Source organism: Puma concolor, chromosome C1 (genome assembly GCF_028749965.1).
Source record: "Puma concolor isolate L17-30 chromosome C1, mPumCon1.1.hap2, whole genome shotgun sequence".
NCBI classification, from domain to species: Eukaryota; Metazoa; Chordata; class Mammalia; order Carnivora; family Felidae; genus Puma; species Puma concolor.
Window position 1 is genome coordinate 131,337,092 of NC_141674.1, and position 72,089 is coordinate 131,409,180.

Consider the following 72,089-nt stretch of genomic DNA (forward strand, 5'->3'; position numbering starts at 1 on the left):
TAAGGACTCTACTACAGTCCCATTTTGCTTTGGTCTATCATCAGCACCATATGTTGAGTAGTAGGCATACAGACCTCCATCCTGATAGTAGATGCTGAAGTGGCCTATGAACTGGCTTTAGTCCCCCTTGGCCACAGTCCTGAAGCTCCTGGAGAAAACAGAATTAGACAATCACCATGGATGAGAGAGCCTTTGTGAAAATCCAGGAGTCTGGTGGAATTTCCAGAACACTGTCGGAGCATAAAAACTGGAGGAGGTGACTGCTATGTCAAACATGAAGACGGCAATGCAAGACTTCAAGGAACATGAAAAACCAATATATATACATACATATATACATATGTATATATGTATGTGTATATATGACACCACCAAAGGAATACAATAATTTTGCTATTACCAAGCCCCAAATCATGGAGACCTACAATTTACCTGATAAAGAATTCAAAGTAACCGTTTTAAGGTGGCTCAGTGAGCTACAAGAAAACACAGAAATATAATTCAGTGAAATCAGGAAAACAATATATGAACAATATGAGAAGTTTAACTAAGAGGTAGAAATCATCAGAAAACATCAAATAGATTCTGAACCTGAAGAATACAATGAAGGAAATGAAAAATATAGTAGACAGTATGGACAGCAGAATGGATTAGGAAAAGAAAGAAGCTGTGAAATACTGGGTGGGATCTTTGAAATTATCAGTTAGAGGAGAAAAAAGATAAAATACTTGTTCTAAAAAAAGCCTACACGAACAATGGGATATCAATGAGAAAAACAATCTGTGAGTTACTGGAGTCCAGGAAGAAGATGGGGAGAAATGGGCAGAAAGTTTAGTTAAAGAAATAATGTTTGGGGCGCCTGGGTGGCTCAGTCTGTTGGGTGTCTGACTTCGGCTCAGGTCATGATCTCGCGGTCCATGAGTTCGAGCCCTGCGTTGGGCTCTGTGCTGACAGCTCAGAGCTTGGAGCCTGTTTCAGATTCTGTGTCTCCCTCTCTCTCTGACCCTCCCCGTTCATTCTCTGTCTCTCCCTGTCTCAAAAATAAATAAACGTTAAAAAAAAAAAAAAAGGGGCGCCTGGGTGGCGCAGTCGGTTAAGCGTCCGACTTCAGCCAGGTCACGATCTCGCGGTCCGTGAGTTCGAGCCCCGCGTCAGGCTCTGGGCTGATGGCTCGGAGCCTGGAGCCTGTTTCTGATTCTGTGTCTCCCTCTCTCTCTGCCCCTCCCCCGTTCATGCTCTGTCTCTCTCTGTCCCAAAAATAAATAAACGTTGAAAAAAAATTTAAAAAAAAAAAAAAAAAAAAAAAAAAAGAAATAATGTTTGAGAAAGTCCCAAATCTGGGGAGAGATTTGCAAAGCCAAATTCACAAAGTTAATGGTTCCCTTAAAAATTTCAAGCAGTTTTTCTCCAAAACACATTATAATAAAACTGCTTAAAAACCAAGAGAAAGACAAATTTTTAACACAGTAAGAGAAAGAAGATTTCTGTCACAGAAGGGAACTACCCCAAGGCTATTTCAGTGGATTTCTTAGCAGAAACCATGCAGGTAAAGGGAGAATAGGATAATATATTCAAAGTGCTACAAGGAAAAAACTGCCAACCAAGAATACTTTACCTGGCAAAGGTACCCTTCAAAAGTGAGGGAGTTCATCACTACCAGACCTGCCTTACAAGAAACACTGAAAAGAATTTTTCAAGCTGAAAGAAAAGGATGCTAGTTAGGTAACATGAAAACATATGAAAATATACAGAACACTGGTAAAAGTATATAGTCAAATTCAGAATACTTTAATACTGTAATATGGTAGTATGTTAACCACATAACTCTAGTATAAAGGTTAAAAGACAAAAATGTTAAAAATAATTATAGTAATAAGAATTTTTAAATAAATACATAATATAAAAATAGGTAAATTATGATATTAAAAACATAAAAGTGGGGTTTAAAGTATAGTTTTAATTTGTGATCAAGTTAAGCTGTTATCAGTATAAAATAGACTAATATCTATTGGATGTGTTATGTAAGCCTTAGAGTAATCATAAAGCAAAAACAAATAGTATTTCACGAAACATAAAGAAAAGAGAATCGGGGCGCCTGGGTGGCGCAGTCGGTTAAGCGTCCGACTTCAGCCAGGTCACGATCTCGCGGTTCGTGAGTTCGAGCCCCGCGTCAGGCTCTGGGCTGATGGCTCGGAGCCTGGAGCCTGTTTCCGATTCTGTGTCTCCCCCTCTCTCTGCCCCTCCCCCGTTCATGCTCTGTCTCTCTCTGTCCCAAAAATAAATAAAAAATGTTGAAAAAAAAAAAAAAAAAAAAAAAAAAAGAAAAGAGAATCAAAGCCTATCACCACACACAAGAAATTGTCAGTTCATAAAGGAATAGCAATAAAGGAACAAAGGAACTATAAAACATTGAGAAAACAATTAATGGCATTGGTAAGTCCTTACCAGTCAATAATTACGTTACATGTAAATGCATTTAATTAAACAATCAAATGTATATACATAATGGAATATTATTCATCCATGAGAAATAAAGAAACCCTGCCATTTGCAATAATATAGATGGAACTTGAGAGCATATGCTAAGAAGGAAACCAGGCAGAGACAGACAAATATTGTATGTTATCACTTATTTGTGGAATCCAAAAAAGTTGAACTCCTAGAGACTGAGTACAATTATGGTTTCCAGGAGCTGGTGGTGGAGGAAATGAGATGTTGGTCAAAGGGTACATACTTCCAGTTATAAGAGGAATATATTCTGGGGACATAATGTCCACCATGGTGTCTATAGTTAACAATACTTAGTTAAGTATTGTATACTTAAGAATTGCTAACAATTATATATTAAATGTTCTCATTATAAAAAAAGAGGTAATTATGTGAAGTAATGGAGGTGTTAACTCATCCTATGTGGTAATCATTTCATAATATATACGTGTATCAAATCATCACATGTACATCGTAAACTTCACACACAGAAAATAATAAAGGGAGTCTCTTGTAGAAAGTAAGAAAACATTACATTGATATTATAGATTTATAATTTCCTTTCAAAATGGAAAATGGTGTTATTAATAATTATACCACATGGGCAAAACTATTGTAGTTACTTTGGTAAGAGTCTTTATGAAAAAATACATTAAAAAACGCAAGCTGAGCATTGATATTCAGTAGGGTTTCCATGAGTCAAAATGAAAATTGTTGTAGTGGTCAAGGCACTCTAAAGTTTAGTGAAATACTGGAGTCAGAAAATAGAGGAAAAAAGTTAAAGTCCTTCTGGTTAAGAATTATGCCACCTGGAGCACCTTGGGGGTTCAGTTGATTAAGCGTCCAACTTCAGCTCAGATCATGATCTCACAGTTCATGGGTTCGAGCCCCACATCAGGCTCTGTGCTGACAGCTCAGAGCCTGGAGCCTGCTTCGGATTCTGTGTCTCCCTCTCTCTCTGCCCCTCCTCTGCTTTCACTCTGTCTCTCTGTCTCTGTCTGTGTCTCTGTCTCTGTCTCTCTCAAAAATAAAAAATAAAAATAAAAAAATAAAAAAGGGAGCTATAAACTTTCCAGGGTTTACAAATACTATAAAATTCTTAAATCATACAGATTCTTCTCGCCTCTGTCAATTGGCTTTGGCAGTTGTAAAATTGATTTCTGGGGGGACTTGAATCTACTCTAGCATCCCAGCTAATTGGAAAACCATGCTTGTGATATAGCATGTCTTTAAAGTGGTCAAGATATCCGATGGTCTCTAAAGCAAATTAAAAGCTAAAAAGTCTAGTTTGGGCATGTTTGACAGCAGCACTTCAAATGCAAGGGGAAGGTGGACACAGTTCTGCCACCCTGACAATGGCAGCCTATTAAATAGATCTATTTCCATTTTGAAGGGAAACCTGAAGCATGCGCCTGTCAGCAAATAGTCTCTCATTAAAGCGGAGCCTCTTGCCTCTGGTACCTCTGTTAAGTCTCCTCTATATTCCCCATCTAGGGTTTATATATGTAATCTTTTGATTTGAAAGCACATTTATGATTTGTAGGGCACTCAGGGCATAATAACCATTCTTTGTCCTCCCCACAAAAACAAAAACTTCCTGACATCTCTTTGCCTATAGTTATCTCCCCAACACACCCTGGTGTCTAACAAACTAGGATGTTTGTCTAACCGTGGAGACGAAGCTTTCACACTGACTCCGTCTCACTGCTTGAGATGGATAAATTTAAGCAATCGGACATGGCAGCGGAGTCTGAGCTTTGTTACTTGTGTCAGAGACACCAAGGGCCATTATCTTTCATTTGCTTACTCAGCATCGGGACGAGACATGATAGGCAGTTGGCAGATTAGGATTCTCTTCCCCCTCAAGCAAGTGTCCTGGGGTTTTCACTGGGAAGGATGATTCTGGTAATTTAACCAAGAAATTTTGACAAGGTCACAGGAACCTCCCATGGCTGTTTTGTGGGAAAATATGAATAATACATTTTAGGTCATGTTTATTTGGCTATCAGACAATTTCCCTAAATTGACCCAAATAAGGGAGTTCATCCTATTTGCCTGCATTTGTCACTAGAGGTCTGGATAAATATTTCACAATATTCATTTTACTTTGGTGACATGGTAGTTATCAAAATTATCAACTTCTCTTCAGTTTTTTGTTAACTTCATATGAAACATGCTAGATATTTCTTTGTCCTGTGAAATGCATATATTTTGTTAGCAAGAACTAATATATTTATTCTTTATCTCACATCTTATGCTAGAGATGCAGGGGACACCTGGAAAGTATAAATTGTCCAACTGGTTATTTGACAAACCCATGACACTGTTGATTTTATTAAATGATCAAGAGTGTTGCATTGTTACCACACTTATCTACTCAGTTAAATATTTTGGAACGTGTCTGCACATTTATGGCTATCTGATGTTGATACGTTCTTTAGTATCAGTACCTTTCCACTCTACAACTAGCTGAAAAAAAATTGAATATTTTTCAACAGTATTATTCAAAGATCAATTGTCATTTAAGGAAAATCTAAATGATTAATAGTCTTAATTTCTAATTTACATGCATTTTATTATAATGCAGACACAACTTCTTTTGGGTAGCCTATCGGTTCAAGGAAACATTTCAGTTCATTAGAATTTTTCATTGTTTTACTCCAAGCTGATGTGAGAAATACCTGCCACTAGCCATGTAGATAGAAATTCTGATGTGACAAGAATCACTTAAGAAAAAAAAAAGACAACTGATTTCATCTGTTGTAGAATGCATGCACTCCTTTGCCGCTCAGCCACTTGATTTGGTATGGTGCGTCTGTGTGTTCCAATGAAGAAATAGACATGGGTTTTCTGCTTAGTACAAATTCTTGCTTTATTGCCCTTTATATTTCATGAGTCAGTGCCAATTACAGTATTTTTTTTTTATAGTTTGTAGCATGTGTTAACTTTGGAGGAACATGGTGTCTGTGCACTTTACAGATAAGGAAACTGATACTTCAATCTTTCATTTGTTTGGTCAAGGTCTTCTAGCTGGTGAAGCTGAGAAGTGGACTAAAGCCCTTTCCACTAGACTCTGATGATAGCATTCTCTGTTTACTTAGAAGCATTACTATCCCTTCTAGGCTCTACATTTTATAGTTGTTGGCTGTTGACGTTTAAAATGGTTTTGGAATTTTTTTGAGACATGAATGAAGCAGTCATCTGACCCTCACTGAGAGTGAAGACACGTGACTTTCCTGATCTAGGCAGTTCTTGTGCCCACACCCCACATCAGGCCCCTGTGCAGTTCCAGTTACTGTTGAGACGCAGAGATGGAATTGTTTGAATAATCTTTTATTCAACTACGAGCAGCTTATTTCAGAGATTGTCTCCCTGGAAAAATCTCCAGGCGTTGGTTGCTTTTACTCACCTGCTTTGCCTTTTGTATGAACAGTTTGGTAACTGGAAAATATATACAAGATGAAATTTCTGCAAAGAGGGAATGGAGAGTCTTGAGAGTCTTGAGGGGAAATATATTCCCCTCCCTCCCTCTCAGGTACTATTGATCTTTTTTAAACCAAAGCATTGAGACTTGAGTTGGGTCTCCAAACTGAAGGTGAGAGCTTTGTCTCTGAAAGGTCAGACTTCTGCCCCCAGGCTGGCCATCAATCTGGACTGTGCTGTCAGGCCTTTAACCTTTCCATCTTTGAAGCAGCAAAGCATGGAATAGAGCAAAGATGTAACTGTGTGGACATCATGTGAAAGGCCCTCTCATTTTCTGGAATGTTGTGGAATCTTAAGTTGTAGGGGAACATTGTAAGGTTTTTAAAGCCATTCTCCTGTATTAGGTGCTTAGACATTTATAATTGTTAGCTCTTCCTGATGGATACACCCTGTAATTATTATATAATGCCCTTCTTCATCTCTTGTTACAGCCTTTAATTTAAAGTCTAGTTTGTCTGATATAAGTATGGCTACTCCAGCCTTCTGTTGACTTCCAGTAGCATGATAGATAGTTCTCCATCCCCTCACTTTCAATCTGAAGGTGTCCTCAGGTCTAAAATGAGTCTCTTGTAGACAGAAAATAGATGGGTCTTATTTTTTTTTATCCATTCTGATACCCTATGTCTTTTGGTTGGAGCATTTAGTCCATTTACATTCAGTGTTATTATAGAAAGATATGGGTTTAGAGTCATTGTGATGTCTGTAGGTTTCATGCTTGTAGCGATGTCTCTGGTACTTTGTCTCACAGGATCCCCCTTAGGATCTCTTATAGGGCTGGCTTAGTGGTGATGAATTCCTTCAGTTTTTGTTTGTTTGGGAAGACCTTTATCTCTCCTTCTATTCTAAATGACAGACTTGCTGGATAAAGGATTCTTGGCTGCATATTTTTTCCGTTCATCACATTGAAGATTTCCTGCCATTCCTTTCTGGCCTGCCTAGTTTCAGTAGATAGATCCATCACTAGACTTATCGGTCCCCCTTTATATATTAGAGTGTGTTTATCCCTAGCTGCTTTCAGAATTTTCTCTTTATCCTTGTGTTTTGCCAGTTTTACTATGATATGTCATGCAGAAGATCGATTCAAGTTATGTCTGAAGGGAGTTCTCTGTGCCTCTTGGATTTCAATGCCTTTTTCCTTCCCCAGATCAGGGAAGTTCTCAGCTATGATTTGTTCAAGTACACCTTCAGCCCCTTTCTCTCTCTCTTCCTCCTCTGGAATCCCTATTATACGGATATTATTACGTTTCATCGCATCACTTAGTTCTCTAATTCTCCCCTCATACTCCTGGATTTTTTTTTATCTCTTTTTCTCAGCTTCCTCTTTTTCCATAATTTTATCTTCTAATTCACCTATTCTCTCCTCTGCCTCTTCAATGCAAGCTGTGGTCACCCCCATTTTATTTTTCACCTCATTTATAGCATTTTTTAGCTCCTCCTGACTGTTTCTTAGTCCCTTGATCTCTGTAGCAATAGATTTTCTGCTGTCCTCTATACTTTTTTCAAGCCCAGCGATTAATTTTATGACTATTATTTTAAATTGTGGTTTATATACAGAATGGAATACTACGTGGCAATGAGGAAGAATGAAATATGGCCGTGGATGGAACTGGAGAGTGTTATGCTAAGTGAAATAAGTCATACAGAGAAAGACAGATACCATATGTTTTCACTCTTATGTGGATCCTGAGAAACTTAACAGAAATGCATGGTGGAGGGGAAGAATAAAAAAAAAAAAAGAGGTTAGAGAGGGAGGGAGCCAAAGCTCCAGACTCTTAAAAACCGAGAACAAACTGAGGGTTGATGGGGGGTGGGAGTGAGGGGAGGGTGGGTGATGGGTATTGAGGAGGGCACCTTTTGGGATGAGCATTGGATATTGTATGGAAACCAATTTGACAATAAATTTCATATTAAAAAAATAGTTATTTAAACTTAAAAAAAAAGCCATTCTCCATCATAGTTTTAATACAGACCTTCCTAATGAACTGAGAATATATCTTATGTTCAGTTCAGCCCTGAGTGACTTCAGGTGGTGGGGGTGGGTAAGTCTGAGCTCTTCTTCAGAACTAGTTGATACTTGGATTTTCTGGGATGTACATTTTTATGAATTTGAATGGTAGTAAATGTCATTTATTAAGCATGTGCTGGGCTGATTATTTTATAAACACAATAAACACGTTTAAATTGTACAAATTTATGAGGTAGATGTGTTTACAGATAACAACGTTAAGGCACAGAAAAAGCTAACCATAGTATTTATTGCTTACCATGTTTAATAAGTTGTGAGCTGGGTTTCCAGCCCAGGTTTGTCTCATTGGAAAGACCATGCTCTTATTTGATCCATACCATGCTGTTTGAATAAACTTAGCTCCTAGAAAACTATTGTTTTTTTTTCTCCCATAATTCTCTTATCATATTCTTTTTGACTGAAGCAACATATAACTCTCTTTGCTGCTCAGAGTTTCAAAGACCATACTTTATATCTTTGTAGTCATTTTTGAAGTCTAAGTGGACATTTATATGCAATGCCTCATTTTTGCATTATGTTCTAGAGCTTATGTTAATTTAATACCTTCAATTTAAATGCAGAATCCCAGTGAAACCCAGAAACTGTGTACACTAATATTTTTAATTTTACATTCTAAATTAAATCCTTTATCTGTACTGAGATTTCTTGTACTAGAATGTGGGATGGTGTAGTCTTAGAGTCATCCTCATAACCACCCTACAATACCAGTGCTACTATCTGAAGAGAGAGGGAAATTTGCCTTGAATGTATCTTAAAATATTGTTTTTATTTTTTTTAATTAAAAATGCATTCAAGTATAATTAACATACAGTGTTATATTAGTTTCAGGTATATAATACAGGGATTCATCAATTCTATGCATTACTCAGTGCTCACTAACATAAGTATTGTCTTAATCCCCTTTATCTGTTCCACCCATCTGCCGACCATCTCCCCTCTGACAACCCCTAATTCTCTGGATTTAAGAGTATTTTTTTTTTGTTTATGTCTTTTTGTTTGTGTGTTTTCTTAAATTCTATGCATCCTTATGCTTATTGCAGAATTATTTACAATAACCAGGATAAGGAAGGCACCTAAGTGTCCATCGATAGATGAATGGACAAAGAAGATGTGATACCTATTACTCAGCCACAAAAGGAATGAAATCTTGCCATTTGTAACAACATATTGCTTCCTTTGAAATACAGCTTGGATGATTCTTAGGCAGCTAGAGCACAAAGCCAGTGCTATATGGATCTAGACCAGGGGTTGGCAAGAGAGGGCTTATGGGTCAAATCCTGCCCACCATCTATTTTTGTGCAACTCAGGAGTTAAGGATGATTTAAGATTTTTTAAATCACTGAAAAAAACATCAAAAGAAGAAGTATATGTCATAGTATGTGAAAATTATATAAAATTCAAACTTCAGTGTCTATAAATAAAGTTATATAGGCACATATCCCTGACCACTCATTTATATATTGTCTGTGGTTGGTGTTGTGCCACGGCGGCAGAGCTGAGTAGTTCCCACAGAGGTGTTATAGCTCACAACTCTAAAATATTTACTATCTGACCCTTTATAGAAAGTTTGCCTATCTGTCCTCTAAAAGACATGCTTCTGGTGCTTCTTCCATTGTCCATTTATCTTAAAAGAAATGTGCAATCAATCAATGCTTCCTTGCTTCACTGGATAGTCTGTGTTCAAGATCTCACTCAGTTATATGAGAAATCAATGTGATTCAGTTCTACAGTTTCTGATAAATCTAGCTTGTGTCATAAAAATAAACAAAGTTTAAACGTAACTTCCATTCTTGTTTGTCTTGTGCATTTCAATAAATAAGGATGAATGGAAAATATTTCTACAAGACTCAGTAGTATGTCACAGAGATAATAGGAATTTATTAACCCAAAGTATTTTCATTTCCAGTAACCCACTAATTATTCCTACTTGTCATCCAGTTCTGCACCCATTGAAATACATTTGTTTTTACGATTCCAGGAAAAGGATAAGATATAGACTGGAACAAGAAATTCAAGATTTGGCTTTGTGTTACAAAATAGTCTTCCCACATTTAAGCATCTATGAAGACTGAAACTTTAGGTTTGCAAAAATGAGGTTTTGCTGAGAGAAAAGATTTTATAAAACAATCTCGTATCTGAGACTTAATAAGGTAAAAATAGAGTCAATCCTCATTTTTTGGACTTTTTGCTATTAGCTATTAAAGGAGATAGATATATTATAATCATGAGTCTTGCTAGAAAAGGAAGGAGAACTAGGAACCTCTCTAAGGGGTAGATAGACAGGAAGAGTCATTAATGGCAGGAATGCACAGCATATGGCAACATCTTTGTTATATTCCCTATTTCATCTCCTAGGCTTTAACCAACGATTAGGTGACAGAAAAATACAGGTAAATTTAGGGGCCTGAAAGAGCAGGACACTTCCTCCTCAGTTTTCCAGCAAAAGGTAGAACACTTGGGGTCTCATGACACCATGTTCAACATCCAGAATCCACACATTCCAGCACACTCTGCACCCAGGGGCAGACAACCAGTGGCCAGGCCTGGGAAAACCTTTCTGCCCCATTATGCAGCACCAGCAGGGACCAATAAGTAGGTCAAGACCTTGAGACCCATATGATAAAGCTAAACAGAGTGACTATTTTAATAGGAGATAGAGTCTCATATCATAGTTGACACTATATCCAGGATACCATAAAAATCGCTTAGCATAATAAGAGTGAAGAAAACAAGAACTCAAATAAGAGAATCAACTGACAGCAGCACTGAGATGAATCAGATGTTAGAATTATCTGACAAGAATTATAAGGCAGCTATTATAAAATTGCTTCTTGGGGGCTCCTGGATGGCTCAGTTGGTTAAACATCTGACCCTTGATTTTGGCTCAGGTCACGATCTTACAGTCCTGAGCCCGAGTCCCCATGTTGGGCACTGTGCTGGGTGTGGAGCCTGCTTAAGATTCTCTGTCTCCCTCTCCTTCTGCCCCTCGCTTGCTAACACGTGCATGCACTCTCCCTCTCTCTCTTTCAAAAAATAAAATAAAACAAAATATTAAAATAACATAAAAATGATTCAACAATCAATTGCATCTTTGAATGATGAATAATTAACATCTTGGAAAAGTAATGAAAGTTATAAAAATATCACCAGATAAAAATGATAGAACTGAAAATTGGAATAATGAAACTAAAAAATTTACTGGATGAGCTCGGTAGAAGACATTTTTTTTCTTTTTTAAATCTAGGAACTTAATGGGAAAAAAATAGTAAAATTGACAAATGAAAACTTAAGTAAACATTTTGCAATGTAATGTTGCAAGATACATGCCTAGCACGATGACCAGGGGGTTGCCTGTGGCTGTAAAGAGGTGGTCCAAGCTCAGTTTTATTTATTTATTTATTTATTTATTTATGTATTCATTTATTTTTGAGAGCGAGTGAGCAAGCACTAGAAGGAGGGGCAGAAAGAGCAGAAGATGTAGGACCCAAAGTGGGCTCTGCACTGACAGCAGAATGCTAGATATGGGGCTCAAACGCATGAGCCCTGAGATCATGACCTGAGCTCAAGTCAGATGCTCAACCGACTGAGCCCCGCAGGTGCCCCTGAAGCTCCCTTCTGCTTGCCATGGTTGAGTGATCTTGTCATAGACACACTCTACCATGCCAGTTTCTGGGGCCCTTATCATGTGTATACTAGTGAGATGGCCATTTACTCTTTGATGGACTTCACCTGCTCAAGCAGGTCATAGCTCCTCAGAAAGTGATGTAAGTGGACATCGCTCTTATTGGTGGCCACCTGGTAAGGATACAGCAGAATGAGTGAATGTGAGGACAAAACAGTACAGGTGAGCTAATATGAACACCAGAGAGAATATGGGAGATTAATAAAAAACCACCAGGGTCATGTGGGTGGCTCAGTCAGTTAAGCATTCAACTCTTAATTTTGGCTCCAGTCATGCATGATCTCACAGTTGTGAGACCAAGCCCTGCATTAGGCTCCATGCTGAGCAAGGTGCCTGCTTGGGATTCTCTCACTCCCTCTGCCCCTCCCCAATTCACACAGGTGCACTCTGTCTCTCTCTCTCTCTCTCAAAATAAATAAACAACAACAACAACAACAACAACAACAACAAAGTTGAAGAGATACTCAAAGATTTGTGGGACAGAAACAAGATATCCAACAGTTATATCATCAGAGTCTCAGAAGGAGAGGAGAAAAAAAATGGGATTGAAAGAGCATTTAAATAAATATGGTTAAAAACTCCCCAAATATGGCAAAGCACACAAACTCACATGTCCAGGAAACTGAGTGAATCTTAAACAGGATAAGCCCAAAGAAAGTCACGTCAAGACACATCATCAATAAACTTTTGAAAATTAAAGATAAGGAAAAAATCTTGGAAGCAACCAGAATCAAATAGTACATTACTTGTAAACACTAATTCAAATGACAGTGTATTTTTCATTTGAAACAATGAAGGCCAGAAGGAAATGGTACAATATTTTTTCAAGTACTGAAAGAAACGTCAAAACAAATTCTACAACTTATGTAACTGTCCTTTAGAAATGAAAGAAAATAAAGATGTTTTCTAATTATGTAACATTAAAAGAAGTTGTCTCTAGCAGATTTACCCCAAAGACTGACTAATGGAAATTTTAAAAATAGAAATGAAATAATAAAAGAAGTAGTTTGGAATGCCCAAGAAGAAGAAACCTGTATGAAGATCAAAATTATGAAAATACAGAATAGAGGGGTGCCTAGGTGGCTCTACTGGTTAAGCATCCAAGTCTTGGTTTTGGTTCAGGTCCTGATCTCATGTTTTCATGACCTGGAGCTGCCCATATCAGGCTCTGTGCTGACAGAGTGGAACCTGCTTGGGATTCTCTATCTCCTCTCTCTCTGCCCCTCCCTCCCTCACGCTGTCTCTGTCTCTCTCAAAATAAATAATAAAAAAAATTGTAGAATAGACTACCTTTTTTCTGATGAGTTTAATAAATAGTACTTGATTATTGAAGTAAATATGACATCAGCCAACACCTAGAGCAACAATGTATAAAAATGGAGAAGGAAAAGGGAGCAAAGAGCAAGTATGATTTCCATACTTCACTCAAAGTGGTAAAATGTTGATACTGGCAGACAGTTTTAAGTCAGAAAAGTATATTGTAATACCCCGAACTGCCACTACAAAAACCATGCAGAACACTAAGAATAAATCAAGATGGGATGCTAAAAATAGTTCTAATAATCTTCTGGAAGGCAAGAAAAGAGAGACAGCAACATGAACCAGAGCAGGGGTTGGGGGAGGGACAGAAAACAAAAAAATAACATAAAATATGTTAAGTGTTAACATAGAAGTAAAGTATTTAAGTGGAAATAGTGTAAATATACAATCAAAAGACTAAGATTAGCAAAGTAGACCCAAATGACCAACTCTATGCCATCTACGTGAAACTCATTACAAATATAAAGATACAAGTAGATTGAAAGCCAAAGAATGGAAAAAAGGTATACCATGCACACATTAATTAAAAAAAAGCATGAGTGGTATATTAATATCTGATAAAGTAAACTTTAAAGCAATATATATATATGTATATATATATATACACACACACACACACACACACACACATTTGGAATAACACTACATAATTATCCACCAAGACATAATAATTCTAAATTTGTCGACACTATACAAAATATACACGCAACAATTTTTTTCCCCAAAATATGTGAAACAATACCTGATAGAGCTAAAGAGAGGAGGAAAATAGTTGAGGACTTCAGCACGAATAAAAATGAAAATACAGTATGTCAAAATGGAACACAACTAAAGCAGTACCAAGAAGGAAATTTATAGCACTGAATACTTAGAAACAAGGAAAAATTTCAATTTGATAACCTATGTTCCAACCTCAAGAAAAAGAACAGCAAAAGAAACCCAAGCAAAAAGAAGAAAGGAAATAATAAAGATAACAGCAGAAATCAAGGAAATTAAAATGGGAAAACAAAGAATAAAACAAAAGGTGGTCTTAACAGAATAAATTAGAGAGAATGAAAAAATATACAATGAGAGAAGACACAGATTACTAATATCGGAAAGGAAATAGGAGATATCATTATAGATCCTGCTGCCATTGAAAACGTAATAATGGCCTACTATGAACGACTTTATGCTCATATGTTTGACAATGGAAGAAACGGATCTATTCTTTTAAAATTAACCAAGGTGAAATATATAATCTGAATAGTTATGGCCATAAAATAAATTGAATTCATATTTGAAAGCTCCCCCCCAAAAATTTCCAGGTCAGACTATTTCACTGGAGATTTCTACCAAACATTTAAAGAAAAAAAATAACACCAATTTACTCACTGTTTTCTGGAAAATAGAAGGGGGAAGATCTCTCAACTCTGCATGAGGACAGTGTTACCTTGACATCACAACCAAACGAAAACAGCACAAAAATAAATAAATAGAACTATGGACAAATATCTCTCATGAAATGAAATGCAAAAACGTTCTCAGTAAAACATAATTAAACTGAATCACACATTATATAAAAATAATTATATCCCTTAGCCAAATGAGATTTATTATAGGTATGAGAGACTGAACAAAACTTAACAAAACATGTGCAGAATAGGTTTGCCAAAAATATAAGGTACTGATAAAAGAAATCAAAGAAGACCTAAAAAAATGGAAATAATGGATTGGACCACTGACCATAGCAAGGATATCAATACGTCAGTCTCACCAAAGTTCAATGCAGTTCCTATCAAAATCCCAGATTTTTTTTTTTTTTTTTTTTTTGGCATAGACAAACTTACTCTACAATGTACGTTGGAAAGGTACAGACCCTAGGAGAGTTAAAACAATAATCTTGACAAAGAATAAGGTGGGATCAATCACTGCACTGATATTAATACTTCGTCTATAGCTATAGTAATCAAAATAGTATAGCATTGACGGGAGGATAGACTCATAGATCACTGCAGCAGAACAGAGATCCTAGAACTTGATCACTAAAATATGTCTGATTTGATACACATGCAAAAACTAGTAAGTGTAGGTAGAAAGGATCAGCTTTCCAACAAGGATGCTGGAAATCTGCAGGCCAGAAACCCAAAACCTCACACGTGATACAAAATTAACTCAACATGGACTGTGGCCTTAAATGCAAAAATATAAGCCTGCAGAAATTTAGAAAAATTTTCTTAGTAAAAAATTAGAAATTACGAGAAAATCTTCAGACTCAAGACTTGGTAAAAAATTCTTAGACATATCACCAAAACAGCTATGATCCATAAAAGGAAAAATCAGTAAAGTTGACCTCAACAAAATTAAAAAAAACCCTGCTGTGTGGAAGCCCCTGTGAAGAAAATGAATGGCAAGCATGGGAGAACCACCTGTCTGACAAAGGGTTAGTATCTGGAATATATAAACTTTTGAAACTAAACAGTAAAGAACAAACAATCCAGCTATAAATGGACAAAACACATGGACAGAAATTTCACTGAAGAAGCTATATAGCTGGCAAATAAGCATTTGAAAAGATGTCTGTCATCCTTAGTCATTACGCAAATGTAAACTAAAACCACAGGGAGCTATGTCTACAGATCTAGCAAATGGCTAAAATATAAAAGAGTTCTAAGTCCAAATGCTGGCAGAGAACAGAAAAATGGGATTACTCACACATTGCTGGTGGAAATGTAAAAATAGTACAGTCACTTTGAAAACACAGTTTCTTAGAAAAAAAAAAACCACGGAAGTACTATAAGACCCAGAAATCATATCCTTGGCATTAATCCCAGGAAAATGAAAAGTTACGTTTACACAAAAACTTTATGTGAATGTTGTTTGCAATTTCATTTGCAATAATCGAAAGCTGCAATCAGCCCATCTATCTTTCAACTGGTGAATGGTTTAACAAACTATGTTACACACTTACAATGGAATACTACTTAGCAGTAAAAAGAAACAAACTACTGATACATGGAACAATTTGAATCACTCTCCAGGGAATATTGTTGACGTTAAGACCAAAACAACCCCAAACCCCCAACTATTACATAATATATGATTCCATTTTTATAACATTTCTGAAGTAATAAATTTTATTTTTAATTTTTTTTCAACGTTTTTATTTATTTTTGGGACAGAGGGAGACAGAGCATGAACGGGGGAGGGGCAGAGAGAGAGGGAGACACAGAATCGGAAACAGGCTCCAGGCTCCGAGCCATCAGCCCAGAGCCTGACGCGGGGCTCGAACTCCCGGACCGCGAGATCGTGACCTGGCTGAAGTCGGACGCTTAACCGACTGCGCCACCCAGGCGCCCCTGAAGTAATAAATTTTAGATATAGAGGACAAGTTAGTGGTTACCCAGGATTGGAGAAAGGGATGTGGGGACAGGAGGAAAATGGGTGCAGTAGAAAAGGACAACACAAGAGTCCTTATGATTCTGGAACCATTCAGCGCCTTGATGGGTGGCAGACGTATGAACCCACGCAGATGTGAAAATTGTGTAGCATATGACATACATACATATGAATACAAGTAAAACTGGGTAAATTTGGATAATGTTGGTGGATTGTATCCTTATCAGTATTCTGGTTATGAAATTAAACTATAGTTTTGCAAAATGTTACCCCCTGGAGAAAACTAGGACAAGTGTACAGATAATCTCTCTGAATTATTTTTTACAAGTGTATGTGACTAGTCAATCATTTCTCAAAAATGTCAATTAACAATATCCTGAGACATTAACAGTCATTCTTGATAAACTATCTCCACAAAGAAGTTAAAAAACAAAAGCCTGTACAATGTAGGGACCTCCCAAGACTATAGACTGTGTTAGTCCCCTCTCTCAGCAGTAGCAAGTGTCAGTACAATAACCCAAAGTGCAGCCCGGGGCAGTCTACCTCAGCAGCTACCAGTGTAGGGTGTTCAGTGAACAGGCTCAGACCAGTCGGGAAAGACACCTCAGTGACACCAGGAAGGACCAGATGTATGCTCCTTCCCTGGAGCTTGGGCAATGCTGCTCTCCCCACCATTTCCAAATCTCCGATCTTTGCCAGAATGAAGCACCAGCAGAGAGGGAAAGGGAGGAGCCTCTGCAAGACTGTTTTCTAGATGTGCCTAAACAGTCACATGGACACTCTCAACATAATTGGGTTAGACTGGGTAGACAGGAATGGAAGAAAGCACTTTTAGATGGGTATCAACGAGAGCAAAGTTGAATTCAGTTTTAAAAAGTAGAGATGTAGGAGCACCTTGGTGGCTCAGTCGGTTAAGCATCCGACTCTTGGTTTAGGCTCTGGTCATGATCTCACGGTTTGTGGGTTTGAGCCCCACATCAGGCTCGGGGCTGGCAGCATGGAGCCTCCTTGGAATTAATCTCTTTCCCTCTGTCGCTGACCCTCCCCCACTCCCCCTGTGTCCGCCTCTGCCAAAATAAATAAACTTAAAAAAATAAAAAGTAGAGATTATATATGTGTTACATACTTTATATTTGCCTATCTGACTCATAGTTTGTAAGTTTCAACCTTAGAAAAATAAATTCACTCTACTGAATATATTTGAATACGGAGCTGCAGGGGGGTGAGGAACAAGGTGAACCTCAAAGAAGTCAGTTTCCCCTATGCATCTGCTTCAGAGCATCCTTGCCAGTCTGCTCCATCCCTTTAGAAGGACCATGACCTTGAAGACAAGGAGGCAAGTGGTTACAGTCCAGGAGAATTCCTGCCCACAAATTACTTAAGCTCAACTGAGGTAATGCAGCCCGTTAGCCATAAATTAGACTGACAATCTGTGTATTGCAAGTAACTGGTGCGGAACTACCAGAAGCAGAACCAAGGCTGGATAAGCAAAGTTGGATTTTGAGCTGTCTTGGGATATCTAACCTAAATGCAAGGGGCATTTTCTGGATTTGTATAACATAATTCTTTGGCTGCTGTTTTTTTCTTCCCTGTCTCAAAGGATTTGGAAGCCTTTATTAACTTCTGTTAATTAATGTAACAAGAGCTTGACTCTTTGTCAGTACTTTTAATATAAGCTTGAATTTTTAGCTATTAAAAATACTGTCTAGTCCAATTGTTCTTAATCTCTCCCCTTTTGTCATTTTCCTCTTTGACCTCATATATTTAGCTGTTTAGTTCTGCATATGTAATCTTTGGAGCCATTTATTACCGAGTATGAGATTCAAGTAGCAAATAACAATCACCCAATTTCCATTAGGCTTTTAAAAGCCATTGGGCCTAGTTCTTGGAGCTCCATTGTCACTTGTTTGTTTGTTTGTTTGTTTGTTTGTTTTAATTCCTTGCATCCTGGAAATCACAGTTGAAGGGGAGAAGAATGTGTCATTCCAAAATGTGCCACCTTAGCATGTAGATTGTTTTGAGCTGAAGGCATTAAGACACAACAGACTCAGACAACTTTTAACTTTCCTTTAACTACATGAAAGAATTTAGATATGAAATCTGTATGAGGAAAAATCGCTATTACCAGAGAGAACTTTCTAGATCAAAAAGATTTACCTACATGGTAGGGCAAACATTTGTTTACCAAACATTTGCTCTTCTCATCTTCCAGGGAATTGTCTTGCTCTCCTTTGAAGTCCTAGACCCCTTACCCCTTTTCCTGGTAGCTAAGTCTCAATTGCCTAACTTTGAGTGTGATGTCCTTTAGGGGCTCCCATATAATATGTAATTACATTTGTCTTTCTCCTGTTAATTTGTCTTATGTCAGTTTTATTATCAGGCAAGTCCCATGAACCTAGAAAGGAAGAAGGGAAAATTCTTCCACCTCAATACAATCTTACAACCACTGTGGCACTGGGAGCACCCAGGTGGCTCAGTCAGTTAAGCATCAAACTCGTAATTTTAGGTCAGGTCCTGATCTCAAGGTTGGTGGGTTCAAGCCCCACGTTGGGCTCCATGCTAGCAGTGCAGAACCTGCTTGGTATTCTCTCTTCTCTCTTTCTGCCCTTTCCCTGCTCCCTCCCTCTCTCTCTCTCTCTCTCCTTTCAAAATATATAAACAAACTTTAAAAAAATTAGAGCAGAACGGGAGGGCTAAAAGGGGTGAATCAAACTTTAAATACTTCCTCTAGACACTGCTAGGTGTCTGAGAGGGACAGGCTATTGATACATGATTTCATGTATCTAGATCAAAAGTAAGGGGTAAAGTCAAATTGTCAGCAAGGATCAAGACATTTTGCATGTATGTTAAAACGTTTGTATCATTTAGTTTTTCACTTGGGCAACATAGACTTTGGTGTTAATAAATCAGGAGAAAATATATTTAGTTGATGATGAATCTGTCTGAACTATTCTTGAGATAACTCAAAGATTTAAATTCAGAATTACTAAATGAGAAAAGCTAACAAATGAAAGTTCTTCCTCTTGTCCACCAGGGAAGAAAACAACCTGTCATTTTTTTTCTTCAGTGATTGTGGGACCCTAGCCTGGGTAACTTTTCCATATGAGTCACAAATGTGACAGAACCATGCTCACAGGAAGCTGAATTTCAACCATATTGTTGAATTGAAACTCAGTGGCTATTTGCTTGGTAGCAAATTCAGAATCTATTATGGGACCCATAGCTCAAAATACCACTTGTTAGTTTCCCAATATCTGTCAGGTTTCACTGTACAATGTCTTGCTTTCATTACCTAATAACTATTCTGCTTTCACAATTGTTTTAACTTTGGTACTTGTTCTCTTTCTCTTCCCTCAATTGCTTCTTACTTTTCTTTTTTGCACCTATCAGTGGTTTTCAAGTCATTACAGGCTTTATGTGCTTCATCTTTTAAAATTGCATGAACGTAATGGTATTTCTGTTTAGACTTTGTACCGTTCTGTTTAGAATGGTATTTCTGTTTTATCCCTATTCTGTAAGAAGTTCCCCATCCCCCAAATTAACACTGTGTTTATAACCATAGATCTTAATCCATGTTAAATTTTGGCATGTGGATATTTTTAAATATGTTCTTACCTATACATAATTGTGACAAATTTAGAAACACTTTTAGATAATTTGCTCATTAAAAATACCATGTATACTCTCTCTCTGGCCCTCTCCTGCTCGCAAACACACTCTCTCTCCCTCTCTCAAAATAAATAAATGAACATTTGAAAAAAAAATGCATACCATTTATAAAGTCTCAGCTTCTTTGTTTTGTAATTTACTAGGAGGAGGAAACTCTAAATAATTCTGCTTGGTATTGTACTTTAAATATATTCAATGAGGATGTATTTTGTCTTTTATAAATAATATTTTAACCATTATAGAGACATACCTTAAAATTTAAGATTTCTTTTTCATTGACCCACTAATGTTCTCTAGGAAGTGAATAATTATTTGCTGTTACTATTTTTAAACTACCTCCCCAGTGCTTTGGTGGCTCAGTCAGTTGAGTGTCAGACTTGATTTTGGCTCAGGTCTTGATCCCAGAGTCCTGGGATGGAGTCCTGAGTCCAGCTCCACACTGAGCATGGAGGCTGCCTAAGATTCTTTCTCTCCCTCCCTCTGCTGCTCTCCCCTGCTCTCTTCCTCTAAAATAATAATAATAATAATAATAATAATAATAATAATAAATAAACACACTACCTCCCAACCTTCTTTCTCATCTACAACTTTCCATTATGAAACCTGCTAATTTTTATACTTCAATATTTCTTATCCTTTTCATGTATTATTTTACTCCTTTTCATATATATATATATATATATATATATATATATTTCCAAAACTACAGATAAATTCCCTAGATTTTTATGGCAGTAGGGAATAAAGTTATATTTCCTAAATATTGTTTTAATTATTTTTTTAATGTTTATGTATTTATTTTTGAGAGATAGAGAGAGTGTGAGGTAGGGTCAGATAGGGGGAGAGAGAGGACGCAGAGCCTGACCCAGGACTTGAACCCACACACCATAAGATCATGACCTGAGCTAAAACCAAGAGTTTGCCGCTTAATTGACTGAGCCACCCAGGTGCCCTATTTTCTTAAACATTTAATAAGAATAATAATGAATAATAAAGAATGCAGGTTCTTTCTAGATCATCTTTTTCTCATAGAATTATTCTTTACTATGTTCAACAATTTTACTTTTCCTTTTGATATACAGCAATGTAAATCACCTGTCGTTTGTGGAAAGTGTTCCCTATAGAACTGTTTTGATGTTGTAGTATGTTTATAATCATACACTATGGCTGTTTCTTCTCTAGTATTAGTTTGTGACAGCTCAGAGAAAGTCTTTGCCATAGATCTTGGATGATTTAAGTCTCCAACCATTTTTAATCCAAAATGCTTTTTAACAACTTGTAGGCAGTTTCAAAGCTTCAAATCTTTTTTTCTATCATGTCAACATCCACAACATGTACAATAATAGCTAGTTCCTCTCTGCCTTTGACTGGAAAATTAGCTACCTCTTCTTTGATCTTCTTAAACCTACAAATAAATACCTCTCCTTTTCTTATAAAAATATTTCTATGTAACTAAAATGTTGCAGTATTAATAGTCAGATATTTCTTTTAAGGAAGCATGTGATTCAATACATCAGATTATCTTGTTTCTTTTTCTCATGGGGTGAAAGGTAGGACAGACAACTTTCAATCATTCAGTGAATAACAAACCTGGACGAATCTTATTTTTTACTTTTGGATAACCATAATTAGAACATTGAATCACATCTCTATGGATATCATATTTTTAAAATTTGACATTTTCACTTAGTATTACACCCAATATTTAAATTAGAGAACAAAATTGCTGCCCAAATCCTGACAAATATGTAGATAAGTAATACAATAGTGTCCACATGAGCCTGGATACTTAATAATGTTATTCCTGTCTCCATGAAATAGAGAATAAAGGCATGTATGTAACAGAAAAAGCTAGTTGCTTACCTGTATCAATTTTCCTCTTCTTAGTTATCCTGATTTTATTCAGAACAGCAGTATGTTCACCTGAAAGACATTTTCCATCTCCTTGAAGCTATGCAAATCTGTGTTCCTAACTCAGTGAAATAAAACAAAAGTAAATCTAAAGGGTAAGACTTCGAGGAAAGCACCAGAAAAGAACTGACTAAGCTTCTTTGTGCTTCTTGGAATTCATACATGATGGCTGGAGTTTTAGCAGCTATTTTGAAGAATGAAGTGAACTTGGGGATCAATAGATCGGTAATAGCCATACAGTCACAATATCACTCTGTGCTGTCTGCTCCCAGACTTCTCTTATGTGAGAGATAAATATTTGAATAATGTTTAAGACTGATTCTAACTGATAGAAAATCAAAAGAAAGGGAAAGTGTGATTAAGCGCTTGGACTGTCTGCTTTCATTTGAGTTAATTTCTATAGCATGATTTTATAATTGGTTGCTTTTTATTTCAATTTGCAAAAACAAATTGTCATATTCACATATCAACACAAAAATATCAATGCTTCTAGAATTATCAACTCAATTTTCTTACCCCCAGAATATATATTTGATTCCTCTACAGTTTTTTCAAAGCTATGATAATAATAGCTAACATTTGTGTAGCACCCTACAAAGCAGACAAAGAGATGATAGCTAAGAGCTAATGATAATAGTTTAAAGCTAACCTTTCTAAATGCTACATTCTATCAGCTGTTATTTAGTAGGAGTGTTTTAGCTGTCGTCAAACAGATCTGGGTTCAATTCTTGTCTGTACTATTTACCATATGCATGACCTTGAACAAGTTACTTAACTTCCCTCAGCAACAATTTTAAAATGAGACCAATAACATTAAATTCTCTAGATTATTGTAATATTAAACAAAATCATGCTTGTAAAGCATTTAAAACAATACCAATGCAATATTCTTAATGAGAATATATACTAACATATACCTGAAACTAATGTAACATTGTGTGTCAATCATACTGAAGGAAAAACAAAACTAAAGATAAAAGTAATACTAGTTTCTCAATATGTTATTTGTCACACTAGCAATCAAGGCTGAGCAAATGCTGGCTGGCTCATACTTATGCTCTATACCATGGGAATTGGTAGCTCTTTCTTCAATGGTGTGTGTTTTTTAGTCTGCTTACCAAGTGAAATAGTTTGGTATGTTGTATTATAAATGTTGAATAAAATTGGAGGGAATATGGAAATAATTTCATTATTTATTGAAAGAATGCTATATACATACATATATGTATATATATATAATGATTACAATAAATAATGATGTTGTGCGCACTTTTCTACTTCTTTGATTATGTTTCCTTTTTCAATCTCTGCTTGAAATGTCTTAATTGTTCCAGTAGACAGTAATCTCAAATGTCACGTGGAATACAGTCTTTTCTTATATTGATTAATTTGATATTAATATTTAACTCATATTATTACTTAAGCATCCATTTATGTATGTTTTCTGTCTTCCATCTCTATTTTAAGCTCCTTGAGAACCACCACTGATTATCATGCTTCTTTATAGTTCTTTTAGTGATTGATCAATGCTATCCACAGGATGGATCCCCAAAATGTGTTTGTGCATAAATAAATGGACTAAGTGTACTTACTTGTGGCATAATTTTTTAGCTTAAATCCTGAATATTAGCTTTTTTTGGTCATTGCTTTAACAAACTATACCCTAAGACTGAAGTTAAAATTCTCACCTTTACCCTCAAGAATTTCTATCATAGTGTGTTTTCAACTGTTTCATTGGTGGTAACCTACAAACATGTCTGACTTTCTCATTTTGACTTTTGTCTCACAGTTCTCCAGTGGGTTATGGCATTAGAGGTCCTCTACTACAGTGCCACTGAAAATGTGCTCTGTAAATCAATGTTGATTCACAAATTCTATGTTACTTACTGCTCCATGATGAAATGATTACAGAAACTGAGCTAAAAGATAAAAGCTTTTATAACAATTTGGTATTTCCTGGATTTCCAAATATATGAAATTTATCCCTGTGTCATTGAGCTGGGTATAATTTAGTTTTGGTATTTTGTGATGAGTTACATTGGTACAAACTATGAAGAAGTCATGGACACTGGGACTGTAATGGTTTGGGAATGAAACACATACACACACACATATACACATACACACACACATGCACACGTGTGCACACACAAAAAATTCTTCACTACAAATAGTTTGGATTGCACTATATTAACAGACCCTGAAACCTACGGAAACTCACAAGGCGTTAAGTTCAGCACTTGCTGGAATGAAACCTGTGCAGGTGTCTATGGCTTCACACAGCTTTTCTTTGGCCAGACTCTTATAACATAGCCTAGTATTCTTTACCAACTCTTTTTCTGAATAAATTGCATTGAACTGTGGGTTACCAGTTATTTGCGTTTCAAAGTCTGGATTTTCAGGGCTTTTGGTTCACCATTATTGACTTTCATTGACATCATGGTATAGAGTAATGGGAATCCTTGTGTTATGGATTCTAAGTTGAAGAAAGACACAATGGCCACTATACCTTTAATCTTTCAGGACCCGCCTGGTGGTCCTTGCCACCCTCAGCCCTAATGTTCTTTTCTTCTCCTTCTGAATACCAAGGAGATCATGGAAGCTAATTTCAAATTAGCAGTAACCAGTTATGGTTCTGTGTCATTGGCTGCTTACCTTCCTTCCCCTTGTACTTCCAACTATATGGCCACTGGCATTTAGCAGACCTCATTGTGAATTAGAGTCCTTTCATTACTTAATATAAATATGCTTTTAGACCCCTTTCTTTTTCTGATACAACTAAGTCAATTCATATTAAATCCAAATAGAGATAATTGTTCAAGAATGTGAGCCAGAATATATTGAGAACTTGTCATGAGCCTACTATTGTGCCAGCCACCATTTAGGATATTAAAAAGGTTGTCTTTTGATAGGTTAATTTTAGATGTATGTTCTGGTTAAGGGCCTAAACAGGAATATGTACTGAGTATCTACGTACAAGATACCATGCTAAATGTTGTAAAAATATAGCAAAAGCATGTGGATCTTTGATGGAATATATTCTAAGGCACATGTAGGACATGGAATAAGACAAAATAGTATCTATACTGCCAAATCCATATCTGGATCCTAATGGTTTTAATTTTTTGCTTGTTAAAAGTTCATTTTAACTGATATAATTATTTTAATGCATAGTGATTGTCATATTATTATAATTAACATGGATTGAGTGCCTCCTGTCTGCCAGGCAATGTTCTAAATGCTTCTACCTGCATTTGCTTGTTTAATCCTCAGGGTCACGCTGTGAAATGGTGCTCTCATTATTTTCACTTTATAATATGCTTACTCTTATATTTAATATAAGTAAAGGTACTTCATATCTTATCAAATGGGAAATGAGACACAGGAAGCTCAAGTGATTTAACCAAGATTTTATAACTATAAAAAGTAGTGAAAATAGACATGTAAGGGATTTTTTTACATGATGTTGATTTAGCAGAGAATACACAATCCATTAGCAAATTGCAGTCTCCCAACCCAACGGGGTGCATTAGTGTTTGGAAATTTTTACTACCAACAGGACAATCAGGGAAGGCCTACACAACTTTCAAATTAATTAATTATCTTATTAATTGAATAATTGTTTGGGTGCCTACTATGTGGTAGGAATTGTTCAAAATATCAGCATTTACAGAGATAAAAGTGATGTACAAAGGTCTCATCTTTATGTCCTATGGGTTCTCGAAGACAGTCTAGGTAACATCCACCTGCACTAATATTTTCCTAAATGGAAGACATCACTACCACTGTAGAATATTCTAATAAAAACACTTTAAGGTCAAATAATTTTACTTTCACCTCATAAGAGATGGAAGGCTTTTCTCTCTTTTAAACATCTTTGGTCACGTGTTCTCTCTTTTAACCTCTTCAACACTCTTCCTCTTGTGTGATTGTTTAGTTATAAAACCCAGCCATTTAGTGTAAAACTCAATTATGTTACAATGTCATAAATTCCAGGGGACATTCGAAAGACAGAGCGAATTACAGATCCTGAATTTAGTCACACACTCATCTTATTTTACATGTCAATCTGTTTTTATCTCTTTCAATCTGTTTCCCACTCAGGCTGATTCCCCTGGAAAAAGCCAGAGGTTTTCCATGTTAGGAGGCAAGTGACACCTCAGCTGATGCTTGAACCTGAGGGTATGAGGCCACGGGTGTCATTCTGTAAGGTATCAAAAGACTGGGGTTCTGCTACTTTTAAACAAACAAGGGTGACTGGGGAAACACTTAATTTAACCAAATCTCAGTTTCTTTATCTATAAGATGAGGAGAAAAATAATAATTAGTGAGCCATCTTGAAGATGAAATGAGACTCATGGAATACTTGGACAAGTAAAAGCAGTATAGCAATATAAGGTAATGTAATAGGGTGAAAAAAAGGGGGTTTTGACGTCAGGCAGGTAGAGTTTAGTGGTTTAGACTAGAGGGTCCTGACTCAGACTGCCTGGGTTCAAATCCTGGTTAACCACTTGCCAGTGGTATAGTTTTGGGCTATTTGCGTGATTTCTCTGACTCTTCCTTTTCTTATCTCTAAAGTGCTAATTATAGTTGCACCTGCCTACAAGTGTTTTTTATTATTTTTATTTTTATTTTTTTAATGTTTATTTATTTTTGAGAGAGTGCAAGCAGGGGAAGGACAGAAGCAGAGGGCAGAGAGGCAGAGGATCCGAAGCAGGCTCTGTGCTGACAGCAGCGAGTCTGAGTCCGATGTGAGATTCTAACTCATGAACCCATGAGATCATGACCTGAGCCAAAGTTGGACGCTCAACTGACTGAGCCACCCATGCACCCCATTTTTAAAAATTTTTGAGTGATAAGAGTAAATGCCCATAGTAGAATATCCTAATGAGATTGTATTTTATTATGTATTTAGTATATAGCAGATAGTATTCTGTGTATTTGATAAGTACCATCTTATTTTGTCTTGAGTGTAGTTAATACAGTAGGTACCATTATTATGTGCATTTTATAGATGAGAAAACTTAAACACAGAGAGTTATGTAAGTTGCCCATATTTATTAATGATACTAAATATTGGAACAAAAATTTAGACCCTCACATTGTGAGTTCAGAGCTCATGCTCTTTTTTTTTTTTTAAAGATTTTTTTAAGCGTATTTACTTATTTTGAGAGAGAAAGAAAGCGCACGTAATTGGGAAGCGGCAGAAAGAGAGGGAGAGAGTATCTCAAGCAGGCTCCGCACTGAGGATGTGTGTGCTGGCAGGGGGCTCTATCTCACAACTGGTGAGATCATTAAAAGAGACACTTAACCAACTGAGCCGCCCAGGTGCCCCCAGAGCTCATGCTTTCTATTCTGCTTTACTGCCTATAATGATGAGGGAAAGCGAGAGTAAGAAGGAGGGAAATCCATTACCTTAAATCCCAGTTGACTACCTGCATGTCCTTAGGCAACTTTAAATACCCTTAAGTCTCACACAAGGATGAATAAATTTGTCGTGGGCATTGAATGTGAAAACAAATGGAAAAGAATAGCATATAGCTTGCAATACATATAAAGAACTATGAAATATAAATAAGCACCTCCCAGATTATGAGATGCAAAGTAAAAGCTTCTTGAACTTTAAATATAATTTTCAGAGTTTTATGTAGTTTTTCTTTTTTCTGAAAAAGAGAGGTAAACATAGACATACATATTATGTGGTATTCGGAAAGTATACCCTGAAAACAAAAATCACCAGTGTTCCACCCAGAAGTAGTCACTGGAATTGCCAGAATAATGTACAGTTAAAGAATTTAAAATGTCTTCCTTTTTATTCAATTAGTTAATTAATTAATTTTTGCTTTTATTATTATTTTTTAAGTAGGTTCCATGCCCAGCGTGGAGCCCAAAGTAGAGCTTGAACTCACTGCCCTGAGATCAAGACCTGAGCTGAGATCAAGAGTGGGATGCTCATCTGATTGAGCCACCCAGATGCCCTAGGTGTTTTTCTTTTTAAATAAATATTTTTTCTTTCAACCCTTAAGTGCAAAGGGGAAGACTTTATTGTGCAACACACCCCACTCATCTTCTTCACATACATCTATCAGCTCAGAGAGCTCCCTGCCTGCTCCTCTTTGGTTTGGCTTGCTCTGGTTTAATGGCTGTCCAGCTTCTTAAAGGCTCCCAAAGCCTCCTGCCTCCTTACTCACACCCCCGTCTAATGTTCTTCCCTGTGCAGTTGGACCCACTGACTCACTTCTGATTAATAAATGAAGGGATGCCAAAATGAAAGGATATACTTAAGATGTCTTGGTGTCATGACAGCAGAAACTTTTCCAAAATCGGGCCAGCGCAGAGAAAGCAGGACACACAGTAGGAGAAACAATAGCAAAAATATTGTTTGAAAATGATGGTGCTCCCTGAAGCCAGTCCTATTCTTTGGTTTAAGGCTTGTTCTTTGGGAAAGTTTTCTATCATCTGCAACCAAGAGTCCTAAGTGATATTATTAGTGCCCATTTTTAAACCCATAAGCCAAACATTTCACCCCAAAATGTCATCATTAATAAATGAGCAAATATTCATTAAGTGACTATAATGTGCACACCATATGTTTAACTCTCCAGTTGGATACACTATTTGCTTTAAGAAAATAGGACTCAACCAAATGAAACGCAACCAATTCAATGTTTATTTGCCACTCAAGATGAAGAAAGTTCCTTAAAACATTTTATATGGTACATTTTTTTCAGGATAGCCCCTCTCAAAGCAAGTTAAATAGTTGTAATTTAGCAATTTGTTTTATCTTATGGGCACTTAAAATATTATTGGGTTAGGATCTGAGCCCTTCTTTGGATGTTCAGAGAAAAATTATGAAAGGACATTGGCACCATTTTATCCATTTTGAAGTCATAGTCACCCTATCTGCATTCTGAAATATCATAAGAGATTTTGAAAAGGCTTTTACTGAGGAAATGAGGCATTTATCAAACAGATTTGAATTTGCTTTAGGTTGTGTTTAATACAACTAAAGTCCTTAGCTCCTGGCTATGTTAATATAATTTAAAGGTGACCATAAAATTTTGTTCTCTGGAGCTAACCCTTTGAAAGCAAGTTGCTTTTTAAAGTAATATGAATAATACATGAAATGTAGATGGAGATTTTTCTGGACTAACTCTATTGCATCATTATCAAGACATGGCAAATAACTGCTAAAGAAAGAGTTCAAAAATAAAACAGGGTAGTATCTATTATGCATTCATATTATTGCTGCACATCAGTTTTTCTACTAACTTTTGAAGTACATGACTACTGAAAAATCACTGAAATTATTGATTGTAAAATACATGCCATGCTTTAAAAAACTGAAAAAAAATCCTTAGCTGTTCAGTCTGATTTAACAATAGGATGCTCATCAGTTATATGTGGAATTCACATATAAAATTTATTATGTCTAAAAATTAAAATAATTAATATAAAATGTTTAACAAATAAACTATTTTGAACACAATTAAATCTTTCTCTGATATCTCAGTGGACATTTTGGATACCCTATTGTCTTCATTCTATCCACATTGATTGTAATTCACATAATTCAGATAAAATTTATTCTAGATTTTCAAATGTTTTGGTAGCAGTGACTTACTATGATTGACTTACTTTACATTGATAACACTGAAACAGACTCATGAGGTTTAAACACTTTGATCTTCAAAAATATGTGTAATCTTCAGAACAACAGTTTTATATAAGTAGACATCCTGAGGATTCTCAGAAATACTTGGTGAAAAGATTAGACTTTGCCTAGTTGGGCTGAATAATGACGCTGACAATGCTTGGTGATTGTAAACAGGTAATTCTCTGACATGTAAAGATACTAGGGACACTTGGGTTTCCTGGGTTACATTTCAGGCATAAAATGAACAGTTTAGTTAGGCATTATTGCAAACAAGAAAACTCTCCTAGTCCGTGAATCACAGAAGACACAGGCCTATCCACCTATGTATCCATTGGCTATATTAGATCTGTAGGGTTCTAAACCCTATGTAGGGTTAAACCGTATATGTACATAATAGATTTAATGCATAACACATGCCTACACATATCCTTTGATTAATGGGCTCATAAAACTCCAGGTCACAGTTTTTTACTTAAAATTATTTTTTAAATGTTGAAAGTCTTAAGTTGTTCTCAATGGTTACCCTATAATTTTACTTTCCAGAGATGACATTTCCAAGAGATAATAGCATTGGGTTCAAATGGGCCCAGAGGGTCTCACTGGGAAATTCTACTAAACTTTCAATTTCCAGATAATCCCAAATGATACTTCTCTTCTTCCAGAGAATAGGGGAAAAAAGAGAAAATCTTTCTAAAGCAACAATAACAGCAGCACCAATGAAGTCAGAATTTTACTTAATGGGGAAACACAAGAGGCATTCTCATGGAGTCAGGGACAAGATAAGAATGTTTAATATTTTCACTACTGTTTAATATTATATTAGACCAGAAATTCTCAACTTATGATATTGACATTTTGGTTGGATGATTCCTTGTTGTGAGGGCTTTCTTGGGCATTGTAGGATGTTTAATAGCAGTCCTGGCCTCTACCCGGGAGATGCCAGTAGCACCAGCACACTACAATCAAAACATCTCCAGACAGGGGCACCTGAGTGGCTCAGTCAGTTAAGTGTCAAACTTTGGCTCAGGTCATGATTTCATGGTTTGTGAGTTTGAGTCCCACATCAGGCTCACTGCTGTCAGTGTTGAGCCTGCTTCGTATTCTCTGCCCCTTCTGTCTCGGCCCCTCCCCCTCCTTGTGTTTTCTCTCTCTCTCTCTCTTTCTCCCTCTCAGATAAATAAACATTTAATAATAAAAAAAAGTCTCCAGACATTTGCAAATATTCCTTGGGAAATGAAATCACGCCCAGTTAATAAGCACTATATTATTAGAATTAACCAATGAAACTGGACAAGATAAAACTATGACAACGTAAGAATTGAAAAAGAAGAAGATAGTTTAGAAAACTACTTTTTATAGATGGCATGGTTATGTATATGGAAATTGTATGATAAAAACACAATAAAAAATCAATAATTTAGTAGGATGTTAATATGCAAACCTTTTGGTCATATACAAATAATAATCATTTAGAAAATATAACAGGAAAACCATTTATAATAGCAACAAAACATATAAAATATACTGGAATAAATATGCAAAATATGTATGAGAAAAATCTTAAAATGCTTCCAAAAAGCACACAAATGGTTTTCAACAAATGTAAAGATATACTTGTTTTTCTTGAACAGTTCCACTCAATATCAGAAAGATGCCAATTCTCCCAAGTTAATATATAAATAAATCAGTAAAATGTCAGTCACTTTTAATGGAAATGGGTAAATTGATTCTAAAATTCATATGGGGTTTAAACATCATATGGGGATTAAACATCATATGGGGATTAAAACTGGGCCTGGGTGGCTTGTTGGTTAAGCACCCAATTCTTGATTTGGGCTCAGGTCATGATCCCACGTGGCATTGAGCCCCGCATTAGGCTGTGCGCTAACAGCATGAAGCCTGCTTGGAATTCTCTTTCTCCCCCTCTCACTGCCCCTCTCCCACTTGCGCACTCTCTTTTTCTCTTTTAAATAAGTAAACATTAAACAAAAATCAAGAAGAGCTAGGAAAGTCTTAAGAAAGAAGAGTAATGATGGGGTTGGAGACAAATACCTCCACCAGAGAGAGTAAAGCCCTCTATCAAGTGATTGTAAGTAAAGTAGTGTGTTTGGGGCACATGAACCAATGGTATAGAATAAAAAGCCTAGAAATAAGCTCTAGTACATATGGAAATTGATACATGACAAAGTTTGTAGCTAAAATAAATAAGAAAATGATAGAATTTGCATTTGATGGTGTTAAGACAACATGATAACCATTTTAAAAAATAAAAATCTAGATCTTTTCCTTACACCAAACATCAGAATAAACTCTAAATGAATCAGAAATAAAAATGTACAAGTGCTGGAATAAAATATGAAAAAAAAACTCCCCTTATAATCTGGATGTGGGGAAATTAAAGACCTTGTATTTTGTGTCAGGAAATGGGCATTCTCATACATTGCAGATAGGAGTACAGACTGTTGTGGCTCCTTGTGGAAGGAATTTTAAAATATCTAACCAAATTAGTTATATATTTACTTTTACAATCGATATCTCATTTTAAGGAATTTTCCTGATAATATAATCAAGTACAAAATAATATATCCATAAAGATAGTTATTATAGCATGGTTTTTTAATGTTTTTTTTAATGTTTATTTTCAAGAGAGAAGACAGACAGAAAGCAGGAGAGGGGCAGAGAGAGAGGGAGACACAGCCTCCAAAGCAGGCTCCAGGCTCTGAGCTGTCAGCACATACCCCGACTTGGGGCTCAAACTCACAAACCACCAGATCATGACCTGAGTGGAAGTCGGATGCTTAACTGACTGAGCCACCCAGGCACCCCTATAGCATGATTTTTCTTAGCAAATATTGAAACAACCTAAATGACCATCTAGAGGAGGCTGGTTGATTAAATGATGGCACATCCACCCAGTAAATTGCAATCAGCTGCAAGAAAAGAAAAAGATGGGGGGTGGGGGGTGTCTGGGTGGCTTAGTCCGTTAAGCGTCTGAGTTCCACTCAGGTCATAATCTCCCGGGTCTGTGCTGACAGCTCAGAGCCCGGAGACTGTTTCGGATTCTGTCTCCTTTTCTCTCTGCCCCTCCCCTGCTCACGTTCTCTCTCTGTCTCTCAAAAATAAATAAGTGTAAAAAAAAAAAAAGAAAAAGAAAAAAAAAAAGAAAACGATGGGGAAGATCTGTATAAACCAGTCCAATATAAATTCCAAAAGAAATTGTTAAATGAAATATAGGATGTTGTGAGAGTATACCTTGTCTGAAACATGTAATTATTTATCAATATGTTAAAAATGTTTTGAAAAAGAAACACAACAAAGATAAGTTGGAACAAGATGAAAAGAGTCTAATAAAGACAATAGTTGGGGATGTAGTTTCGAGAAGAGAGGGACAGGAGTGACATCTCAGTACACACTGTTACAAGTCGACTTTAAATGTAAATGTGTCACATATTAAAAGAACAACATTAAATGAGAAAAGATAAACTGAATAGAAATAAATGCAGCTAACTTTTTACAAATTGCTAACTTTAAAGTTTAGAAGAAAAATGCAAAATAGCCCAACTACTAATTCAAGTAAATTGCTTATCCTGCAGTCTGATCAAAATCCTTTAAGAATGTCAATAAAATAGTGAACTCAACTTAGTAAGTTTATTGTTTTCAATGAAACTAGTAATTTTCAAACCATATTCTGTTTGGAGAATAAAGAAAATGAATTTATGTATTTGTGATTTAGGAAACTAAGGTTTTCATTGTAGAAAATATGATGGAAAAGAAAAATTAGAAACAAAGTCTAAATCATTAGATTTGAATTAGAGATTTCAGCATGAACTCAGGATTTGATTTTTGCTTTCATTTTTTCCTTATCAATATGTAATTCTTTTAGTGGGAAATGTGCAGATCTTCCTTATTTCCTTGTGCATCTTACTGTTCAGTTTTCCCTCAACATAGGCAACCATCATCCTGATTTCAATAACCATAATTTAAGGTTGTCTGTTCTAGATCTTCAGATGAATTGAATCACGCATATGTGTTCTTTTATGTCTGGCTAATTTTCAGTTTGATGCCACTGAGAGATACCTATATTATCTGTATCAGAAGTTCATTCATTTTTACTCTGTAGAGTTTCATTATATTAATATGAAGATTCATCCATTCTCTTTTGGCAGGCACTAGGCTTTGCTTCCTCTGGCCAGAAAAATTCTGCTCTCTGGGTTTCACATCCCTGTTGTGATTTGCAAAGCGCCCTTGGGCAGAAAGCACACTTCAGGCTTTTCCCTTGTCATACAGAATCACAAATGAATGCTTTTTGTTGTGCAAAGCTTAAAAGCAGTTATGTCATATACATTGTCCAGTTTTATAGTTGTTTAAGGTAGAAGTTAAGTCTAATACCCGCTACTTGGTTGGAGATGCAAATCAGTCAGAACTCTGTCTATAGAAACAACCTACAAGTAATGATATTCCAGCTGCAATGGGCAAGTTTGGTCCCTATATCATGGTTTCTAAGTGCTTTTCCCAGAAAAACAAACCAGAGCTTCATGGAGAGATCATTGATTCCAGGTGTGTACCTTGAAGGTAGGTGATTCTGGAAAACCTTTTTTGTGCCAAAAGCAAAGAAATGCTCAGAGAGTGTTGAGGCATTTAAAAGGACACAAGATCCTGCTTGAAAGGGTCTGCTTATAAAAAATGTAGACTCAAAGGATATTCTTTCACAAGCAAGTATATTTGAATATTATATGATATTATGGAATTAATTATGAATTTAGCGGATGATAAAAAATATTTTGTGTTTTTTTCTATTCTGATATAATGATCATTATGGTTGTCATATATAATATTAATCGATATTTACTGTATTTCAGGTACTTTTTGAGTATTTTACTTACATTAACTAATTTAACCATGAAAACAACTCTTTGAGATAGGTATAATTAGTTTTCAAATACAGAGACATCCATATTACTTTTCAACTTTTTCTCTTCTGGTTTAAAGCAAAAATTTTCCATAGTATCACAAGTGTTTCAAAATCAATTATAAATAATTTGTTACCCATAATCAAATTGAATTAAATAACTATTATTCCTCAACTTACAATGTAGTTACATTCCAACAAACCTATCATAATTAAAAAAAAATACCATGTCAAAAATGCGTTGAATATACCTAACCTACTAAACATCATAGCTTAGTCTAGCCTCCCTTAACCATTCTCAGAACACACATTAGCTTACAGTTGGGCAAAATAGCCGAATACAAAGCCTACTTTGTGATAAAGTATTGAATATCTCATGTAATTTATTGACTACTGTACTTAACGTGAAGAGCAGAATGGTTGTAGTCTATCACTTGCTTGCCTGGTGATCACATGGCTGACTGAGAGCTGTGGCTCTCTGCCACTGCCCAGCATCACAACAATGTACTGGATTGCATACTACTAGTCCCAGAAAAATTCAAAATTCAAAATTTGAAGTATAGTTTCCATTGAATGCATATTGCTTTCACACCATCGTTAAAGCTGAAAAATCATTACACTGAACCATTGCAAGCTGGGGACTGTGCATATATATATATACACACACACACACACACACATTTTTATTTATATATGTTTATATATTTATGTATATTTATATATATATACTTATATATATGTATATATTTTTATTTATATATATAATTCATATACATTATGTTGTAAAAAGCACCATGAAATGGTTGGCTTAAGGGACAGAAATGTATTGTCTCATAGCCCTGGAGGCTAGAGATCTTAGAACAAGATGCCAGCAGGGTTGATTCTTTAGAGGGCTGTGAGAAAGAATCTGTTGTACGGCTCTCCCCTGGCTTCTGGTGGTTTGTTGGAATCTTTGCCACTCCTGGGCATGTAGACATGTCACCCTGATCTCTGCCTTCATGTTCACATGAAATTTTCCCTGTGTGCATGTCCAAATTTCTCTTTCGTAATAAAAGGACACCAGTCATACTGGATTAGGGGTCCACCCTACTCTGGTATGACCTCATCTTAACTAATTACATCTTCAATAACCATTTCCAAATTAGGTCATATTCTGAAGAAACAGGGGTTAGGACTTTGACATAGAAACTTTGGGGGGAACAGTTCAAACCACAACAATAACAAATGTATGTAGTCCTAAAATTTTTATTTCATTTTATTTGTAAGTTTTATAACCATACTGCATACATTTTGGGGACTTGACTCTTTACTCAATATTATGTTACTGAGATTTATACTTGTTAACACTCATATTTACTCTTTTTTTAATTTTATTCATTTAAGATAATTTTTTAAACATTTATTCATTTTTGAGAGACAGAGAGAGAGAGAGAGAAAGAGCAGGCCAGGGGCAGAGGGAGAGGGAGACACGGAATCTGAAGCAGGTTCCAGACTCTGAAATGTCAGCACAGAGCTCCACACAGGGCTCAAACCCACGAACTGGGAGATCATGACGCTTAAGCAACTGAGCCACCAGGTGCCCCCATATTTACTTTGTTTTATAAATATACTATGATTAATTTATGCATTCTACTATAAATGGATATGTAGACTAGTTTAATTTTTATATTTCTACTAACCTCTCACGTAGTGTGGCCACAGGTTGAGGAACAAAAGAAGTAGAAAACAATGCAGACGGCAGGAACCAATGAAATGTTTATGGAGAGAGTATTAGTTGAAGCTGGTCTGTGAAGGGTGTAGAAGAATTGAACTAATCAAAGGGAATTGGAAAGCATTATGGAAAGTAATTAACACTGTGACTAAGGCAGCGCCCAGCATTCTGATAGCAGCAGCAGATTTAAAGATGAAAGTAAGTCCCCTGGAAGATGTTGCTAACTGTCTTAATTTCTTTCTGTGTCAGCCATGATGTGGAGTGATTTTTCTCTTTTGATCTCCTCCCCAGTCTTCCATCCTGAAAAACAAACAGCAAGAATTTTATTTCATTCACAAGCACTAAAGTCTATCAGAAAGATAGTGTCCTAAATACACATGCACAAGTAACATGGATTCATATTAGTGAATGAATAAATGCACTCCAGAAGATTAGGAAATATGGAGAATTTTAGTTTTTAAAAAGAATATTGAAGTTTAATATGATTCCTCACTAGATCTTAAGTTCCTCAAAGGAGTAGTTATGAGTATTTTCAGTACCCAGGACAGTGAGTATGGTTTTGCTAAATGGATTACTAAATGAATGATGAATGAATGAATGAATGAATGGCAATCTGGTTTATTTAATCATGTATGCATTTCAGCAGATGGTTGAATTTAAGGGGTGCATTCCCAACCCTCATTATTCTTTTCAAACCTTGCAAGGCTCACCCTGATTTCCTCACACCTGTCCACCTTCTTGTGAAATATACTGTCTCCAGGCCCAGCCATGTTCCAAAATGAGACACCACCATGTAGAGTCACAGCAAATGAAATCAATTGATTCATCATATTCTTAATGAGTGTTGGCAAACACCAAGACTGGCAGACAGATGGGATTCCACAGAGAAGGTACAGATGGACCAGTCAGCCCAGAAGGGAAGTTCTTGTTTGTTTGGAAGAGCAAATGTTTCGTTTTAATACAACTTTCATGGTTAGTACTGTTGTAGTTATTTTCAAACCATGAAAATAGCTACAGAAGTATGAGACTTATTACAAAGCCACCTTACCTTCTATCATTTATTCTTGATTGGACTTCTAGAAGAGAGTTTAAAAAAACAAACAACAAAGTAGCACCTTGCAAAGTTATGTCTACCTCAGTAGTAGTATTATGCCTTAATTTAGAATTAAATAAAGATTCCTGGCGTGATGAGCATGGAACAGTTTTGCTATGTCATAGAGAGTTTTTCTGAGAAGATTGGAAATTATTCCAGGATTAGGAAACACAATCTTTGATCACTTGATTATTTTCAGGAATATACAGTGTACAGTTAAAGGAGGTGATTGTAAAGAAATAATCTTCATGTATGAACATAAACCCCCAGAGAGGCTAAATCAATTGCCTAAAGATGCCCTGATCCAAATGATGCATTTTATTTTAAATTTGTGGGTCTTATGAGCTGGAATGGAGTGTGCTATCACAGGTGCTACTGTTTTGCATTGTCTTTAGTACTGTCCTGGGAAGCAGCAGAATCCAACTCTATGTTTTGTAGAGTTAGCACTTGTTAGTACTCAATAAATATTTAATAGTACGATGTGCCACACATACTAATGTGTCGAATACTTTAATTTTCTGTATTCCTGTGCGACTTAGTCAACATTGCATATTCAAGAAAACTTTTTGAAGCTTAAAATTGGGTGAACATAGAAAAGTTCAAAAACTAACTTGAAACTGTCAATCAAATGGCCCCCTCTCTCTTCAGGTAGATGAGTTCTTTAAATGAGGTGATTAGTTCAATGGAATACATTTACTCATGTGAGGATATGCCACTGAAACTCCCTCATTTGGGAGAACAGACTATTGAGAAAAGACCTTCATTTAGAACTTACTCAGAATGGAGGTAGGGTGATTCAATTGCCATTGTAAGAGTTCAGAGTGTAGTTATATTTTTAGGACTATCTGTTTGTTTTAAGTCAAAGCTGCTTACTCCATTAAGTCTAGCTATAAAATGATTTTTCATATATATTATTTATGAGATAATCTACTTCTCTAGCCAATCAAGTCCTGACCTGTATGAACTCTATGAAACACTCACTTCAAGCATTATTTCTATTACCTGAAGCCTTTCCATTAGGGGGCCAGCATAGAAACTCTACAACTCAGGGCAAGGGCAAATAAAGATGGGATAGGTAGGGTGATTCTGACCATCTTGCAGCACAGCCCCAAAGCCAATGGAAAAGAAGTAAAGAGAAGATGATGGTCAGAGTCAGGCACTGTAAATGCTTCTAACTGGCCAGTGACTATGCACATGACCTATTCTGACCTTACTTGCTCTAGATTGTTCCTTTATTCCAGCTTCCAATCCTCTTTGATGTTTATGTTATGTTATGTTATATTTTATTTTATTTTATTTTTTTAACTTAGAGAGAGAGAGAGAGAGAGAGAACATGCAAACAGGGGAAAGGGGCAGAGGGAGAAAGAGAGGGAATCTTAAGCAGGTTGAATACTCAACAGAGAGCTCAACTCGGGGGCTCAATCCCATGACCCTGGGATTATGACCTGAGCTGCAATTAAGAGTTGGATGCTCAGGGTACCTGGGTAGCTCGGTTGAACATCTGACTTTGGCTCAGGTCATGATCTCAAGGTTCCTGCATTTGAGCCCTCTGTTGGGCTCTGTGCTGACAGCTCAGAACCTGGAGCCTGCTTCAGATTCTGTGTCTCCCTCTCTCTCTGCCCCTCCCCACTCATGCTCTGTCTCTGTCTCTAAAAAATGAATAAATATTAAAGAAAAAAAAGTTGGACACTCAACTGACTGAACCACCCATGGGCTCCAGCCCTCTTTGATTTTTAAAAGATTTATTATTTATTTTATTTTATTTTAATTTTTTTAATGTTTTTTTTTAAACCCTGCCTGTTGTAGCTGATTATACCCCATTGTTTCTCAAACTTTAAGTACTTACAAATCACTATAGATCTTGTGAAAAGGCACATTCTGATTCAGGAGTTCTGGGCTAGAGTCTGTGATTCTGAAATTCTAACAAATTTTTAGGTGTTGCTGATGCTGCTGGTTTAGGACCACACTTTCTTAGGCAAAAGTCTGGCACACTGGTTATTAACCTGTGTATGCATCAGAATCATATATGTGGCTTTAAAAAATCACAGATATGATTTGATAAGTGTTGGGGGACTTATTTATGTTTGTAAAACTCTCCCTGTGATTCTAATTACTAGCTAGGTAAGAGAAATCCCATTGAGAGAGATGTTTTACCATTTCAACATAATTGTCTATCATTTTTTATTAAAATATAATATCATGGATATACATGTGAAATCTGGGCCAGGTAACATAGTAATCTCTCATTTGCCAATAATAATAAATGTTTACTGTTTTGCTCCCTTGGTTATTCAGCAGTTTATAGCTTCATTCAAACTGGTTTATTACCTTATCTAGATAATTATGAGTGGGGGCAGATAATTTACTTCTGATGGAGGGGAGAGCAGAAAGGGTCCTAAGAAATGTATTCAGATCAGTTACAATAAACACAGCAAGGGTGGTGGTGATGTGGGCAGATGAAAGAAAATCCAAAAACTAAGCCAAGGAACACTGTTATTTTTCTAAATTTATCCAGAGCCATAACCAAAGTTAGAATAAATTATTCAAAACCTAAAAAGGAAAAAAAAATGTAAATGTCTGTGCTTAGGATCCTGTGTTCAGGCACACAGACATACATATAAAGCTCATTTGAGCTTTGCACCAATGACTGGCCACCTTAGATTTCCAAGTGCAAGAAAGAACCGACAGAAGCAAAATAGAAAAACACATGTCCTTTGAATAACCTGCATAGATCTGCCTCTTCACCACCACCATTTCTTAATTCCAAGACAGCATCTCTCCATTCACTTGTGTTAGTTTGGATTCAAGTTATAACATATGTGGCTAGTGCCAGTGGGACATAACAGCAGGCACCTGTTATAGGCGACTTTTAACTGATTAGGTCTCATCTGTCTCTCAGAGCCCTACTCCTGAACTTCCAAGGTCACCCTCCCTGTTATCCAGCATGAATACAGGAATAGCCCATCGAGACCTGGAAATTTGTCTCTCTAGGAAATTGCTGAACAATATTGAACTATGTAGACATCCATTTCTGAAATTATAGAAATTGGTTTATTATTTTGAGGTGACATTTCTGGACCCTCCAAATGTATAATAAATGTACAATGGGAATTTATCTATAATGGAATCAGAATGAATTCAGATTCAAAAAGTTATTACATGATATTTTTTCAAAGCGACTCTCATCGAATTAAACTGTAGGTATATTTTCTTTCCCTAAAATTACATTTTCTTACAACCATAAAGAATATTAAGTATTAATTTATAGTAAGTTTCATATTCTCCTTTATTCAAGCTGGTTTATTTCTTAAGTTTTGGCAAAAAAAGAGCTACTTAGAATGCACTACTAGCTGTGATTTTTCAGGGAATATTTCTAATGAAGAGAGAAGGGCAATGATATTGGCAATTAGTTTTAAATAAAATGATTTAACCTGTTATTCTGGGAAAGAAGTGACAGACTTTCCTGGTTCAGAATAAAAAAGAGAAAAAGCAAAACCATGAGATTCAGTTAAGTGAGGAAAAGACAGATTATTTGTAATATTTACTTTCAGCTGCTATATTTTGGCAGCCTAGGATTTACATTGTTAAATTACCAGGGATTCTGTTATTGGAAGAAATTATAGAATGAGAATTAAAAGAAAATTGCCATTGTAAAGAACATGATTTATTATCTGCTTTATTTGAAAATTTGATTATCCAGAAAAAAATTGGATTTATAAACAAATTTGTTATTACTAACACTCTGTGTGTCCTATTTATTTATTTATTTATTTATTTTCTAATTGATAATTTTTAGAAATGGTAAGCCAATTTCCCTTTTTCATCTTGAATTCTCATAACGTAGAAATCTGTGTTTCAAACTATGAGGGAAAAGTTTTGAAATCATTGGTTCCTTCTAAAAAATTACATTATGTAATAGTTTATACAAAAGCATGGCAATGCCTTAAGAAGTAGATCATATGGAGATAATTTTTTATAACAAAACAATGAGACACATAAACTCTGGTTTCTTGGATGGGAGGCTGCTTTACTGTGGTTGGATCATGAGGTTCTAAATTTGACTTTATTTAACATGATTAGTTAATGAATACACTAACTAACTGAGAAATTTACTAAATATTGATCACAATTTTAAATAGTGTCACTATTTTCAAAGATTTGAAATACAATAAAACAAATTTAATTTAATTTCAAAACCTATTCAAATTCTTTTTAAATTATTTTAATCTTTTTTATATCATTTAAGATTACTGTGGTGCCAGAAATGGGACATATAATGACTTCCTTGCAATTATTAATTATGTGACCATAGTTTTAAACTATAAGGACTTGACTGAATAGATTTATTTAATATATAACTTGTTCATACAGTGCTCATCATATGATATTTTCCCCAAATGGACATTACTTATCTATTACTGTAGGATATATACAGGTGAAGAAATAGTCGGGTATTTCTCTAATCTTTGGATAGAAGAAAAATATTAAGTTGTATATGCTTTGTACTATAATAAAATATAAACTCCAGATGAGTTAAAGTGACACAATAAATAAAAAAGTTATTAATAGAAGAAAAAAATAGGAAATATTTTTATTAGGTTAAGTTAGGGGAGGTATTGTAAGCAAGGTATAAAATATCTGAAGAAAGAAGACTGAGATACTGAACTCTGCAGTTATTTCTAATTTGGGGGGTAAATATATTTTAAATGAGAATGCATCTGCAGTATTCATGAACAGAATTAATTGTTATTATCCAATGTACTTCTTTAAAAAGAAAATAATAAGAAAAGGAAAGAAAGAAAGAAAGAAAGAAAGAAAGAAAGAAAGAAAGAAAGAATCCAAGAGAATAATGGTAAAGTCTAAACAGATAATTCACAAAAGAGATGCAAAATTCTGAGGTGCATATTAATTCCAATTACATAACTAGTGTTTATGGAAAGGCAGATTAAAATAAAAATAGGCTACCAATTTTCATTTTTTAGGATGAGAAATTCTAGTGAGACTGATCTTTTACATAGTTGGTGGGAATGTGAATAGATACTAGGATTTTGAAGGTCAATTTGATCGTATACAGCAAAGTAGAACAAAAAAGTACCTTTCAGAATATTCATGTAGCTAAAAGCAATGGCAGCTGCTGAGATAAGGTTCTCACAACGTTCACTTCAAAAACCATGGAGAAAAACAAGGAGCAAAAATAAAGCCACACAAAACCATGCCTACAGCAAAACATGAAAATAGAGAACACTAACTTCAATTTAAGTATCAGTAAAGCAATAGAAAACACCAAATCACTAAACTGATCTCTTAAGTACCTTCCTACCCCATGACTTCATGGCAAGAAAAGACAGGCCACGAAAAACTGATGAAAGACGAAGAAGAGTTGCTAGCCTAACATTGATCTAAAACCATTTCCAAAAGGTATAAGGATACCGTAAGTCTGAAAATATAAAAAGAATGCCCTGGCAGATTAGAGCATCGTCTGTAAAGAGACTTAAAACAACGTATTGATTCGAAGGAGAATTTTTGAAATGAATAGCTTCCGTGGGAGAAAAATGGGCAAAAATTGACAGGAATTCTTTTGCTACTGGACAACACTTTCACAAGACAGGGAGCATGGCAAGGATACCAGTTTTTTTTCTTTATTGTTCAACATGGTGTTATCATTATCAGTCAATACACTTAAATAAGAGAAGTCAATTAAAGCATAACAATGGGTAAAGAGTTAAAGTATCTCTATTTTCAGATGATATGAATGTACACCCAGAAAGCTCCAAATAATTAATGATGAAACTAGCTTAAACAATAAAAAAATTCAGTGAAGTACCAGGATATAAAACTACAATATAAAAGTCAATAGTCTTCATACACACACACAAAAACCATTTGAAGAACATAATGGTAAAGAAAAACATTGTTTACAATAGCAATAAAAATATTAAACATTCAGGATTCTTGAACATTAAGAATTATGTACAGGGGGACCTGGGTGGCTCAGTCAGTTGAACATCTGACTCTTGATTTAGGCCGAGGTTATGATCCCAGGGTCATGGCATGGAGCCACACACCAGGCTCCATGCTGAGTGTGGAACGTGCTTGGGATTCTTTCTATCCCTCTCTTTCTTTGCCCCCATCCCACTCCCCGCCCCACTGTGCACACATGTGCTCTCTCTCTGTCAAAATAAATTAACATCTTAAAAAAACATATACATTCTAGAAGAAAACCAGATTACCTGCAGTTAAAAATTTTTAAAAATCCTCAGGTCACCTGGGTGGCTCAGTTGGTTAGGCATCCACCTTTGGTTCAGGTTCTTACAGTTCATGAGTTTGAGCCCTGCTTGGGATTTTCTCTCTCTCCCTCTTTCTCTCTGCCTCTCCCCCATTGCGGTCACTCTCTCTCTCTAAAAATAAATAAACTTAAAAAAAATAAAAAATTAAGACTACTTGAGATCAGTCTGAATTCATGATAAATCATGTATGTATAGCAATGGAAGTTGAATTTGAAAAATGTTGCCTAGTAGCTTAATTTTTTCCTTTTTTTGGCTAAAAGTTTAAAAATAAAATAAAACAGGAATATATATGTATATATGATGAAAATAATTTGCTGCTAGCACTGGGTGTTGTATGTAAGTGATGAAGCACCAAATTCTACACCCAAAACTAATATTACGGTATATGTTAGCTAACTGGAATTTAAATTAAGACTTGAAGTGAAAAAAGAAAAGAAGAATTTGCTGTTGACTTACCTTAAATTTGGTGACATTCTTCAATATTTTCACTGTCCATGATTTTACATAGAAGTATTATACTTAAACAGCCTACTTCTTTTTTACAAAGGAACAACAGCAAAAATATTAACTAATATCTAAATGCACACATTTTAGTATAAATAAAATCAGATTGAACAGATGACTGACTCCACAGGTACAATGTACTAAGTTACCTGTGCAAAGATGTACATAGAGTTCCTACTCTCAAAGAATTTGCAATATAAATATAAAAGCCAATGCATCCCCAAAATGACCAGCCTGTATTCATAGTATTTTGTTGTTTAAAATAAATTATTGTTATTTCCTGAGTCTGTGAAATACTTAAGAATATATTTTTGTGATATCACTCATCTTTCTAATGCTATAATGGGTCCTTGTAATTTAAAGAATTTTTTTTCAGTTTTATTCAGTTATGATTAGTACATAAAAAACTGCACATAACGTATACAATTTGGTGATTTGGGGCATATGTATACAATAAATAGTGTTACTATAGTGACAATCCAGGTAATAGATATATCTATCACCTCCAGAAGATTCCTTATGTCCTCTCCCCCTTTTGGGTGTGTATGTGTTAAGATCACTTAAAAGAAGATCTAACATCTTAACAAACTTTAAAGTGCCTAATACCTTATTGTCCACTATAGGTACTATGTTGTACAACAGATCTTTAGAACTTACCTTGTATAACTGTAACTTTATACTCATGGAAAAATAGTTCCCCATATCCCTCTCTCTATCCCCCCTGGTAACCATCATTGTATTATCTGCTCTATAGCTCCAACTATTTCAGTTGCCTCATATAAGAGGAATCATGCAGTATTTGTCCTTCTAATACTGGCTTATTTCACTTAGCATAATGTCTTCCAGGTCCATTTGTGTGTAGAAAGTAGTAGGATTTCCTTCGTTTTAAGGCTGAATGATATTCCATTTATCTGTATGCCATTTTTTTAATCCATTCATCTGTTGATGAACATTTGTGGTGTTTCCATACATTGGCCCATTGTGAATGGCCAATGCTGCAATGAACACAAGAATGAAAATATCTATTTGAGATCATGCTTTCAATTATTTTGGATACATATCCAAAAGTGGAACTGCTGGATCATATGGTAGTTCTTTTAATTTTAATTTTTTTTAATGTTTATTTTTGAGAGAGAGAGATAGAGTGCCGTCAGGGGAGGGGCAGAGAGAGAGGGAGACACAGAATCCGAAGCAGACTCCAGGCTCTGAGCTGTCAGCACAGAGCCCGACGCGGGGCTCACGAACTGTGAGATCATGACATTAACCGAAGTGGGATGCCTAACGAACTGAGCCACCCAGGTGCCCCGGATCATATGGTAGTTCTCTTTTTAATTTTTAAAGGAAACTCCATACTGTTTTCCATGGTCGTAGCACCATTTTACTTTTCTACCAATAGGTATTCAAGAGTTCCAATTTCTTCAAAACCTTGCACTATTTGTCACCTTTTCTTTAGCCACTGGACATTTGTGAGGTGGTATCTTGTTCTGATTTGCATTTCTCTCATAATTAGAAATATTGAACAGATTTTCATATACATTTTGGCTATCCATATATCTTCTTTGGAGAAATGTCTGTTCAAGTCCTTTGCCCATTTTTTAATGGAGTTATTTGTTTTTCTTGCTATTGAATTTCAGGAATTTTTATATATTTTGGAAATTAAGCCCTCGTCATATATATGGTTTACAAATATGTTCTCCTGTTCATAGGTTGCCTTTGATGTGCAGCTTTTTAATTTGACATAGTCCCAGTTAATCTATTTCTGCTTTAATTCCCTGTGCTTTTTGTCCCACATCCAACAAATCATTTAAAGAAACTCTCCCCCCATGTTTTCTTCTAGGAGTCTTACAGTTTCAGATTTTATGTTCAAATCTTTAATCCATTTTGAGTAAATTTTTGTGTATGACAAAGTACAAGTGTCCCATTTTATTCTTTTGGATGTAGATATCCAGTTTTCCCAACACCATGTTATTGAAGATATAACCTTTCCCTATTGTACATTCTTGGCACCCTTGTTGAAGATCAGTTGACTGTATATGTGTAGGTTTATCTGGGGGCTCTTTATTCTGTTCCATGGGTCTATCTGTTTAATTTTATGCCAGTACCATACTGTTTTGATTTCTTAGCTTTGTAATATATTTTGAAATCAGTAAGTGTGGTGCCTCCACTTTTTCTATTCTTGCTGAAAATTGCATTGCCTATGTAGAGTCTTTTCTGGTTCCATGTGAAATTTGGGATTTCACAAATATTTCTGTTAAAAAATGCCTTTGGGATTTTGATAGGGATTGCATTAAATTCATAGATTGATTTGAGTAGTATGGATATTTTAACAATATTAATTCTCCCAATCTATGAACACAGAATATCTTTCCACTTATTTGTGTCTGCCTTCCTGTGGAGATGTGATTCAGGATAAAGCCAGAAGTCTAGATGAATCTACAATTTTTAATTGAGAGTTCAAGCATAAAATCATGCCTCAAAATAGCCATGGTTTCTATTTTGTATACTTCAAAAGGGTATTGCTATTCTCTCCTCTCACACCATTTTTTTAACCTTTATTTCTCATCACTAAATTGACATCTGTAACTCAGTAATTTCACTTATTGTCCATCTGTCTCCTTTGACCTGGGTTGGGTCTAGGTTTATTTGATATGCCTAACTTCTATGGTAGAAACTCTGTTCTTGTAGTTTCTTTTTTTACATTATATAGCGAAAGCTACTGTCATATGGGTAGTGATTATATATATTTTTTTCCTTTGAAGGGATATTCTGTTTTTTCCAAGAGTGCTTTTTTTTTTGAAATTATCTCAATAGAATGGCAACAAATCTCTATTGTTTATGAAGGCAAACTAGGCTCTGAAATACATTGAAGTAATGCTATAGTTATTCCTTAATTCAGCTCACTTGTTATAATAGATCTTTATGCAAGCAGAAAATTACCATGACCCTTGAGCTTCTTCTATATCTCCACTATTTTTTACCACCAATAAAGTGAGCTCAGTGTTATAAGGATATTTAATTGCCAAGGCAAAGTGAAGATAGATAGAAATTGAAATTCAAAGGCCAAGTATCTTTTAGATGTAGGCTATATTACAGATTTAGTTATCACAAGGGATAAACTAAGAGATACTACAAAAATTCTCTTAATTGTCCTGAGCTCTTTGATATGGATCATAAAATATTTTCAAAGCCCTTCAAGAAGATGTTTATTCTCAGGAGGTGAATAGGTCATTCAGTTGACAAATTTCAGTTTATCCTCCTATATAAAAATAAAACTTCAAAAACAGAAATTAATTTTTATCTTTCTTTAAAAATTAGTCACTATATTCTTTCCATTTGGCTCTTTGCTACAGCCTGACACACACACACACACACACACACACACACACAGACACAAATGCAGATATGCACAATGCATTTCTCTTTACAGGTTTTTAAATATAATTTTTGTTGTAACTATAATTGTCTTTCTTCACAACTCACAACAGGTCTCTTTCCAACCAATAATTTTTCTCTCTGTTGATCTTGAACTTTCATTGCTTTTCCCAGCACCACTGTGCTATGTGATCCTTTCTCTAGGTTCCTTGAAATAAAAATATTTACATGTTTTTCTTTTCTAATTTTTTGCACTTTTTTCTTTTTAAATACTTTTTATTTCAAAATAATTATAGATCCAGAGATATTAGCCAAGAATATTTAAGAGGTCCCATTTACTGTTGGTCCAGATCCCCTAATAGTTACATTTTATATAATTAAATGAGTAATATTAAAACCAGGAAGTTGACACTGGTAAAATATATGTGTATAGCACTATGTCCTTTTATTACATGTGTAGAGTCATGTAACTACCACTCCAATCATGCTATATAATTATTCTATCACCACAAAGATAATGCTCAGGCTATCCCTTTATTTTTATTTTTTAAGTATTTATTTATTTACTTTGAGAGAAAAAGAGAGAAAGAGAGTGAGAGAGCATGCACACAAGCAGGGGAGGGGCAGAGAGGGAGCAGAAGGAGAATTTCCAGCAGGCTCTGCACTGTCAGGGCAGTGAATAGAAAATAGAATAGAAAATTCTATTTTGACTTATCTATAAGTATTTTGGGGTATACCTGTTAGTATATATTTTTAGTAGTTGCTTTGTTACATTATAAAAGCCTATTTATTTAACTATGTTTCTGTTCTTTCCATTGTTCTTTATTCCTTCCTGATATTCTAAGATTTCTTTTTTATCATTTCTTTTTGGTTTCAAAACTTAACTTACCATTCTTTTAGATTAGTCTGTTGCTTACAAATTTCTAGTTTCCTTCATTTGAGAAGGCCTTTATTCTCTTTCATTCCTGAAGGTGGGAATTTGCCAAGATATAGAATTGGGGTTGATAATTCTTCTCTTTTAGCACTTGAAAAATTTTGTTCTGTTCCCTTTTGGCCTCCACTGTCATGATGAGATTCCACTGCCAATTGAATTGGTTTTTTTCCCTACAGATAAGATGTCAAATTTTTCCAATTACTTTCAAGATTTTTTCTTTGTCTTTAGTTTTCAGAAGCTTGATAATGATGTGCCTTGGAACACCTTTCTTTGGGTTTATCCTGTTTTTCTTTCAGCTTCATGAATCAGTAGGTTTGTGTCTTTTAACAAATTTGGAATATTTCTGGCCATTAATTTTACAGACACTTTCTCTGTTCTATCTTCTTTCTCTTTCTGGGATGCTGATGACAAAAAAAAAAAAAAAAAAAAAAAAGCCAGATCTTTTGTTATAAACCCACATGCCCCTAAAATTCTGTTCAATTTTTTATGTCTATTTTGTCTATTTTTTCTTTGTAAGCCACAAAGGGTTATCTCGGTTGTTCTAATTCAAATGCAATGATTTTTTCTTCTATGTTCTCCATTTTGCTGTTGAGCCCATCCAATGGATGTTTGATCTTGGATTTTGTCCTTTTCATTTATAAAATTTCCATTTGGTTTTCTTTATATTTTCAATTTCTCACTTAGGCTTTCTACTTTTAAAATATATTTTAAGCATGTTTATAATTTTTAATTGAAATATCCTTGTGATGGCTGCTTTAAATTCCTTGCTAGAAAACTCTAACTTTAGTGCCATCTTAGCATTGACTTTGTTGATTGCCTTTTCTCATTCAAGACAACATGAGTAATTGTTGAAAATCCTGTATTTACACTTTACAGTTCGCATTGGTATGTGTTATTGATGGACTGGCTATTGAAGTAAAAACCAGCTACAAGAACTCAACCCATAACATTTATTACACCATGATCTAACCAATGCTAAAAGCATTAGCCAGTACATCTGTAGTAAGAAAGTAAAGACAAGAAAGTAGCAAAGCTAATGCAGAATATCTTCAACCAATAAGATTCAAAAATAGTTTCTTCAGTAACAATATACACATATCTCATTCAACATTCAAAAAATATATGGAAGTTGGTATTTCTTTTTTAACAGCCAAAGATACTGAGATTTAAGAATATTAAAGACTTCCCTGTTCAGTAAGCAGTAGTGCTGATATTTCGATCTAAGATATGGTTTGATGCCAAAACACACAACTTTCCCCCAAAGTCTCTGTGTGCATTCCATAGTAGAAATTACATTGTAGACATTTGATATGCAGAAAATAAAGTGAAAATTTATTATAATAGCCTTACTGCCAACAACCTTTTAGTTATCTAGATATATGCCTTATAAGTATGTATAGAGAAACCGATATTGAAATATCAGATAATGATGTCAGCAACCATGAGGTCTATTCCTAATTCTGCCACTCTCTCACTTTCTCACTGTGTGTCACTGGGCAAGTCCTATAGCTTTTCTAAGGCTCATTTGTCATATAGTTTGGTGAGAGTTTTTACATAAGGACATGGAAATATATCGTTGTGAATATCATTTACTTGAATTTATAATGTGACCTTTTCTTCCACCTCCTCCTTCTTTTCTTTTTCCTCTTCTTTTCTCCTCCTCCTCCTTGTGGTCGTCGTCGTCCTCCTCCCCCCCTTTCTCCTCCCCTTCTCCTTCTCCTGCCCCTTCTTCTTCTTCTCTTTCTTCTTCTTCTTCCTCTTCTTCTCCCTCTTCCTCTCCTCCTCCTCCTCCCTCCCCTCCTTCTTTATTATTTTTATTATATGATAGCAAAATATTCTTTCTAATATTTCAGGAGCTAATGTTACCTTATGTTTTAGTGAGTCATTGCACTTGACATTTGACATTTATGTTTTTAAGTCAACAACTCTCTGATTATGAATTAGCCAGTTTCTCATTCTAATTAACAGTTGTGCTCTGATTTGATTTGTCTCTGGAAAGTCGTGAACAACTGATTCATAAGACACTAATCCAAGAAGAACATGCATGTCAGGTTATTATTTTAATTAGATCTCATGAGCTGAACTTCCTGAATAGCTTATTGTCAAAACATTTCTTCTCTTCCCAGGAGTGATTAAGAGACAGGCAGATGACTCCTACACCAGATATGATGAAGCAGAAAAACTTTTAAAACATATTTTTGAAGTGCTCTTTGCCAAAGCCTTGGACAGAGCTTAACTACAGAACCTGTCCTTAAGTAAAATGTTTAAGATGAATAGAAAATAACAGTGAACATGCCCAGAAAATATCAACATACCTGGTTATAGAAATATGTATACTTATCAAAATGGAAAAAGTTGAAGCAAGTGTCTAATTATGGACTAAGTAATCTGGAAGTAACAGTTTTAGACACTAGAAAAAGTATAAATTACTCTTAGGTTACTTAAAGAATTCAAACCAGAAAAAAGGGAAAACCTGGAATTTTAACGATTTAGAAAATGAAGAACGTGGACATTGAGGTACTTAATCTGTACATGTTATCATAATCCAAGAGGATTTTATTTTATTTTATTTTATTTTATTTTATTATTTTTTTTAAAATTTTTTTTTAACGTTTATTTATTTTTGAGACAGAGAGAGAGCATGAACAGGGGAGGGGCAGAGAGAGAGAGGGAGACACAGATTCTGAAGCAGGCTCCAGGCTCTGAGCTGTCAGCACAGAGCCCAACTTGGGGCTCGAACTCATGGACCGTGAGATCATGACCTGAGCCGAAGTCGGACGCTTAACCGACCAAGCCACCCAGGTGCCCCAGATTTTATTTTATTTTAAAAAAATTAATGTTTATTCATTTTTAGAGAGAGACAGAGTGTGAGTGGGGGAGGGGCAGAGAGAGAGGGAGACACAGAATCGGAAGCAGGCTCCAGGCTCTGAGCTGTCAGCACAGAGCCCAAAGCAGGGCTCGAACTCACAGACTGTAAGATCGAGATCATGACCTGAGCTGAAGTCAGACGCTTAACTGACTGAGCCACCCAGGTCCTCCTCTAAGAGGATTTTATAAGTAGGGACATGCATGGTAAATGTATGTAGTTTTTATAATATGAATAACAGTATATGTCAAAGAACAGTTCATATTTCAGCACTAGCTTTCTTTATTCACAAATTCAGACTTAACATCAGAGAGACATTTTTTAATTAGTTTCTTGCTTATGACTAAAGGGGGTCCTCTTTACTGATCTCAGAAATGCATAGATTTAAGCAATTTTGTAACTATTCTGACCCATGTTACAGGTCATTCCTTTTTAGTACATAATTTTTTGCAATACTGTTTTCCATTTCTTTGCAACCTTTTAATTTAAAAATCAATGTGCATTATAAGAGAAGTATAAAAACAGATACATAAATAGAACCAGATAAGTCTTGCTTGCTAGGGTTTAAGATGGCAATTGGCCTGCCTTGACTAGAATTCTACTTCCATTTGATTTCACAGATATCACTTTCTCATTCTATCGTTTTGAGTTCTCTTTTATCATTCAGCAGTTTATAGTTACCTTTGTGACTGGGATATAGATAAGTAGTCTGAGCTGAAATCTTTGAGTTTCATTTCATGATTTTACTTTCTATATGGATTTAATTCATTCAACTGGCACCAAAATATGAGCAGAACTCAGATTTGTCTCAGCTCAAGAGCCTAGGAAAGGAAAATCAAGATTGCCTTATGACACCACTAAGAACAGGCATTTCCACTTTGGGAGTGAAAGACAGGTATAGTTTTCCTGCCTCTCCTCCAATTAGTCTGCTGTTTATCATGCTGATGGAAAAGAGCAGCTGGTGGGATAGAGGAGGAGAAAGGACTACACAGTTGTAACATGGAGGTAATACTAGTCTGAATATGCTATTAATGCATATAAAACACTCTACTCATGGAGATGACACAATATTTCTGTTCAACAATTTAATGCAGCCAGACTTTGCTCAAGTGTGTTCTTTCCTTAGCTGTTCCCATCACTTCCTGTCACGATGCTGGCTGGTGTGAGAAAAAATGATCATTCTCTAAGATTCTGAAATCAGCAGTCATATCTGGCTTCTCTTAAGTAGTAACTCAGTGACTTTAAGAAAGTCACAGCTGCTGATAAGAAGAAAAGGGGTATGTGTGAGGGAGTGGGGGGTAGAGTAATATTTCTATTTACTAACTTTTTTCAAGAACAACTGATTATTTGTCTAGAAGATATGTCATTTATTCAAAAACATTTAACAAAGGTACTTAGTTTTTACAGAATTGTTTAAGCTCTTAGAGTTTATATATATAAAATGTATAAACTTGGAATGAATATATATATGTATACATATATATATATATATATATATATATATACACATATATATATAGCAGAGAATATAACCTGTAGGAGAAAATAAACAGATAGTGTTGTAAAATGTAGGCTACAGAAAGGAAGGTGTCAGGAGAGCTTAGAGGAGGGAACCTAGTGGGGGTGGACAGGGAACGTTTCTTAGCGAAGCTGATTCCTGTGTTAATTTCAAAGGCTGAGCAGGAGTGACCCAGGAGAAAAGAAGAGAAGATGGGGGCATTGAAGGCAGAGAATACACCGTACACAGGGTATGGAGTTGAAAAGACAATGGGATGTATTCCATGAAACTGAATCAGTGGATATTTCTGGTACAGTAAATGCAGGATGTGACGTGGTGGAAGATTGAATTCAAGCAGTACTTTCCAGTGTCTTCAGATCACTGGGGATCTTGTTAAAATTCAGGTAGTGCTTCTTTAAGTTTGGGATGGGGCCTGAGATTCTGCATGTTTAACAAGCTCCCTCGCGTTTGCTGGCAATGTTGTTGGCACATGGACTGAGCTTTGAGGGGCAAGGATGAGAATTAGAGATGGCTTTGCCTTGTAAAAGTTGTCATTGTAAAGGTGTAGGGGGTTCATACTGGGAAGGGACGTGATCAGATTTCATTTTAGATAAATTACTCTGATGAAAGTATAGATGGTAGGACTGGAGGCAAGAAGAAAAACCTATTTATCTATCAGTTTGTTGTTCTAAGTGTCTTGTGACTATCAGCACATTTGATCTTAACTTTATTATCTTAATTTTACAGATAAGAAAACTGTGTCACAGAGAAGAAAAATAATTTGCTTCAAGCCATACAGAATTGGTAGAGAGGATTTAAACCCAGCAGTTTGGTTCTGGGGTCAATGCTTTTATCCTCTCTGTTATGCTCTGTTAGAGCATCTGGGAAGTGAGTGAGTTAGTTCAGTGATGGTCATGAGACATAAGGCTTTGTCACTCCAGCTGTGGTCCCTGGACCCATAGCCCCAGCATCTCCCACAGAATCCCCCCCACATCCCAGCCCTAATGAATCAGAATCTGCATTTTGACAAGACCCTTAGATTTGTATGCAACTCAAATTTGGAAGCAAATTCAACTTATTTAAGCAAAATCACTGAATAAGCATTGTGTAATCTAATCAGAAGGCATATTATTTCATGTCATTTTTCTTTTAGGGACATTAGGAACTTTGCTTCTGTTAATATGTTACAGTTGCAAAATATTGATATTCTAATTATTCTCCATCTGTTAGCTGCAATACTTCATAAACAAATCCTTTCCTCATTTACTATTAGATTACCATGGAATATCAGTCATAATCGATTATTTCCCTTTATTATTTTCAAAATCATAAGTTGGTTTCTCTAGCATCTTCCAAAGGTGATCAGTTCAATGCTTAGTATTATTATAAATACAGGGATTTTTAAATATTTGATGTATTTCAATCCCTTCACCCTTGTTATCTTTGTCAAGGTTCAAATTGTCCCATACTTCACAAAAGGGAACATCTTCAAAATGGTTTCTGACTCCTTGTGACAGACAAACTCTCTTGTGTTTGATAGGGTTTCCAGGTTGCAATCTAAGATATATGACACAAACATAGCAAAATCCATTGTGCCCATTGCAATATTATACAAATAGATGAATTCACATGGAAGGAATTCACAAGTTAGTTGAAATGAATGGCAAAGTAAAATTAACTTACTTTAAGTATTGAGGAAGGAGCCATGGGACTTAATAAAATATCTACAAAGAACACAATTAAAACACCAGGTGTTTTTTATCTTACAAATAACACAAATAAACTGTATGTGCCTTATAGCCATGGATTTGGTTTTCTGCCGATGTCATACTCACAAGTGACACTATAGACCTTTGTCACCTGCGCATGTTTAGTGCAAAGAAGAAAAGGGAGTAAGTATTTGAGTATCAGACATTTTCCAACCGTTAGGATCTGAAGTTCTGCGATGCATCAGGTATCTGTTTCTGTTTAAATGCTGCCAATTCTACTGAATTGCACGCTTCTTTCTTTCCCACCCTAGCATCAACTCTCAATTCCTAGAAATTGATGCTCAGGACATGATTGCAGTTGATTTTGAGAAGTTGCCAAAGGACAGCCAGATCGAGAGACAAGGGGAAACTGAGAGACAGTCAAAGCACAACCAAGTAATCAGATCAGGGAAGAGAAGAATATAAATCATTTGAGAGGCTGTCTGGAAGACCAAGCATTGAATTTTGTCTTAGGTAAATTAACCATGGCTACTGTGAGCCTCAGTTTCCTCATTTGCAAAATGCGGAATAATAAGTCTTGGTGCTGCTGACAGGATATACTAAGATAGTGCTTGTAAAATCCTAACTATAGAATCTGGCAATTGTAAGCACTCAACAAATAATTATTGTTAATATTGCAGGAGGATATTGAAGTTGAATATGTCATACCATACACAAAATATGATAACTCCACATCCCCATATACCTATACACGTGGGTGTGTTTGTGCATGTGTGTGTATGTATGCAATGTGTACATACCCCATGTAAGTTTGAGTATGTATGTGCATGGATATATGCACACACACACACACACACACACACACACACACACACATACACACTTTCTTCCCCCAATGCGGCCCCAAACCACTAAAACTATAGAAGTTAGTTGTTGTCGCTATGGACTGATTTATTAACAAGTGTGCTTATTAAACTAGGATTCTTTAAAATGATCCTCATATATTTCTTCCAAAGAACCTTTATTTTCCTGAAATGTAAAAGGAAAAAAAAAAATCCTCTCCTAAAACATTTGGTGATAATAGCACCTGGAAGTCACACAGTGGAATGCTAGAATCAAACCTGTGTTCAGTAGTTTGAAGCATAAGAACTCGATCAATAATTACAAGGCTGTTAATTTGAGTCTTCACAACTGCAAACCGGGAAAGCCAATGGGTCTTGGGTATCTAAGCTCCGAGGCCTTAATAGCTTAAGTTTAATTAATTAATTAGTGTTCATGAATACCATCCAGACCATAATAGCCATGATAGTAACCTTTGTGACTGTCAAAAAAGAAAAGAACTCAGGACCAACAAGTCTTTTTGTTGTTGTTGTTGTTATTTATATTCTTTCTGGAAGTTCAGTGGCTCTCTCTAGGCAAATGCCTCTCCTGTGGCAAAAAAAAAAAAAAAAAAAAAAAAAAGAAAAGAAAAAAAAAAAAACCCAGGCAAAAATAAAGGAAAAGGGAGGGGAGAAGCATGATGGAGTCGAAGTCACATAGAGAAAGCAAAATGACGTTCAGAATGTATGAGCAGAGGCATAGCATGGAGGCGTAGCACGTGAACTGATTAAACTTGAGAAAACCCTGTGTTACACAATGGAGTGCAACCCAGTAGCACCAATGAGCTGAAGATGCAATTAGCTGCGTGGCATTAACAGCATATATGCAAACTTAAATCAACTTGGAGATCATTCAGAATGGAAGATCATTCTTAATTTCATTTCAGCTTTTCTCTCCTATGTGTGTTTACTGAGCACTTGCTGTATGAGAACCATGGTCCTGGACACTATGTGGGATAAGCATATGGGTAAATCTTTTAGTAAGATGCCGTAGCTTTGTATCTCCTTGTCTAATGCATCCAGCATATGGCCTGGCTCATAATTCATTCTCAAAAGCTGTTTGTTAAATTCACTTAAAATATAAAATAGAGTTACTGTCTCAAGGAGCAGGCAGTCAGATGGCAGAACAAAACATAAATATATGTAAGAAGTAGCAAGAAAAAAAGCAGTACTTCTAAAAGGTGAAAGCAGTAAGTATCAAGGTTGGGAATAGTCCTCTGAACTCAAAGGTTTGAAAGAGGAAAAATATAACCCAGACTGTTCGTGTAGCAAGAACAAATGTTCAGAACAAAAACAAGAAAGTATGGTTTGTACTCAACAGACATGTCAAGAGATCAGCTGGGATGGGAGATCAGTGGTGGTAAGAAATTGAAGGTACAACTAGACAGCTTCAGTGGAACCAGACTGGGAACTCTGGATTTTATTTTTTGGAAAACTAGGAGCATAAGTTTAGAAACATTATAATTGATGGATTGAAGTGTAAGAACACTATAGGCAAACTCAGAAAATAGGTGATTGCTTCAGTAATTTAGTATGAGTAGATTGAATATTTTGGTCTACCTGAAATGATAAATGTTTAAGGACCTACAAACTACCTTTAGTGGAAAGAGGATGAACTTTGGAGAAAGATTGACATGATTTTTTTTTTTTTCCAAACATGGATTTAAATCCTGGCTGTCTCACATTGGAGAACAGCTAACATAGGACAGAGCAGAATAGATGCTCAATACTTGTCAATTATTCTCCCTTCCCCTAACCCATAAATCCCAGCCTTTTTTGTAATGCATGTAATTTGACCCTCACCGAAGATTCAATGGACAGAAAACTCTGCAATGAACTGCATATAATAATAATTAAAAATAGTACAGTGTACAGGTGACTAGTCACTTTTACACTTTTATACTCTCTCTCCACATGTGTATAGTTTTCTTTATCCTTCCCTCCCAGGGAAATACAATCACACACACACACACACACACACACACACACACACACACTCGACACTTATTATTCATGAGTAGACCCAAACCATTTGCATTTGTGACAAGGAATACCTTCACAAATAGGTTATGTCTGCCTTTGTTTTTCTCCCCAAGGCAGTAAAAACTGATAACTGGAAGGTCCTTTCACTGAGGAGGTAACTTCCTCCTACAATTTTTCCACCCTTAATCAGAGGAGTGTACTTTCTGCTTACTCTTTTTTCCCTGAAGCAATTCAACTTCTTTGCAGAGGAGAAGCTTGATTTGCATACAGAAAACAATGGTACTTCTTTTCTCCAAGTAAAAAGAAGCAGAGTTTAGCAGAAAGCACAAGATGTGGACAGCCTTGAGTTCAAAGTTTTGGTTCACCACTTACGCCAGATGTGAAATGTTAGAACAAATATTTAAAAGGTTAGACTTTTTGAGACTTGTTTTTTTTCCTCCCCACTAAAAATCAAGAAATGATAAGTTTTGTTCTGAGTTACTGAATTAAGTTAGCTGTCTTATGTAAAGCTTCTGACATAGTATCAGTGACATAACAATCTAAATCGACTTCAGGTGAGTTAATGATAAAGGCATCTACTCATATAACAAAAATTCCCTGTTCCTTTAGCTGTTGTGACACAGGGAAGAAGGGTAATTTCTTAGGGTTTCTGAATAGGCTCCCAGAGATTCTCAGCACGGCTGCAGGATTAAGCTCAGGATGTACTTGAATATAACTCAAACAGTGTCATGTTAGGACTAAGAGCCCCACTCCAAGCCACCCATATCCTGTGACCATCTTCCTTTCACTTTCCTCTCCTGTTTTTCATGATTCTCTCTTCTAGGTATTTCTTATTTTTTTTTTTGGTAGTATAGATCCATGGCTGAACCTGGGAGTACTTGCTCCATCTTGGGACCCACTGTCCATCCACCTGGCTGAAAACCTGTCACAATATGATAGGAAAAGATAGGATTCAGTAGGCAGAGAGGGAAAGGTTAGGACCTGAGGTCCCTAGGTGGGGAAAAACACATACTTTGGAACGATGCTGGAAGTGCCTGACCTCAGCAAACCCCCTTGGGCATAAGGTTCCTCTTAAGAATGTAACAGACACCACCTACTCCCCTCAGCTTCCCCTCAGGAATTTGACAGAAGACCTAATTAATGATAAGTAGTAGGCCATAAAAAATATGACCCATGAAAAAAATGACATATTCATACAATGGAATCAGGCCAATCAGGAATGGACAAGCCAGCACCTAGAGCTATCAAGCCAATAAGGGTAGGACCTGAGAAGGAAGGGGGGGAGGGAAAGGGAGGATGAAGACCAAAACCTCATAAAACAAAGACCCTTCCCTGTAGTCAAGGGCATTCACTTTTGAATACCCACTCTCTGCAAAGAGAGTTTTCATACTATTCTTATTTTCTGATCTTATTTTATACTCTAACAAATTTTTGCCTACTTCTCATTTTATTTTGTTTTCATCCCTTCGTTCTTCAAAACGATGAGACTATGAACCCTGGGCATTGAGGTAAATAGAAAAAAAAATCCTGCAACAACAGTGGACACTACTGTGTAGTCCTCTCCAAGCTGAAGGGCCTCAGTTATTGCCTTGGTGGCATCAGCTCTGTCCACAGTCTTAAAATTATCTCAAATGTAAATTTTCCATAAATTCTGGTTCCTTTCTCTAATGCTCAATTACTTCTTGTCATAAAATTGTGGATTCGGATAATCAGCAGGATTTCTTAAGAAAGAGTCATTAATATGTCTTCTTCAAAATAAACTTAGTGAAGCTAAAGTGAAGCTTTGCTTTAAAATGTTAACTGATCCATCACATAATTGTTATTTACTATTTAATGGGCAACAGCAGTAACAGGCATCATGGGAGTCTTTATTATAGGCATAATATTGCCAAGTTTTGTACTTAACAAAATTGAGAAGTTGCACTTTACATATTGGCAATATTTTATAATGTTCAAGAATGAAGTTTCTGGAATCAAACTATGTTTGCTTGAAACACAAGTTCTGCCACTTGTAAACTGTGTGTCTGTCTTTGGGCAACTTATTTAACCTCTGTGCATCATCTCCTTTATCTAGAAAGTGTGCATAATAATGGAATCTACCTCGTTGGATGTTTGTGGTTAGTAAGTAAGTGAATGTAAATAAAGAGCTTAGAAGTGCCTGTGCTAAGGCAATGCCTTCTATAAATGTTAGCTATTGTTAGTTTTGCCCTGCTTCTTTCTATGGTTTTACTTCTAGAACCCAGTTCTTTTATATTCTCTTTTTTAACATCATACTCATCCCATCCAAACTTCCTGAGTCCTCATGGAATGCTATCTAAGTCTGACCTCCTAGGATTTACCTCATGCTTACAACATTGCTAAGATATTCTTACCCCCTAGACACTAGCCTCAAGGCGGAACCCACCACTGATCTGTTTCCACCCAAACAGCAAGCTACAATAATGAATTATTAATCAGAAAAGTTTCTGGTATCAGGGGTTCCTACCTGCATTAATGGATGACCCAGCAGTTAGGTCCAAGAGCATTCATCATCCTAGGCTAGCCGGCTGGAAGTCAATGACAGGAAAGTCTGAAAACAGTAGGTAAATGGCCTTAGTGCACTGAGGCTCAGCATTAGGATTCCAGTTCCGGCCTGGGAATAAATCCACAGGAATATACCACTCTATTTGGAAAGATTAATGGGAACTGAGAAACAATGTGGGGATCAGTTGTAGAATCAGGAGGCTTGCTTTCCAGAGCTAGCAACAAGACAGAAAGAGACAGAGGCTGAATTCCCATTTATTGAAAGGTGATTCATGAGGTTGCCCTGATTTAAAGTGAAATTTGCTGTCTACAGAGGCCTCTAGATTTGGTAGGAATAAGATAGAAAAAGATGGAAGAATGGAATCACCTATAAAACCAAAAGGGAAAGGCTGAGTAAGGTATGTCTGGGGATAGATCAACCTGTCTGGCTAAAAAGGCTTAGGCAATGATAAATTTAGGGTCTGAATTTGGAAAGCATTAAATGGAAAGTTAAGAGCTTAATATGTCTCTTTTAGGAAGAAGGGAACCATTAAAATTTGAGCGGAGGGATGACATAAGGCAGGCAGGATTTAGGAATGCTGCTTTGCTTGTATAAATATTAAATATTAAAGGTGTGAAGGACTGTGATACCAGTTAAGAAACAATTCTGTCAATAGTCCAGGTTTGAGGAAAAAATCTGTCTTGGGTTGTTGAAGTGAAAATAAAGTCTTGAAGATATATTTGGATTTCAGCTTATATCCAAGATTTGTTAATATGAAAACATAACCAAAATACGCTTCTATTAGCTTTTACTAATAAATAAGTCCTTGAGGGGTAAATAAATCCTGTTCTTTGGGGATTATTTAAGTTCATGAGTAACTCTTATGCTAAAATAAATAACAAAACACAAAACTTTGTGTTTTGTTAATGGTTAACAGGCAGCAAGGATAAAGAGAAAAGACAAAAGTTAAGCTATGCTAAGTTGTTATGATAGAATGGGAGGCAGGGGTTACTTTGTGTGATAGACTGAGTAAACTATACTATTGAATCTCCTGGTGACCCCTACATAAAGGATTACCCAATGGAGTGTCTGTCCATCTTTCACTCCTTCCTGACAACTAAAGGAAACTATTTTTTTGTTTTGTCTTGTTTTGTTTTGTTTTGATTTTGTTTTTGTTTTTGCTTTTGTAACTGTCCTACTCTCTCTCCTCCAAACATTGTAAGATGGTTCTCTTCCCCTTTTGTTATTTGCCACAAGTAAACCTGATAATCCTAAATATTTTGAAAAAAACACTTGTATGTATGGAGCATACCTTGCTAACTGTTACATCGTGCCCTGCACAAAATGTTGAACTATATTGCGCAACTTTTTGTATAATGTTTTCAGCGATCAAAGTTGGATAAGCCAAAAAAGGACTACATTTCCCAGGCTTCCTTGCAGGAGATTGAGCCCTTGCAACTAAGTTCTGGTCAATGAAATAGAGGGGAAATTTATGTGTACTGTGTTTAATGTTGGTTGAGAATATATCCTCATAACCCTGCCTGTACATTTCAGAGACTCCAGTATGAAGGATCTTCACAATCTGTGACTTACCTTTCTATCAATATCTGCTCTCTCTTTAAGTCCTTGCGGTTTGCAGGTATTCCTAATGACTCCCATAATCCGCAGGAACTTGACTTTTCCATACAAAATGTTATGTATTGACCCTTTTCATCAATGTCACCCCCCTTCAGAGTGTAATTATCTGTGGTTAATTTGTCCATGTCCTTGTTTATCAAGGTAAAGTCTAACTAGTCTGATAAACTTAATGGGCAATGAGAGTTAATGGCTCAATTATCATTCATTATTTAATTAATAAGTTAATTATCTCTCATTAATTAAATAATAAATGGATTTAAAGTAAATTCTTTAACCTGGGGCTCTTTGCATTCTTTTTCTGACTTTATTTCTAGTCCCAACTTCCATTAATGCTCTAGGCACATATTTTGCTCCAGCCAAGCAAATGAGTCTTCTTTGCTTGTTTCATCCCCATTGTCTGTTTCTGACTCCAGGCTTCCTTCATGTTGGCGGGAATGCTCACTAAAACTTTTCTCCAAATAGAATTCTTTCCCAGACTTCATGATTCACCTTAATTCTTAGACTATCCCTTGATAATCCCTGATCGAAGTCATCTCTCTTGCTTGCAACATGATCATTCTAATAGTGTTTATTTAACAGATATGTACCAGGCAGTGAGGATATAAAGAGCATAAAACTGAATCCCTATCTTCCAGAAATAATATGTCATGTCATGAGTATAAATAAACAACCATAATATAATGAAAGAAGGGATGATAGATAAGGAATTATGAGATTCATTGGAGAAGCGTCAAGTCTACTGATCAATTAATATGCAAGGTACATGACTCTGTTATCCTAGGTATCTGTTATGCATAGTATTTTTGTTTAGAGCTGCTATGTGTGAGGGCTGTAAGCTACACTTTATTAGACATGCTTAGGAATCTGTTATGAACCAGAACCAGAAAAAAAGCAAAAACAAAAACAAAAACAAAAACAAAAACAAAAAAAACTGGGGATGTCTGAAGACTAAAGAATATTAACAGTAAGCATCAGGAGAGAAGGGGCTAGTCTGTGTCTTATGTCAGTTATGAGCTTAGAAGTCAAGAGGCTTTTCCCTTTATTAACCTCCTGGGAATCTACCTCCACTGTGTGAACAAGCCCAAACTAGCCTGCTAGATAATGAGACAGGAGGCCCAATAACCACTGTCATCCCTGATGAGAGCCAGTCCCCGGATACTCTGCCAGCTGACCAAAGATACAAGAGCAAGCCCAGTGATACAAGATACAAGATCAGTGAAGCCTGGTACATAGCCACAGAACTGCCCAACTGATAATAATAAAACACCTTTTAATTTAAGCTACTAAGTGTAGAGGAGGTTTGTTATTCCACCAACATTGAACACTGTCTTACACATTAAAAAGGCTTACATTGGGAAGGGATGCTGTAATAATAACTGTTAATATAGCTCCCATTACTAAGCACTTACTATGTGTCAGTTACTATATGTATATGCGCTGAATGTTAACCATATAAGGTGAGTATGTGTGTGTGCTCTGTAAACCACTCTGAGTGTTAAATATTATTCTTCTCCTTTTTACTGATGAGGAAACTGAGACCTAAAGTAGCTAAGGAATCTGACTAACAGAGCAGAGCTCTAAGGGGCAAAGCCACCATTTAAAATCCCTCTTCTTAATCACCTCTGTCTTAATTCTGTTATATTGTCTTTCAGTGAAAAGAGAAGATCAGAATCAAGACAGATGTGTGTTAGAATGCTCCTTTAACATGCTTCTCTTGGGATGTCTCATTAATTCCTGTGGCTTCTCAATGAGTTGTGTTAGCCTTGATATCATCTTCAAAGTTCCTATCCCAGTTTCTTGTTCCAGTTCCTTAATCTGAAAGAGAGATACTGATGGAAATTTCATGCCCATTGGCAAACCAGGGGGAAGACTTTTGAATAGGCTGAGCTTGAGGTTCTTCAATACACAGTCATGCAGCTAGAATATTCTGCCTATGCCCAAGGCAACCCCTAGAGTTCATTAAGGTAATTCTGGAGTTCTGAGATAACCAGGTCATAAGAATGATATTTCTCACAAGTGGAAACCAGTGTATAGGTCGTTTCAGCACTCAAAAATTAGGGTTCTATTTAATTTTTAATGGCTAACCATTAATGAATAACTGGGGTGGTAGTTATGTCTGTTCAAAGGAATTTTCTAAGGGCATCCTTTGAATATGTTAGCCCAGGGTTTTTTGTCAATGTTGTGTTTCTTGAGGAATAATTTTTGTATAGGTGAACAGTTCCATGAATTTTGATGAATTTTTATTGTCATATAACAACTGGCACAATTAACATATAGAATATTTTCATCAACCTCAAATTTCCTATGTGCTCCTGTACAGCCAATTCCCTCTTCTAACCCCAGCTTCTGGCAACTATTGATCTGATTTCTTCCCTATAATTTTTCGTATTTTGGGATGTCACCTAAACAGAAGCACATAGTTGATTTCTCTGTCTGCCTTCTTTCACTTAGCACAATGCTTTTGAAATGCACCCATGTTATTATAGAAATCAATAGCTTGCTGATTAGTATATCATTTTATGATTGTATCAGAAATTATTCATATGTTCTACAGTTGAAGACATTTGAGTTGCTTCTAGTTTTTGGCAATTATGGGTAAAGCTGCTATAAACATTTATGCATGAATCTTTGTATGGACATAACTTTATCATTTTTCTTTTGCATAAACATCTAGTCTTGAAATTGTTGTGTCACAGTGTATATGGACTGAAATTCATATATGGAAGCCCTAACCCCTAATGTTATATTATTAGGAGGTGGGGCCTTTGAGAGATGATTAGGTTTAGAGCTGGGGGGAATCCCCAAGATAGAATTGCTGCCCTTACAAGAAGGGAAAAAGTCACTAGCACTTTTTCCTCCATGTGAAGACAGAACCAGAATGTGGAAAGCTAGGAAATGGGCTGAATCTGGGAACACCTTAATCTTGGACTTCCTAGCCTTTAGAACTGTGAGAAATGAATGCCTGTTTCTAAAGCCACCTTGTCCATGGTGTTTTGTTACAGCAGCCCAAGGTCACTAACACATATGGTAAGTACAGATTTTGCTCAGGTTTTTGACCTATTTACCTTTAACTTTTTTGTATGCTTTATCAATTATGTTTTATTTGTATTTTAAATTTTAAATCTGTTCAAAAGTAAGGTAAATTTACTTTAAATATATTTCAATTTCCCTCCCTGTTTTATTAACGCTCAAAAACAACTCCTTTAAACACAAACATTTGCTCTGCCCCATCACCAAATACGTGATATTCCATTTTTAAAGAAACAATTATGAATTTATTGTTCCCAAAATTTAATTTATACATTGAAACTTATGTTTTCTTTACTGAAACCAAAGTAAACATTCTGTGGAGGACAGTGGCAGGCAGAATTAGTACATGGAGAGACTTAAATAAATATAAAATTCTTCTGCCTCTTCCTCATGACAGCCTAATTTAATCAATACACCTGCACTTGATTGCTGCCTTTTAATGTGTATATCATATATCACAGATAGAGTGAGGAAGACGTACATCACTATTGCACCTTGAAATATGAATAAAGAGATAAAAATAGGAAGAAAAAGAAGGGGTTAGAAGGATGATTACAGCATTTTGCAGGAAGGTAGCCAGACAGGCTTTAAATACATTTTAGATCTATTGAATTAAACTATGAATGAGTCATTGTCTGGGAAATAATTTATATTTATATTAAAGTATTAACTTGTACCTTCTTGGCATAAGAATCAGTTATATAATGCATCCTATAGCAATCAAAACAGAAAGTTTTTTGGAAGATAACTGTATTCTGTAAAGAAAGATAGGTAGCACTTTGTACTAGGAAAGAATAAAAGATTTATACCATTAGAATAAATTTCACAGGTTTAAAACTGCATTAAAAACCAATTATGAATGTATCAATTAAGACACCATCAAGATTCACTTTGCCCTAAAATAAAAGAAAAGCTGCATTGATCTATTGGAACATATATATACTGTTAGCTCAGAAGAATTCCGTAGGAAATCATCATGTTACCCTATTTAGCTTTAGGACCCATGGAAGATATTAAGCCTCTCTATTCCCTCCTATCCCAGGCAGGATGGAGAACCAGGATGAGGGCTGGCATTGTGACAACCCTGGAGTCCCTGACTTATTTCTGAAGTGATGTCTGCTGTCACGGGATCCATATAGTTATTTTCTAAATGGTTAAGTCTCAGTAGATCCTGATGAACATCTTTACAAGATAATTAGTTGTATTCTGGAGAGTGACATTTGCTTTTCCTTGGAATAAATTTGCTCTACTAGCTGTATGCCAGCTGTCAGGTCATCCATATTACAGCCCATGACACTAGTAACAAAAACAACAGCAATAATTTCTCCTTCTTGCTACCTTTTTTGAGCATGTACTTTTGTACCTTTATATGTGTCAGGCTCTGTGCTAAACGATTCATATATATTATTTTTAATCATCAAAACCATGCTAAGAAGACAACATTCTAATCTTTATTTTGCAGATGAAAAATGAGTTCCAGGGGTTGATAATTTGCCAGAGATCAGTCGAGTTCATAGCACATGACTTGTTTGAGTTGGGTATTCATGTCTGTCCTGGTTATTTCTTGTGGACACTGTTGATTTCATATGAGAGCAGTCATTTTCCCCTTATTCTTTACTGACAGGCACCCTGATATTATCCAACTATTCATTCTTCTTCAAATGATAGCACTTTAGTAACAGAGCCCAGTAACTTTAAAGCATTAAAGGCACAACCTGTATTGGATAGGGAGTCAACATGAGACTAATGTAGGCTCAACCAGATTGAAGAAAAAGATGAATATTTAACATTGAAATATTTTCCTACTGATGGTAAAGAAGGAAGATTCTGCCTTTATTGTGTTGGGTCAGACATGTTCTGACAATAAGCAAAACTAGTCTGAGGATTACAACACTCCAAGAACAATGGTAAGAAAGGAGCCAAAAAGAAATATGGTCCTTAATACCACCTTTGGGCCACCGGATCAACCAGCCTTTTTTTTTTTTTTTTTAATTTTTTTTTCAACGTTTATTTATTTTTGGGACAGAGAGAGACAGAGCATGAACGGGGGAGGGGCAGAGAGAGAGGGAGACACAGAATCGGAAACAGGCTCCAGGCTCTGAGCCATCAGCCCAGAGCCTGACGCGGGGCTCGAACTCACGGACCGCGAGATCGTGACCTGGCTGAAGTCGGACGCTTAACCGACTGCGCCACCCAGGCGCCCCTCAACCAGCCTTTTAACACACCCTTTCCCTGAGATTCTTGTTACGTGAGATAATAAAGTTATTTGTACTGAAGGCCAGTTTGTCAGGTACTCAATAGAGCATCTTCCCCTCAATAACTAATCCATACCTGTTTCTATCCCCTGAATAGAAACACGTTAACTCTCAGTAATGTTTTGGTGAATCTTTATGTAAAAGAGCTAAAAATGTAGATGTAGCATGTGGCCTTTCTCAATAGTAAAGCAGTTCAAATAATAATTGCCTGCACAGGATTCTCATTTTATGATACCGTAAAGCCATATACGCATGTTTAGGGCCGTAGCCATACATTACAGTTTATTCCTGCACAGAGCTCCATGTAATTTGAAAGCAGTAGAAGAGAAATGATGAAGATTGCTCTCCTGGAGCATAACTGCAGTGAAGCTATCCAGTTCCTAAGCCCTTGTCACCAGTGGACCACCTAAGGTGAAAACGATAAATTAATTCATCTTGTAGCAGAGTGTCATTCCTTGCCTTTAAATATATGCAGTTTATCTGCCATCATCTGTGGGAATGGATTGCTGGACAACAAGCTATCCCCAGAAACATTTTCAGATAGGATGATGATTTTTCTCTAAAAATTGTATTTTTATGTAAACCGCAGCCCAAATAGAGTCGAATTGCAGTTAGAGAACACATTCATCTCCAAATTATGCATCAAGATGCATCTGATAACCTTGAAAGTATATCTATTTGGAAGGGTTTAGTGCTACTCTTAAATAGGTCTATATTTTTAAATACATTATGTTTCTGTGTAAAATCTAACAAAATATGTGTGGCTATTAAAAACTTAAAATCAATGCTTCAAGTTTAATACCATAAAAAATGAATTTCCATAAAATATGCATAAAAGAGATATGGATGCTGAAGATGGAAAAGCAGATCTTTTTTTTTTTGGTAAAATATAAAATGCTTATATCATTCTGGGTGTTTGTTTTTCTCTTTTTTTTTTTTTTTGGTGCATTAAGACTTTTTCCTTCTAAAACTGCTGAGGCAGCAGAGTATATTTTTGTTACTCTTTTCTAATTTTAAAAGTAATGACAACATTGTAGACAGTCTTGGCAAATCAATTGAGCTAATCTTTTAATTGTCATAAGTAAATGGATTAATTACAATCATTTCCTTTCCTGTGTCAAGAAAGCCACAGGTTCTAGGCCTATTCATCTCATCATAGTCATGTGGATGCTCATGTATATTTTGGGAAAAAATCTCATCAACCATTAAATTCACATAAACAACTGAAGGTTTTAAAATTGTATTACATAATGCACTGACTTCTACCATTTTCTTTGGACATAAGATTGTCAGCAAATCCATTCAGTTTTGTTTTCTGAAACAGCTTGAAAATGTAGAGGGAGTCCTTTTCTCTTCTGGTTAAGAATTAAACACTTATGACCACCAGGAATAAGAAACTCTTACCTATTACTTTATTACATTCTGTTAGGAGAAGAAAAGTAGTTGGATAATATTTTTAAATCCCCAAATTGTGAACATGTTCATAAATTTTTTGAGAATATGCTGAGCTCAGTCCTTCAGGTACTTTGTAAGGATCATTCAGCAAAAGGCTTCTCACTAGAGAATGAAAGGACCATTATTTACAATAACTCTCACTCACAGATACAAACAAGATGTCTTCAGAGACAGCACAGAGTAGATTAATTTGACAAATTCTAGTTAGGGCTCTTATTCTGTTATTGGGAAACACAACTTCTCATATGTGACTGGTATATAATACAAAGTACTTTCTGAGAATAGATGTTGGCCAGAAAAATTTTAGAAAATTTTAATTTTTTATCAATTAAATGTGCCCCAAATGGCAAAATGTGTAGTTGTATTTTTGAAAATAAGGTAGAAGAATTATATCAAGCAAGCCAAACCTCTACTCTGTCTGGATCTAAAAATTTTAGTTGTAGTGAACTCTTTCTGTGTTTCAATAGATCTTTGGCCATTGTAGAATTGTAAAATTTTGTGATCTTTGCCCAAAACTCTGTATCCACATCAACCATTTATTTATGTCAACACTGTGTTCACATCAAACATTAGCATGGTTTATTTCCTGTTAACAAGGGAACTCGGGGAAACCAAAAGCAGAAAATGGAGAGATGGGGAGATGTGAGTGTTAGAATTGTGGAAATTCCCCACGAAGGAATTCTATCAGGTTAGGAATTCTTTTTTTTTTTTTTTTTTTAACGTTTATTTATTATTGAGAGACAATGAGAGACAGAGCATGAGCAGGGGAGGGGCTGAGAGACAGGGAGACACAGAATCTGAAGCAGTCTCCAGGCTCTGAGCCAGCAGCACAGAGCCCGACTTGGGGCTTGACTTGGGGCTCAACTTGGGGCTCGACTTGGAGCTCGACTTGGGGCTCGACTTGGGGCTCGACTTGGGGCTCGAACTCACAAACTGAGAGATCATGAGCTGAGCCAAAGTCGGTGGCTTAACCCACTGAGCCACCCAGGCGCCCCCAAGCTAGGAATTCCTTTAATGCTTGAGAACAGTTGCTTTGTGCTGTACTGTGCTCTAAGCATTTTGAATATATTAACTCAGCTCAAAGCTCTATGAATTAGAGCTCATTAGTTCACTTCTGCCATCTATTATAACCCACCTTGCAAGTGAGCAAACTGAGCACAGAGACCTTAGGAAGATTGCTAATGACAAACCCAGAATTCAAATTACAGCAGACCACCTCCCAGGCCTCTGGATTTAACCTAACTTTATCTGGTTATCTCAATTGGCCTCCATGAATCTTTCTTTACAAGTAAAATTGGGCATATTGTGTAAAACGTTAGAGAAAATTTATTTGCCCTTTTAATACTTTTCAAGTCTTGTTCTACTACAATTAAAAAAACAAAATAAAACAAAAACTTGTCTTTGCTTGGTATAATTTCAGAGTTTCTAGATACATTTTATGAATTGAAGAAGATGATATTCTCTTCTTCTTGTTAGATGCCACAGAAACATCCCTTTCAGAATATCTTCCTGGTGACCGTGCAGCTGTCCAGAACCAGAAAGTGGGTTAAATATGCAAACCCTTTTGCCAGGTCAACAAAAGATGAATGATAGGCAGAAGGACAGTTAGTGATGAATTTAAACCATACTCACTACCAAATGCAAGGTAAATCTTTGTCTACCATTTTTTGACTACCATTTCAAAGTTGCAATTAGATACCAAAGCTTATCCCGTTATCACCTCAAGATTCTGACCTATTTACCTGAAAATTTACCATGAACAAAGTTTATTGCAACTGCATTCACAGGAGTGAAGGTTGTTGCCAGTAAATGTCATGCTTTTGCCCATGCATCTTACAGTTCAGTTAAAGAATGAAACATACCATTTATATAGGAATGGGATACCTCCTGCCTCTAGATGTGAAAATCGTGTCTAGGAAGAAAGATATGAATATATGTGAATTGGGGGGTGGGGTGGGTGGAAGTGAGTTGGCATCAAAGGGAAAAACTTCATGGAAAAGAGAGACTGGGGGTCTGGGTGGCTCAGTTGTTAAACATCTGACTTTGGCTAAGGTCATGATCTCACAATTCATGACCTTGAGTTCCACATGGGTAAAACAACAACAACAACAACAACAACAAACAAGCTCCTGCTTCTCTCCCTCTCTCTCTGCCCCTTCTGGGATTATCTCTGTCACTTAGCCCTCACTCACTTGTGCCATCTCTCTCAAAGAGAGAGAGAGAGAGAGAGAGAGAAAGAAGGGGGACTTGCATTGGCTAAGTATAGATTTAGAAGGTAGCACATGTTTTGTTGGTACGAAAACACATGGGAAAAGCAGTTGGAATGGGAGTGAGCCATGTCTAGGGCATGTTTAAGGAAATTGAGAATGTGAGACTAAATAGGAACAGTGGAGCGAGGGTGAGGTAAATCCATCATCTCTAGCTCAGGACCTTTGCCTATGCTAATTATTCTGTTGCCAACTACTCAGCCTCCCCCCAACACACCGGTTACATAAAAACACCTCTGCACCTTTGATCAAACTATTCCTTTAGCCTACAATTATCTTTTCTTCACTCCCAGCCTATTAAAAGTCATATACCCTTCAAGTTTCCACTTACACTCTTCTGTATGAGTCATTTGCTAATAGTCCCCCAATTAAACTTAATTATTCCATCACCTGCACTCTGCAGTATGTGAACGCTCTACAGTCAGGCTGTTCTGTTGTACTGAATGTGGTTAGCTGTTTGCACGACTCTCTCTTTAGAGAGAGCAGAGGTGGTGTTTTTGCAACACTCCACGGCATTGGTATGTGCTTTTGAATAGATTTTTCTTGATAACATATGTCAGACTGAGAGGAAACAGCTTGAAGAGACCTCTGGGATGAGATGTAAAACTCCTGAAGGTAGAGCATCTCCAAAAAGAAAGTGGAAGGAAGATATTTCAGCTAGGGTCAGCTCATTCTTGTAATGTGTAAAAGTCCAGACGTCATGGGTCTGGGATCACAGATTTGATCTTTGTGTGATCTATTAGCTTTTCTCTGCTCCACAGTTAGACAGGACTGTCTCCGTTCCAGCTAACCCTTTCATGTATTTGTTCTCAATGGAAGAGTGGACACACAGGTCCCATGAATGAAAACAAAAACAAAAACTAAAAAAAAAGTGATTCAGTTTTCTGCCCTCTTGAGAACATAAATGTCTGTTGAATACACGAAGGGCTACCAATCATAAGAATCAGTTTTGTTTTTAACTTTGAATTTTGGGAATTATCCAAATGTTGGATGATTAAAAAAATACATTATCATCTCAGAGAGGCCACACATGAACTTCCATCAATGATACACTTACATAAGTATATATTAAGTCACATGGAGGTCACTCTACTCAGGGACCAAAAAGTGATTAAGGACACACACTTTGTGGCTTAGGTTATTTTTAGTTCAGGAACTGAAGAACTAACTCTGAGGGATGAGAAGGGATTCTGTTACTCCTAATAAATTCTTTTCTGGGCCCAACACAAGCCAAAAACATCCTCATTTGTGACACATTTAGTAGAAATGTAACCCTCTCCCCCTTTTAGTATTATTAGACATGCAGAAGAAACCGTGTTACTAAGACCGTTTCATTTTTCTCTGCACAGAGCTGCATTCCATTTCTGATTTCCCTGCAATTAAGTGAGTCCTTCTGATTGAGTTCCACCTAGTGGAACGTGGTGGATGGTTTATGTTCCAATTTCAGGCCAGGCTGTCGGAAATCTACCGCACAGGGTCCTTCCAGCTCTTTCCCCATCTATTGACTGTGTATAGAGTCAGGGCATCCTTGAAGATAGAGAAGCCAACAGTAGCCTGGGTCGCTGCATGAAACAAGCCCCACAT